Raw genomic sequence first — 59,545 nt, 5'->3', positions numbered from 1 at the left:
AGTTTATATTATTTTAGTAATGTTTTCTACTATTCCATTTTGAAAAATACTCTCTAAACATTTTTTAAATGTAACCGTATACATCTTCCAGATAGGAACAATAATTTCGATGATGGTATGCAAGCTGCAATCGACCAGGTAGGATGCTCCCTCGTCTGTTATTTTTCTTTACACCAAATGTATTTCGTATAGCCTAATACATTTGGATATATAAGGTTTCCTTTCTACAATCAAGAATCCAAGGACAAAAGTCACCTGTAAGCAGTAGCCTTGCGCATACAATTTTAGTTCCGACGATAACGTAGGTTTACGTAAGGTTCCACGAAGAACATGAATATCCATAGCGTGCTTTGATGTGACGAATGTCTTTTTGATAATTCGTAAATGCCAAAGCTTGTCGAAACTTATTTGTTGCTGTTATCAATAGCTGCTTCAAGCGAATCACATACAGCAAATCGGGGCTTTCGAATATAGATCTTTGTATTGCAAAACACGATTCAGAGCTCGCAAGTCTCAGTCTTATATGACACCATAACCAAAGACGCATCTTCCCGCTTTCGAATGAACTTCCACCGTTTGATTTCAGCCGTCTTTACGTGCGCTTCGAACGAAAGCATAGAAAAAGAAGAACCTACCCACCCCCCCTCCTCCCTCCCCCGCACTAACCAACAGCTCGAGTTCCTTGGAGCGCGCTAAAGCAATTTTCCGGGCAACTTTATTTTTACACCAATTGAAATGAAATTTGCATAATATTGTCTCCTCATCAATTTACAACTACTCAATGGATGATGGGTTCTGTGCCCGTCCCTCCCACCGCCAAAGGGCCACCCTCGGCTGCTCGGCGGCTCGAATTAAAGTTAACGTGAAATCAACACTTTTCCAACACGCGCGCCCAGAAAGACGGTGACACTTTTCAGGGCTGGCGAAAAACGCGCTGATCCCGGGGCGGCGGGTCCTGCGATCCGCGATTCGTTACTTTCGGCATGTCCTGGTGCACCCTCCCAGTCCCCGCTTATAACGCACCTTACCCTCGCCCACCCCCCCCCACGGAAACACGCCAAGAAAGTCAAACGCACGCTCGAACGGAAACCCACCCGGCTCCCGAGTGGCGCGAGTGTGGGCGACTCCGCGCGAAGTAATTTGCATAATAACTTTATCTAATAGAAGGATATCAGAATAAAACTGGAGTAAAGCATAATTCCATTTCGTGCTCGGTGCCGGTACGCGCCGGAAATGCTGAGCAGCGCGATTGGGGGTTGGTTCCGGGTGGGCCATTCACCCAACCGGATGGCACTTGGTTTGGCGCTTCGCAGGTCCTTACGTGGCCCGAACCATGGAGGATGGCCGCCAATCTGTGCGGTGTTATGGAGCATGTTATCCAAATCGCTAGAGCCTCGTGGCGTCGTATGAGTTGGGTGTTTCTTTCGCACGGGGTAGCTCGCGTCAGCCTGGATGGCGTTTCCGTTTGGGTGAATCTAATTTGCGGAAGATACCGTACACGGGGAGCATGAGCAATGAGGGGTTTTTTTCTAAACCTGTCCGTAGCTCTCGGAATGAGGCCGAAGCCAGAAAAAAAATCGGACAGAAGAAGCAGGCACGAATAGAACGAAATGAATCCGACCAAAGGGACATATTTTTCCCACCACCAATCGCCAATCAATGAATGTTTTTAATAAAGCTCGCGTTTGCTTGAATTTATTAACTTCCTGAATGGGCACACACACACCCTCCCCGCGCGACCCTCCCCTCAAGCCACCCACGGTGTGTGCAAAAAATTGAGGAGAAAAAAAACATCATGACCGAACGAAATAAATCTCGCGAAAAATGCACACCGTGCACTTTCAAATTTGAGCACCTCGCCCCGGTTTCGCGTGTTTCCAGCCTCGCTGGTGGTAGTGATTAGCTAAACCACAACCACGCCGTGCAGGATTCCCACCCACACATCTCCCCCCCCCCTCTCCCACCACGTGACACATGGCGGTGCCGCTTTGATACGCAACGCAAAACCATACGCAATTGTTCTCAAGCTTTCCATTTCGCTAAACGATTGCAAAAACCGTTGTTGATTTTTTCACCATCACCATCACAAAGTTTATCCCCGTCGCATCGCATATTGAGGGCGGCGTTTTTTTAGGGTACTTCCTCCCCCCCCCCCCAAAACTCCCTCCCTCCGCGTAACCGGCAGGTGGAAAATTGCCAACCGATCCAGTTCGGGCAATTGGTCCCTATTGGTTCGGTTGGCGGTGGTGGAAAAGCGCACGACGGCCATCGCAATATCTATAAAGCAATTTATTCCGTACAGCGGTACCGTGCGATTGTTTTTCGTTGTTGGTGCGGTCCTGGCCGTATGCAATGGTAGTGGGGCCCTTCTGCCAGCCCGCACCGGAACGGACGGACGACCGAATCGAACGCCAGTTCCGCGATCCAGAAGTGTCCCGGAATATGGTACCGCAGCGATATCGCAATCGGAATCATTTTGCAAACGGCCCGCAACCACCCCCGATCCCCCTCACACCCCGGATCCAATCGGATCATTTGTGTTTGTTTTTGTTATTCATCTTTGTTTTTTTGTTTTTGACCCCCCCCCCCCCCCTTGTGCTTTCGTTTTATTTTACGCACTCTCCCACGCACACGAGGTGGCCACCATTTTGTCGGGCCGTTCGGTTTGGAAAAGTCCACTCGATTCTGGAACACCCACACACAGGATCGGTCGGCCGGTCGGTTGGGCGCCAGCTGGGAATTCGGAGGTCGTTTTCCCAAGGCACGATTTTCAATTTGCACCGAAAGCTTGCGTTGTGTTCCGGTTCCGCAAGGTTCACATATCGGTGTGGTGTATATGTTCCACGCGTTATGAAATGCACACTTTTTTGCCATCAAGTAGTCGTTTGTTTGGTAATCATGGTGACGCGGCGATGGTGATGGAAAATGAGTGCAAAGTGAGCAGTATGTGAGAGAGAGAGAGTGAGAGAGAGTGTGAGAAGCAGAAGCTCGACAGGATCACGTAAAACAATCAAAAGTCACATTTGCTGTACAAAAGGAGGCAATTAAATCGGCCTGTTTTTAACCAGAGTTTTTATTTATCCTGTAACAAGCGCATTGTATCGCATTTCCTATATGCACTGTGCAAGGATATTATATGTTTTTCATGTGGGCCAAATTGAGAAACGAATGTTAAATTTGCAGATGACTTATAGTTGAAAAGGACAGCTTATATTGTCTCCTTACGCTGTTACTTAATTGGTGTAACATAATATAACTACCCTCAATATCTAGCTGAGAAGCTTACAGCTTTGTTGATTTGTGTATAAAATCTTCGAACATGCACATCATCTCTCCACATACCCATATAATCGTTTGATAATAATATTTTCTCATATCTGTATTAAATTCTATGCAACTTTGTACCAAGCATATAGGTAATGATCTCTGCTATTAAATGAATGTTATAATCTATGGTATGTTTTTATAATTGAAATATTACTGGTTGATATCGACTATATATCAGTATATATGAGTATCGACTTATACTATGAGTTTCGTGTTTGTATTTTCTGCATTTAGTTGAGTTAAAAGCAATAGTAAATGAGGTTTGAGAATCTTCTATATTTTGTATAATGTTTGCTGTATTTTTTGTGTACATTTGATAAGAAGGAATTCATTGCCTAAGAGTCCTTTTCCATTTGTCGCATCCTTTTCCATTTGTCGTCACTCTAATGGTATATACGATTAATAATTTTGGTTAGTTTTTTACAAAAGAGTACGTAAAATAATTTGTATGCTCTTAATAGTACAAGTCTTTGAAGTCAATGCTAAGCATCTATCGTGAGGCAAAAAAAAAATGAAACCTCCTCAAACAGGAAATGTGCCACATTTTGGCGCATTTATCGTACGAGCACTGCTGTTGATTTCGGCTCATCTCGTTCCTATCAATTTGCTTTGAAGGAAAATTTATCTCCTTGACGAAAAAAAAAAAAACGCCCGCTAGAAAATAAAACTGATACCAACCGTTTACGGGATGAAATTCCCGAGCGGGACCGGGGACACAACGTCTGAGGGCATCATTCGCGAAATGGGACCCTGCCGAGGTGAACCTGCAAACCCAATAAACTGCCAAGGTGTGTGCCAAGAGAGCCCCACATCACGACGAATCCTTACCACCCACTGCCCATGCCTTTGGAAGTCCTACCAACCGAAACGTGTCCTGCCATTCGAAGGACTACACGAACGAGCGGTCGCTCTTTATATCGCTCCCAAACGAAACTTGCCTTACCTTGTGTGCCATTTGTTTCGCCCGTGTGTCAAACGGTTGAACGGTGAAAAATCGAGCAGCAGCAGCAGCAGGCGAATGGGGGGGTTTTTCCATTTAATATTCATAATTCCACTGGGTTAACCGCATCGCCGATACGAGCGGAAACCGATTGACCGACCAAACCGGGGGAAAGCGCCGCTACTACACTGGTTGATTGCTTGATTTCGAGGATGGCAATATGTTTATGGATCCAACAGTTCCTTCTCCACGCTCTCGAGCTTTCCGTGCACGATCACGAGAAAATAAAACCGCGCTCTATAAGAAAAGCCCCCTTCTCTCCCCCCCCACCACCACCACCACCACAAGAAGGGATACGCGAGATCCACTGGAAATGCGAGAAAAAAAGGGTTCCGAGTGCTGGCGCACCGGCACTGGCGGCACTGCTGGGAATACTACACTCCAATGATTGGCAGGGGACAGTTTTTCCTTTACCCACACACACACACACACACACACACACACACACACACTGCCCGTGACGTGGCCGGCGCCCAGGCGGTTCGATTTGTTCGTATGCTTGTTTTGGCAACTTAGCGCGATGAGCACGCCGGGGGCCGCCCTGGAGGGCTCTCGGGAGTGAAGATGGCCTCGTAAAAGGATGGCTTCTTTGTGCTTCTCGGCCGAAACGCGGTATCCCTTGGAGACGCGGTCGCCGCCGCCTGCGATTCGGTGAAGGAGATGAATTATGCAACCATCATGGCGGCCGAAGAGGGGCGCATATATGCGATAAATTGAAATCGTGTCAAACGATTGATGATGACGACGACGACGACGGCGACGGCGACTGGACGGGACTGGGTAAAGGATTCCGAGGATCATAATTCGAATCCAAATCGAGCGTCCCGCAGCGCCGAAGAGGGCGCTGTTTACACCGATGCTGGTGAGAAGAAAAGAAAAAAAAACGCCGCAAAGAAGCGGTGGGTGGAAAACCCGACCTGACGGGCTAAGGTAAATTTGATTGGTTTTGATGCTTGATTGAACACACGTTCAGGAGATTGATATTCGCATATTTTTTTTTTTACGACCCGAGCGGTGGAGTCAAATTTATTTTTCACTCGCTTCTGCGTGCCCGCTGCAGATATTTGTCGTAATGTCATTGGGTTTCTTTTTAGAATATGAATATTGTTGCGAAGGACTGGGGCTGGGCGAGGTCGATAGGGATCCGCGTGGGTGACATGCCAACTGTCCGTCACCGGGAGACTTACGATAGGCGTGTGTGTGTGTGTGTGTGTGTTTACATATTTATAGACTTTCCCGTGAAGGACATGATGCTTCTCAGGAGATTTCACTCGCCCGAGTTTAGCGTGTGCGTCGTAATATTTCAATATCATAAAATTGAATAGGGAAAAACGGCCAATCCGCAAATTGTAACCCAAGCGCTACATGGAGCGTTCATCCCGGATAGATTCGAGATCTAGAGCGATGGAATTAAAAATTAAGCAAGAACCTTTACGGTTTCTCAACCGCACATGATGAAGCTTAGGTAAGCTGGATCCTATCATATATGTTACACTGGAAGGTGATGATGTTGTTTCACAAATAAATGCCGATGTGGCTGATTCTGATCATCACTTATCGTAAATAGTGCTGGTTTCGTTTACGATAACTGATGCTATTTGTAAGATGGGGAAGTAAATAAATAATCCTTCAACTATCATATCATATTCAATTACAAAAAAATCAAATGAATAAAACTTGACTGAAAGTTATTTTTTCTTTTCAGGAAGTTAGTTTTTATAAAAATTCGTTAGAGTTAACATCAATAGTTTCAAATGGAATTACATTCAGCTTGTGTATGTTTGAATGGGGGTTTTAAAGCTAATTAAAAAAACTCATCCACGTTTTTCGAGCAAAAACATCCTTATCAGTTCTTTAATCCTCTCACCCGCAGTATTGAAGATTGAATGCACAATTATTTACGAATAAGTAAGTGAATGTTTTACAACACGCATTATGAGTTTGAACATAAAGCGCGTGGTTTTGCGTAAACAGCACATTTACCAGCAACCAAAAAATGGTGCTTCCTTCTCCACAGTCCTCAAAATTCCCATGTGCAATATGGTCGCACCCGCAAACCGGGAAATAAAATGCACGGTGTTAACACCGTTTGACCCAACAACGCCAAACACCGCACCATGCTTATTATCACTGTCACTGTAATTGCATCTACGACGAAAAGCAAGATTTTTACTTCACTGTCGTAACATTTCCCTCAGCGTGTTCTACGCGCGCGACCCAAGTGTCGTTAGGTGCCACGCAAAACACGCCACCATAAAACCGACGGAACTGAAACCTCCCGTGGAAAAGCAGAAGTTTTTCCACCCAAAGAATAAAAAAACGCGACAGCTACAATAGCGCTAATATCGCGGTGCGTTTCGAAATTTGTCCACGCAAACGCAAGGCCCGTTTTTTTTTCCTGGTACAGCTGCTTTGGTTTCGTCGTCCTCACAGCGTGGGCAATTTTTGAGGCCGGCTCTTGCGACGGTTCCAAAGAAGACGGTTGCGCTTGTGGCCTCCCCCGAACACTGCGCTTGTGGCTTTTTATGGGACGAAACTTTTGCTTTTCCTTTCCTTAAAACGGAGCCCGGCTTCTCCCGGGCGCGCTCGAAGACGTTTCGATTGCACGGTTGTTGGGGCTGCAAGATGTGATTACTCCCGGAACGCTGGCCGAACCCCGAAACCACCCTTCGCCCATCGGGGTGATCCAAACTTTGCCTACGGTGTCCGGCCACAAACCTCGCAGGGCGTCGTTTGCGCTTGAGAAAAGTAGGAAATGCGAAAAGTATTGCCACTCGAGGTGCCCCGGTACCGGCGGGAGTGTACCGTAAGTTTATTATTGCGTTGAAAACGTCTTCATTTTCTACAAATTTACATTATTATTACTTGAGCAGAAAAGTCTTGCTTGATGTACACCGACCAACCCTTGGGGCTGGAGCACGAGGCACACCGAAAAAGGGGTATAATTGAAGGAAGATGAAGCACACCGCGAGAACTTCGAGCTCCGAGGGCGAAACTTTGCTGCCGGCTGTGAAATTGGCTCACAAAGGACTCGCCCTGTTTTCCAACCGCGAAAGAGGTGGGTGAGCTGTACCACACAAAAAACAGACACCCCGAACGGCGGCTCGAAATTTGTCGAGTACTGGCGGGGCGCGTGAGTACCGCGAGAGTTGAAAAACGCGATTGGCAAACGCGATCGCGAACGGCAACGCACGGGAGGCTTTTTCAATGCGGCAAAATGGTAAACACCGGGGCGAAACCGGATGCGAATTATAACGATGTGCCTTCCAGGTTTACCTCCTTCAAATCTGCCGGTTTCTTTGACGGTAAAAATTGCTAACGGGGCTGCAATAATAAGCTGGCGCAAGTTTTAATACGCCAATAGAGCGCACGCTACTGAGCCTGGGTCGGGGTGGCGTTTCGCTAGAGCAAACTGTGTAACATCATCTTGAGCGTATAATTTTTGGAACCGCGTACCTTTGCGGTGCGAAGTGACTCGAAGATGATTCAGTTCGGTGGCATCGCGTTCCGTTCGTGGCGATAGATCACAGAGAACGACATGGTGCACTTTTTTGAAAAAGGTACCATTTATCAGAATGTACCGTGAAGAAAATCCGCTTTTGCAGTCATCATTCCAGTGAAACAATGCAGCAGATTTGATTGCTTAACCCCACTAAATTTAAATTTAAAATTTGTAGTTGTTTAACCAAGCAACAGAGACGGTATCAATAATAGTTATTTCAATGTACGAAGAATTCTTTGTAGTATCGAATAGTTTACAGGTTACAGAGTAAGATATATTTAGACGGTGTTAAGGATTTCACAGGATTTGAAATCAGCCTTATTCGGGTATTCATTTGTTCTTAACAACAATCAAATGACATGCTTTTTAAGTTATTTTGTTGTTTATAGCTTTGGAAATTTAGTCATCTTATAGCTTTATTATATACTCTTGTTTTAATGCTAGTTTCAGTATTTCAAGCAAAAAGGTAAAATATACTTTCGCTTTTGAGTTATACTTAATTTAAAAAAGTTATCAGTTTTTTTATTAATATTATACTATAGCCTAAGAAAAGAGGATTAATCATCGTTGATACTTTTCGTGAATGTAGCTTACAGCCTAATAAATAACACCAAACGATTGCTAATACCACCCGAACGGCACTTTCCATCAGGCAATTGTTTAACGCCAAAAGAAAATTTCCTTCACACTGTATCCTTTCCCAAGCGAGCTTAACCGATAAGCGTCATTGTCTCTGTTCAACGCGAGGCTCTGTAAACGATTTCACCAGTACAGCAACAATTATCCGCACTGACCAACCTGATGCAGCACGGTTTCACCGAATCATGCTCGACAATAATCCCCAAACTCCCAAGGAGCAAACTTGCCCACGCCCACCCCCAAACACCATCCTAACGCGAGCGATATTTATCATGGTAGCAATCCTTTTGTTTGGCGAGGTGGAACGATTTCTTTAAATTACTGGGATGGGCCGGGATTCCGGTTCCGTTCGTTACGGTCCTTAGCACCTCCGAGAGATGGGTGGGTCCTTCCAAAACACCCTCACCAGAACCGCCACCTGAAGAAAGGATACTTCGCCAGCACGCTAAATATTAAATTAATTGTGCTCGGGTATAATTTATTATTTGCATAAAAATGGATTCACTGTCTCGGTGTGGCTGACGCGGTACGACCCGTCTCGCTTACAGGCCCCCATTCACGCCCATCGATGGTTCCAAAAGCTACCCGATCTTGCTTTTTCTCAATCTTTTTACAGCCGATGGGTTTTGCTGCGGCATTTCCTTCGTATTGGGCCGAAGCAGCAGGACTTTGGGGGCAGGGTTGGATTTTCGTGCTTCCGAAAATTAGTACATTTTCCAAACCCGAACGGGAGCTCGAATATGAACACGCTGCATTCCGGCGCCACCATCGAGCGAGAGGCCTTACCGAGTGGTGTTATTACCCGACCCGACAACCGAGGATTTAGTTTTTCACACTGTTTCAGGCGCGTTCGTGTGCGGGTGCCTCGGTAAGCGTTATAAGATAAATTTCAAAGTGATTTAAATGATAATTTATTACGCCCCGGCTTGATGGGCTGATCTTACCGCACCGAGATCTGTGGATTGCGAATGAAACCCCGGGGCCTGTTGGAGCTATACGCCATTGCTCCCCGGTGTGGATGGGTGGGACACTCGGTTTAACATTGCTCCCACCCCCACCAGTGGGGGGGTGGAACCAAGTGACGATGAAGGAATTTATGCGCGATGTTGCGCACCTTCGGTATGTACCATTGTGTGGGTGTGTGTGTGTTTTTGGGTAGTTTTTCGAAATTAGTTTCAATTATCTCTGCAGTTAACGGGATGGATTTGTATGCATAGCTGGCGATTCGTGGCTCTCGAAGGGCACAAAAAACTTCCCAAACCTGCTGCAGCTTCACCGTAACAACCAACCAACCGGTCCAGTAGATTGTTTAGCCGTTTTTCATCTTTTGCTCGGCATAATGTTTTGCTTTACATTTTGCTTTATTACTGCGAATAAATTACAACGCTGCTCATCGAAAAACGGTTCGTACCCGGTCGCTTTGGGGGTTCGTTCCACCCACACGGGGGTGGGGGGAGGTCTCAGTTACAGCATCGTGTGCTTTTATGTTGGTTTTGTTTGTTTTTTTTTGTCTACGGGTTTTCCCTGTGCAACTTCTCTCTGACGCATTCTTATGGAACCGAGTGAATTAATTACGATCGCACTCTAGCGGCAGCAAAAATACCTCCATACTGCTGCGAGCCAATGCTCGGTTTCCGAGTTTGCCGACAGAGTGAAGGAGTAGTTGTATTGGAACATATTTCAGCAGGCCACAGTTTACAACGCGCGCCCCCGCTCAACCATCGTAGTAGGCCGAACTTGAGTCGCAATTATTTTTCACGCAAATTCTCTCCAACCCCATTCCATGGCATGCTTGGAGTAGCGACGCGGGCGCCCGGTTGTTGGTGTTTGGGTGGCATTTTAAGGGCTGCCAAGTTGGCGAATAATTTCATATAAATGCACGCTCAATGTAAAGTATTTTTCAATTTTAGCTTCTTCTTTACATCGCAGCAAAAGCACGAGTTTTTCTCTGACAGTTGCCTCAACGGCTGATAGGAAGTGTGAGCGGTGAGGTGATCTATATGAAAAAAAAACACAAAACATTGATCATTATCACATTTTGCACAGTTGAGTAGTAAACCATTTTTGTCTAGTATAATCAATGACAATAATGTTCGTAAGGGTTATAAGCAGTAGGAGTTTTTTTTTAAATTCCATTCAGCGGGGTATAATACAGCTAATAAGACGTTAATGTCTCTAAAGTCGTTTTAAAATCCCCACGACACGTCTTGTGAAAGTACTTAAAAGAAAAAAAACTGTTAGAAAACCCGCACTTCCAAACATGTTCCAAACAGACCTTTTGCAATCGAATGAAACCCGATCGATTCTGATTACCGTAGTGTACCACTCTGGGTACACACATTTGCAACGATCGAGTTCCTCGTGCGCAATAAAAACCAAACAAACGCCAGTTTTCATAAAAAATAAGCTGCGAATCAGTGTCACATTACCGATCCCCCACTGGCACATCCATCGCGTGCATTCAAACTTTCCCTTCACACCAACGCCCACGCTTGGGCCAACGTCCAATAAATCAAACATTCCCCTTCACAGTTCACCGTTTCCATCGGAATCAATTAACTTCGAGCAAATTTAATAAAATTAAATCATCATCCAATCCATTAAAATAATAACATTTTTAACTTATCCATTACGGTGTGGGGGTGGGCAGCTCTCGCACCGCGTTATGAGCCCCACGTCAAGCGATACGAGCGACGGAAAGGAGACAAAGTTTTTCCCCGACACTTCGGGCGATGGAAAACGATCGCTGCGGCCACACGGGCACACGACCGTGATGGGTTGATGAATGATGGGGCCCGCTGATGATGGAGAAGCAATGATGAGAATGATGTTGCGGGGTTCTCGGTTCGGTAGTATCACTTTACGTACCGGGTGGAATGAATACAAATTATGCCATCAGTGCCAGAGACATAGAGAGAGAAAGAGCGACAAGGACACCGACGCTTGATGGCAAATTCGATACACCGGAAGACACCGGAAGCGGTTACATATCCGGTGATGGGTGGGGATTTTCGTTCACCACTCTACCACCCCCAAGGATGGCAGGTTGAGCTGTTGATTTTCGATAACCGGAATCGAAGCGAAATGAAAAGCCATTCCATGAGGGGGTTGGCCGTTGTCGCGGCAAAAAGGGTGACACAATAATTTATAATTCATGCGACAGCCGAGCTTAATGTGACATTAACGCTTAATTTCCACGAGTCTAATTGAATGTGCCTCAACGGGTGAAAGCGCAGCCTGCAATCGTAACAAAGGATTACAATGTGTTGTTTTTTTGGTTTGGGATGGGTAACAAGTTTTAAATCTATCTACCTGAAAAAAATTGCCACTAATTTTCTACGTGATAATGTTTATTCAAAGCTACTCTTCAGTTATCTTAAACCTATCACAATAACTTGGGTTTTGATATCCAAATCAGAAAAGAGGATAAAAAATATACTATGTATGATCAATAATCATAAAAAAACACTCAATTTAAACAAATAAAACCACACACTTTTTGCAGGTGATAAAATTAATCAAATTATAATGTTGAGTTGTACATGATGTGATATATAATAAAGAGAGATTAGATATCGTTTATCGGGGAAATGATTTTTCAAATGAGAATAGCCTCTCTGCGTCCATTAGATTGAATAAAAATAAGTTCGTATATTTTGCTGCCTTTCAAAAACTTTAATACCGGTTTTAAAATGCAATATCCTCGAATACGCTATAACTGCATCAGAAATGGAATGCAAGCATTAATCGAAAGCAAAATGTGATATTTCCACCGCTCTGCCATATCTCAAAGCCACTCGCACCAAACAAAGCTTGCTCCATAATTTATAGCAGGATAAAACTACGGATTATCGATTGATCTCCCGGTTCCCGCACACCCAAAAGGATAATTGCTATCACATTTCCCGGGCTCCGGGAAATCCGGCTCCGACGTGCATCAATTACCGCCACCGACAAATCATTAATTCCTCCCACCCCCAGCGGCATCGGAAAAACCCACCCTAACGCACCGTCAGCAACCGCTCCCGTGTGAAATGTATCACCGATGCGTGTGCGGTCAACCCGAGATGCAGCAGATTGACCAGCTGACGTCCTTCGCCACACGTCGGTGCACACGTCACCCTGGCTTTCATTCGAGTCCGGGTGTGCGAGTTGTCTGATTGCCAATTCCTTGAATCTGCACAACCACAGCACACGCCCGGGAAGATGCAAGCCAGCCCTGGAAGTGCAAAACCCTAGACGAATTGCAAACCGCATGCCCATCGGGGTGGAAGTTTTCGAATGGCTTTGGTCGCATTATTATGGTCATCATTTAATTACTTTACATATTACACGTTGCCTTTTGCGCCGTGACCCACCACGTGCACGTCCGGGTGCTGGAACACAACCGGCAAAGGCGTCCTTAAAGGACGTCCGGCAAACGAACGACCGCATGCGACACTCGACAATGCTCCAGTCTTGTGAGTGCGCGTGTGTGTCCAGGGTATTTACTACCCCAATAAGGACGAGACCGAAGAAGCCACAAAGGCTGCGCCGGTTAGCGCTCTTGCGTTTCAATAAATACCACAAATTTATGGAATCGGACTCTGGACATCCACACCGTTCCCCTTTCCCAACCCCCGAACACGCCGGACATGCGGGCTTTTGGGTGTAAAATTTTGCAAGGACGAACTCGCCACCGCTGGGTGCAGCCGACGGACGGCCACGGACCACGTGCACCAAGGGGTGTGTGTGCGTAAATTAAACAAATTATCATAAATACCTACCGTTGGCCGTAAATTTCGGATTCATAAATAATACACCCCGGAACGGCCTGTCCGTTGCAGGGTGGCGCAGGAAAACTCGGTCCACACGGGTCGCGTTTATGAAAATTGCACATTGATGTTTATTGTTTGTTTTTTTTTTGTTGTTGTTGTTATTACTGTTACTGTTACTGTTGTTATCCTATTGTTGTGTGTGTGAATTTGTGTGTGTGTGTGTTTGCCACTGATACTGCGCCCATATTAGGCGCTTTTCTTCGTCCCAATGTTCGATAAAACAAACACACCGACACAGTTTGATTTACAGTACAGCTTTCGAATACGTTTTGCGTGTTGTCCTGCGACGAGTCCGAAGGACTTTCGCGAAAAGGGACACCACCTTACCACCTACACACCTACACCTTCAGATCTTTAGAGACGCGACTCGACTCGGTTGCACAAATTTGTGTCTGATCTTCCGTGTTTTTTTGTTTGCCCCCTCTTCTTAGTTCCTAGGTCCATTAGTGCTACCGTGTACACGGAACGAAACGACAACGAAAGGGATCTCTTGCCCGCTGCGGCACCGATACGCCGCGATATTTATATATTTATGTACACCGTGAAGAAACAAAAAGGAACACCGGCAGGTGACCTCCACGCTAAGGGGGTGGGAAAAATTAACGCTACTTAACGGTAAACTCTCCCTCCCACGTTGGGTGGTGTTTGTGTGCAAATGACTTTCACAATTACTTCCTAGCTAGCTTAACCCCTGGCCACAAGGGTGGAAAACGTAATGCCGGTTTTGGTGGTTTTTCCGGGGGTCTTTTCTGGGGGCCAAGTTTAGGTACATCCTGCCGTGAAGGAACCAAAACACACGCTGGTTGCGGTGGAATTTACGCCGTTTTTGGGACCAGCGGAGTTAGCCACATTCTCCTGCACGCGATCGATATTCGACTCGATCACGTGATCTCAGTGCGTAATTTTTCCCACCACCTGTACTGACAGATATACACAGTTTGGTTTAACATCGATATTGTGGGTTTTTTGGGTTTTCTTTTTCTTTACATTTAGCACAATCACACAGACAGAGAGACTTTGCTTTGGGCAGCTGGCTGCGCCGGAGTCCTCGAGCTTTTCCCCCGATCAGTCGATCACGATGAACTCGCCAGCGTCCCCGGTGGCCACCGTCGACGAAACGGTCGATCCCGGTGATAAGGAATGCAGCGAGTGGCCACCGCAGGAAGACTCACCCGGCACGGGAAGCACACTCGCAGGTTCGTGGCCGTCGCGTGGCGTTGGCAGACCCGCTGTTGGGGGAACCGCCGTCACGGTGAACTCCGGCCGGGCCTTGGGTTAGTTGACCATCGTGCGGATCTCGGTGTGCTGCGTTTCCTTGTGGCGGCGCAGGTCCACCTTTCGCTGGAACGCTTTGTGGCACAGCTCGCACTGGAACGGCTTGTAGCCGGTGTGTTTGCGCGAGTGCGTGATGAGGTTCGAGCTTTGGCTGAAGGCTTTACCGCACACCTGGCACTTGTGGGGTTTTTCGCCTGCAACGAGAAGATAATTGGGTTGGGCGTTAGTTGAAAATATCATAATATGCTTATATTGGATATGCATGAATAATACAAAAGCTGTATAAAGTCGATGTTATCGCTTATTGTCTGCTTCATCCTTTAAATAACCCTTAAAGCAATTGTTTCATTGTCTTAACTTAGAGGGAATGTATGCAGATAATTTATAAAAAAATCTCTTTATTAAATTAAAGTTCTTGATCGAAATTTCTCGACTAGAGTGACCCTAAAAACCTCCCATTTCGTGTCTATTTAAAACAGCCTTTCGAATGTACAGATCAAATACTACCATTACATGTGTGACTCCCCGCAAAAAAAAAAAAAACGAAAGGATATGCCCCGTAAGTGGAATCGCTTCACGGCAGAATCAAACCTCAGCTGGAAGTTAAATCGCTTAAAATCCAACGCCAGTCGTTCGCTAAACAAAAAAAATCCCACCCCTTGAAGCACCCATTCTTACGCTCCACGATAAAGGCATCCCATCGGCTGGGCATGGCTCGGTGGGGATGCTGCAAATTGTATTTTCTCAATTCCGCCTCTTTCGTTCGCTCTCTTACGAAACCATTAACGGAAACGGTACGCTGTGTACGGCGTGCACTACTCCACCGTTTCGTTTGCTGCCGGCTGCCAAATTAAACCTTTGCCACGGCACCACAATTTACCTTCATACACATCCCGCCAGGGGCAAAAATACCCAGTTTTTGGGGTCGCGCGCCCCAAAGAAAAAAGGACCTCATCCCCAGAGGACCCCACGGGCAAGCAGTGGTCTGTGAACGCGGCCATGTTGCGCCGGCTCAAATAGCATATCCAATGCGAGATATTATCCTTGCTGGGGCGTTTGCTGGGCCGGGACCGGCGTGCCGACATTCAAACCAAAGCGATATTAGATTTTGGGGCAATTTGCTCCGAATCGCTTACTTTTCTCGTGTCGTTTCGCTTTTTATTCTCTCTCTCTTTTTTTTGTTTTCTTTTTTCGCCCATCTTGTGCAGCATTCTCTGATTGCGTACCGAGGGCACAAATGCTTTTAAAGGAAGGGATTTTCCTTCTCACACCCTCACGAGGTGTTGCGAAACACGGCGCAAAATTGTGCGGCATTGTTTGCAGGAGTTAATGCATGAAAAATCCTGCATGATTGTTGGCGGGTTGCGTTTAAGTGATTGCGTAAAATACCACCCCGCCCTAAAAATAATGTACGAATTTTACGACAAAGCTGGGCTTTAAAATCAATCTCAATGCCTGAACAGCATCCTTAGCACCCTAGAAACAGCTTGAATCGTTCAAGATCGCCCCACAAACCGGGACTCATCCGGCTAGTGCTAGAGACCCACCCACGGCCGGGCGGATTCCCTTGCCCTGCTCGGCCAGCCGACCGTTCGGCCATCATAAACTCGTAAAAAAGTGTATGTTTATGGGTGTCTGTTTTGCAAGATTGCAGATCACCGGGGCTGCCCTAAAGGCTGAGGAGAGAGAGAGCATTTGCTTTACGAGCGCCGGCCGACTATTCCGGGCGGCACATTTATGCGTTCATCCGTCATTAATGGCTGGCCAACGATTGCGGGTTTTTTTGTGAGGGACCGCACGAGGGAATGAAGCACGGGGCAAGAATTTGCCGCCGCGAGCCAAAATGTCTCTGCGGCGGCAAAAATCTTAAATCTCTTCGCCGCCCGGCCCGTTTAGCCATAAAGAAAAACTTTACTTCCTGCTGCTGCGGCTCGCCAAGGCGACGGTTTTTAAGTCCCATAAAACGGGCCAACGGTTAGGTGGGATCGTGATTTTTGGCGATCATCCCTTGTTCGCTTTGGACAAAGCGGGGGCAGGCGTAAGATGTTTTGTTCAAATTTTTGGTCTTCTTACAAGACAAGGGGATGGGCTCTACAGTTTAAAGCTCCATTTGGTCGCCCATTTCGTGTTGTTTCGGAATATTGATATGCCCTTCTATCGATTGCATTGACCGCTTAGTAAAGCTGCACGGGAATTTGGATGCTGCTTGCTGCAACATCCTCCAACATACAGTTTGTAGCAGTTTGTTGTGCGATGAAATAACAATTATTATTCCTTCACCTCCAGCAGCGGAGTTCGAACACCAAACCAAACCCCAACACACGAGTTCCTGCGCCCGAACGCTAATGGTGAACCAGCGATAAAACAAACGGCCGTACGATGACGAAGGAACCCGCCACTTTCCGGCATTCGTTTCTTCCCTTGCAAAATCTTTGCCCCTTGCCCAGCTGCAGGACGCAGGAACCCATGCAGGAACCACATGGAACCCCTGTGATCCCTGTGATCTGGCACGGGATCTGGTTTCGCGTTTCAAACACCCAAGCCATCCTCGGGGGCCTCGGGGGTTTTCGCGGTCCGCCTAATGGACGTCTGGGGTGGAAATCCTGTCTGGTTAATTTGTAACAAAACCGCGAACCATTTGTAACAGTAAACTCCCCCCCTTTTTGCAAAAACCCCGTACCGCGTGGCCCATGTGTGTGTGTGTGTGTGTGCGCACATGGTGAGTGTGAAAATGAGATTACACTTGTTTCGAGCGATTAAAAGCTTTACCCCGCTTATCACTCGACTGGTTGTGGAAAGCCAGACCAAGGGTGCCCCTGGTGCGTATGTGAGTGTTTTCTTTAGTTTTTTTTTCTCTTCTTCTATTTGCCACGCCTGCTGTCGCGGAACTTCCCGTGCGTGGAGTTTTGCTTATGTTTCAATGCAAGCGCTGCTCGGATGGTTCGGAGGCCAGTGTTTGCCGCCTGTACCGGTGCTGGTGTTTATCTTTCGCTTCCGAGACCCTGCCGGTTCGGTTGATGGCTTTGCAGGCGTTAAAATAACACGGGGTGTGTCAATCAAAACCGACCTCACCCGGTGCTAGGTTTTGATTCAATTATCACCACCGCGATCGGGACCGCACGGGACGGGTTGGGTGGAAGCGTTGGAATTGGACTCGCGTTCCGATTTTTGCCGCAATCCATCGGATTAGTCGTCATATTACACCGCCAAATGGTTGTAGTGTGAAGCAAAAAGTGCCATAAGACAGATTGCCTAAGGCAGGTCACACTACGCCTCGTCGACATACGGTGCCAGTGTTTTTTTGTGCATTTAAAAATTCTCCATCAGTTTTGTGAGCTAATTTTCCGCTGTCTCTTATCGGTCCTTTGAACACACGCACTTATCGGCCTTTTAAACCAATCAAACACCTATGGTGAGGTGTTGAGCACGGCAACCCGCAAATAAAATAATCAAATATAGCCAGCTACCGACGGCTAAAGGATAGTTCCGGGCATAATTAATTGCTGCCCCGGTCGAAGCAAATCGGAAACTGATCTTCCCACCCATCCTTCAACCAGGCGGCAATCAACGTCACAATGATTTATGTGATTTATAATGAAATACTTACGAGCCATTAATAATTGATCGGCTCGAGCGAGAACCGTTTTGTTTCACATACCACGGTCGTGTGCCGGTGCGATCCGAAAGCGAACCGTATGAATTTGAGACGAACCGCAGGAGGGTTAGATGTCCGGACACGGGCATGACTTGCCTTCCTGCGCCTCAAATGATGCCGTAGGATTAAGAGGAGGATTATGCTCGAACCATTGTTCGGAAACGGGTGCGATAGTGGAGAACGATTCGCAGCCAATAAATTTCTATTGTGTGAAGAAACTACTCATACTCCTGCGGGCGGATTATTGCGCCTACAATGCAATGAAGTTTTAATTACTCCCACATTTATCATGAGTAGCGTTTGGTTGAGCGCAAATAGGGCTCCCTTTTTTTAAGAGGAAACAACTGCAACTTTGCATAAACATCTTCCCTAGCGAGCGATGAAACAATCTCTTCTTCAAAACGTCTTACTAAGGATATCCACAATTCGCATCGTCACCCACGCTTCCTTACCATCATCAAAAAAGCATCATCCCTTTCGCCTAAGGAGCATCGCGGAAACGCACACTATCATCAACATCGCGCCAGCCCGGTCGCCATGGAAACGGACAGTTCACTGTGGGCGTCACAGTGAAAATCACAGCCAACCAATGAAAAATTGAGTGAATGTGGAGGGCTTCGCTGCGGATAATTTGATTTCGCTGGCTCCGTCTGCGTCGACGTCGACGTAACCGTCGTGAGCCGGAGAAGAAACGATTTCATTTTCATACTTGTCGTCCTTTTCGCCGTGGCCCGGCAGCTTCGGTCTTTCGCTGACAAGCGTAACGATATCCTGCCCGTCCCTGCAGCACATGGCAGGGTTTATTGAAAGTTTTATTTCCATCCTAGCTGCTTCATCCCAACGATATCCGGTCTCGGTTTTTCTCGCTCGTTCGTTCGCGTCTGCTCGAACTGCGTCATCATCATTGCTTGAGATCTGTAAATTTCCGTGTGGTTGAACATTTCTTATCCCAACTTTTGCTCAATCATCTTTCAGGATCTTCCACAACATGTGTATCGTGTAAAGGATACTATTTCATTTGCTTTTTAGAAGCTTCAAAATTCATTGCTTTGATTTGAATTGTACGTTTCTTACTAATACAAGTTTGGATGACGGTTATAATCAACACAAAAGAACTACCATAACATTAAGAAACCTACAGAAGCCGAGCAAATGGTTGCTCCGAAATGTCCTAAAACGTAAGGAAGTATGCGCATTAAACAAGCCCTCTCGACCGTGACACCATGCCAAAATTCATACTTTCCTCCCCCATTTATCCGCTCTCCTTTCTTTTCTCTCCCTTTCTCCGTCTAATGCTCTCGCGTAAGAATCACACCCCGAATTCAAGCGGGCAATAATGACGAGAGCAGTAATGAAAATCTTTATTTCCGCCTTTTGTCCCGTTTTCTGTCGATGCTTTTTGCGTCACGTTTCCGCTCTCTACGACACTTCTCGCCCCTTTTTTGGATCGTTCCAACGGTCCTCGGCCGGGTTCATCGCTGTGCAAAGAGGCACTGGAAAATCGGAAGCTCGCACGAGATAAAATCATTTTATGGACCACCCATCTGCTACAGTCGAGCGGGAATTCAAGCAGGTTCCGGCGTCTAAACGGCTGTTCGCCCCCACCAAACGAGTGGGGTTGGAGCATTTTTTTTATGATTCCTTTGTTTCGGCTTAAGAGGTTTATAGCGCTTGAATGATTAAGCAGCTGCCCCCGGTTGCACGACCCCAGGACGCCACGTACGACCGTTATGTGTTCGCGTCGCCGACCGGGAAAAAAGGACATGTTCGAAAGTTTCCGGATTTTGGGAAAGATTTTGGAGGCAAGAATTTTTATGACGATTGAGCGAGCTCGAGGTGGTTGACGGGTTTGGCATTTTTACACGCTTTGCTTCGCACTGAACACTGGTGGTGGTGGTGAAACAATTATGTTCCACTGTGATGAATGCCGTGTCCTGGTGCAAGGATTTTGGGCGGTAAAAAAAACATCGATAAACCATCACGCACGAGCTTTGATCGAACGATCGTTTCACCGGGGTGGAATTCATTAGAGACCCATGCGAAGAATTTAAACGCGCTACGCAATTTATTCCTTCCCCAACAAATCTCACCACGCAGCTGATAATTGAGCTCCCACACACACCAGACACGCACGGCTCCAGTTGAAGGTCTCAGACCGTGTGGGTCGTAAAACGAGACGGTCGGTGCCGACGGTCCCGAGCGTCCAAAAACCCGTGGCTGCGTACCCGACGGAAAACGCACGATCCATCTTGGAAATCCATTTTCATCGGAAATCATCTGAGACGACCTAAATCAGAGCGACCGGCGATGCTGATGTGCCCTGTGATTGTGCCCGGTGAAATGGTTCTGATTTTGTCTCACGTTTTAGTACCATTGGCACACTCGCCGCTCGCTTCCACCCATCCAGCACCGGTGTCCCGTAGTGTGAGTGTGGCCGAAGGGTTTATTGATTTTTCCACAACCGTCGACCCAACCAACGGGGCCAACCACGGTATGCTCGACCTACCCAGGGGAAGCTGTGCAACCGTAAACCCGTAAGCCCCGTAAGTGTGTCGGGGGCACATTCCCGACCAATTTGGACGGTCTGCTTTATTTCATTTCGCTCGCTCGTGAAAGCACACGCCCGTCCGGCTCGAAAGGAGCAGCAAAAAAAAAACACCATCCTCACTCATTGGCAGGATTAATGTCGAGGTTCGTTTCCCGCCTTCGCTAAACCCGCGCGCCCAGGCAAAGGGGAGCAAAAAACTAACCCCGATTCGGAACGTGGACAAAAAAAAATAGGCCGGCCCGCCCGAAACCAGGGACAAACAAGATAAACGGATACGGTCGACGGCTAGACCGGAGAGCCTTCCGCTCCGGGAAGCGATGGGGTCCTGCTTGCGTCCGGGCACGAGGATTTTCCTGTGTCCGAATTCATGAATCAACTCTCGGTCGTTATCTGTGGGTGGGTGTGGGCAGAGCTCCACCATCGGGATGCTGACCCGGTGAAGGAAAAACCCGGCACACTCTTCGCTCGTAAATGCTACACGTTTGGCTATAAATATAAAATCAGTGGAAAAAATCCTGTATATTTTATCACATATACAGCTTGCCGTCCGCTGGGAGAAGGTGGTGGTGGTGGAGTGTTGGGGCACCCGAAGGGAGGTGGCAGTGGCAAAAAGCTCAATCTCAAACCTCCCACTGATTGCGACTTGAGTGGGCGGACGGAAAGCCTCACACAAATACAAACACAACTCGGCGCGCGGGTGGAAAACGCGCGCACGCGAAAAAGAGGTTGGCAATGAGAGCGAAAGAGAGTGAGGGAGTGAGCGAGAGAGAGAGAGAAAAAGACGAGATGGGGGTTGCTAGGGAAAAGCTTGCCTCGAGATTCGAGTAGTTTTATGTGGCATCCGGCATCATTATCATCAGTCTCGTTTGCCGGATTCATGAGATTGAATTTTCCTGCACATGGCTGACTTTAATGACGTCGGTGTGGGGGGGGCCAGGATCGCAGGAGCCATTGGTATATAGTCGAGCGCCATGCTCTTTCTCGCGTGTACATACACACACACACACACACATATAGAGACACACAGCTCCATCTGTCGGCAGTGGATCTAGTACGTTATCAAAGGAGCCAAATTGAATCTCGCTTCGTACTCGCGGATTTCGTGAGCCCGGCAGGACGAAAAACAGAACCAGAATCAGATCTTCGCGGAAAGCGCCCGTTCGCAGGAGCCAAAAGGAGCAAACGCCCAATGAGATATTGTTCCCAACTCACTTCTGCTGCGGAACAGCGTCAAGCGGACCGGTTTTGCGGAGAGAAACCCCGATACGAAGACCAGAGTAAGGCATCATCGCGGAGGCCATGGAAAGTAAAACGATCAAAAAACGAAACCGGATCGCACAAAAACAGAAAATCCAGCAAAGCTTTATCGCGCGGCACCGACCCACCACCGGTCGGCCCATCGCGCAATCTGACGACGATGGCAGCAATCTGATCCGTGCCGGGTATATCATCGGGGAGCGCCATTCAACGCGCCAGGAAAGCGCCCTGGGAATGTATCATTGAAGTGCGACGCGCGTGCGAGAGCGAGAGAAAGTACGAGTGCGAGCGGGAGCGAATAAAAATGGCAGCGACGGCGATAACGCCGGAAGTTGGGCGCGCGATGGCGGTGGAGGAAAAATCGGCGTCACAAATGGCGAACCAAAGCTGAACCGAAGCTGAACTCTCGGTCGAGAATCAGAGCACATTTTATGTGCACATCCGAGCACGTGTGTTCGTGTGATATCGTCCGGTTGGTGGCAAGAGGGAAGGCGAAAGGGCGAAACGCGAGACGGTGGAGCTCAAGCTCGAAGGGAAGTGGGAAGAAAGAAGAAAAAAAAAAGGCACACACAGGATAACGGAGCTCGACGGAGGCAGGATGATAACGCAACATTGGGAGAGTGCTCTTTGTGCGCGAGTATGCGTTCACCATCATCATCATCATCATCATCATTATCATCAGTAGCAGGAGCAGCAGCAGCTTTATCATCTCACTGACGATTACTACCACCAACACGAAAACCAAACGGAAAAGAGGGTGGCGATCATCAAATGGAGGCGCAATCATTATAACGATTCTATTCCGTACGGGTCGTCAGGCCATCAGCAGTAGGGTTTTCCCTTCGCCTTTTTTTTTTGTTTCTTCATCTTCCTTCCAATGCTTCTTATCACATTCCACCGTTCCGGCCCATCGCCGAGGCATCATCGGGTTATGGCCTTCGGGGCGAATCTCTTCATATGAGTTTGTGTATATCTATGTTTGGGTGCCGTCGTCCCTTTTTTCTTCGTCCCCTGCTGTGGTCCCGCTCCGGCAGGAAGTTGTTTGCTTTTCATTCTCGCCATGTGCCACGGCGCGTTCCGTACACACACAGCAACGGTGGAAAAGCGCAATCGGAATGGTGAATGTGTGCGCGCCTCCATCGGAAATCTGCGCCCACCGTGGTTCGGTACATAACCCGAACCAGGGTACGGGATACGGTGAAGAAAATTTCCTCCGCCACGCGTTCCACACGCTCCAGCCTCACACCGATGCCCTGGCAACCCTGCCGGGGCCATTTTGTTGGCCTCACGTCACGTTCGGCGTGTGGCTATGTGTGTGCCGTGAACGGCGATGAAACGTTGATTTTCCGGGGTGTTTTTTTTTCTTCCTGCTTTACTTGTGGACACGGGCAAAAGGGATCTCGGGATCGCGATGCCCGGAAAACCCGGAACACATAATGGGGCTCGACCCGTGTGGGGAAACCGATGCGAAAACATGCTTCGCGTCCTACTTTCTTTTGGGGAGAGAGAGAGAGAGAACGCGCGCGTGGATGGGACGAGACCGACGCCATCATTTCAGGCGGAATCTGAATCAGAGGGAAAAGAAATCCGTTAAATTTAGATAAATAGAGACAGGGCGCAATCTGAGCCGGGAAGCTTGAGCCGGGGGTGGCGAAAATAGAGGAATCTCACGGTCGCGGTTCTCGAGCGTCCGCTGGACCGGAATGGTGGAAATTATTTCGGTGTGGGACACACACACACATGCGGTTTCTGAGCGGTTTCGAGCCACGGTGCAATGATCAGCTGGGAAGCTTTGATAGGACGATCGTTACTTTGGAAAATGTGTACCATAAAAACAAACATTTTGCATATAAAGTTGCAAAGGACATACAGGGTGATAAGGGTTGAATTTTTTAGTACATTCAAAGGTGATTGTGAAATATGGCACACAATTTATAGCAATACAAATGCAAGCTGTGGCGCATCAGAAATGGACGTTTTAGCAACAAATATGTTGCATTGTCGGTTATTAATTTCTCGCACACGCGCACTCGCCGCCCCAATTAAACACCCAATCACAGCACATCGAATGAGGATTTGCTCTCTCTCTTTCGCTCGCGTACGAATGCTTTTGCTGGTTCCGATAGGAAACTCCTTGCGTACGGAACTTGGCTCCTATGTACTGGCCCACCAGCAACGCTACATAGAATAATCGACAATCCGGCGACGAGCGCTCGATAGAGAACTCGCTTTTTACGTCAGCCCGCAACTTTTAGACCATTGGCAACCTTTTTCGGTTCAATTACGCAAAACTAGCATCCATGGCATCATTTTATGTGTTGAAACCCCGTTCGTCCTTTTGGCCGTGGCAACTACGTCCTCAACAAAGCGCACCAGGTGGCCGGGCCTGATGAAGGGACAATGCAAAAGATTCCGACACCAATATTACATTAGAAAGATTTGTTTCAAGCTTTACCTCCGCCGACGTACGCCCACCGGTTTCGGGTGTATTAGGCAGATTAGGCCCCCAGCTGGGGATCCAACCATCCGGTGCGATACGAAACGATCTCCGGCTCTACGTCCTGGACCGAGTGTGTAGCACATCCTAAGACAACCATCGAACAACGGGAAGCTCCCGACGTTGATGGTGCAGCTGGTGCGAGATGTGATGCCGCGTGAAAAGGGGCTAAAGTTTTTCGTGCCATTTCCGAGAAGCCAACGAACGTATCCGGTTCCGGACGTTGGGAATCCGCTCTCGGAGTTCTAGGCGCTGGGCGCCCGGTAATGGCGCACATTTTGTAATCGTTCGCACGCCGAGCCGAAGCTGTCGAATCTCGAATCGGTCCTCAATCGAATCATGAGTTTTATGGATTTTTCCATCCCCAGCTTCGGGCGTGTAACGAACATAGATGGTGCCATGGAGGGAAATCTTCTCGATTGCTCCCACAGGATCGATTTTCGAGGCACGATTGGGGCCGGTTCCGTTCAGCCGATACCGGGTTTCAATCGAACCGTCTTTTCGATTCGGCTGCATCGTTCGTGGGCTGCATCGTCCTGCAGATTTTCCGGTAGATTTTCCGGCGCAGCCCTCGACGCCCGCCCGCACCGTGTCATTCATGCGATTCATGTTCGAGTTCGCAAGAGGTAAAAATTTTACGCCATGAATTATTAACGAGGCTTTATGTTGTACAAATTTTGGCCGCACCCGAACCACCCGGTCAGTCGCTTCTGATTTGCTCTTGGGTTTTGCTCCGGCACCGGTTCCTTTTGGTGCCTTCCGGAAAAAAGCACTTTGCCGCCGTGCTGGAGGCATTAAATAAAATTTCCGTCCATCCGGTCGTCGGTGCGCCTTCATCCTTCTAACGAGTTCCGAGTCTGTCCCGGAAGGCGGCCGGTTGTTTGGTTGAAAAATACGGTGGGACATTTTACTACCACCTCGCAAGGCGCCCCCCCCCGATGAGGTAGTGAGCGTTGAATTTGTTGCCCAAAAAATGCCACCGACGAGAAGTAAATGGGACTAAGGACGCCGGCACGGACGAAGGGAGGACCGCATGTCGCACACGCCGTAAGACAAAACCACGTACCACCGTACGGCGTTCCGTGCTTTCTTATTTTGTTGATGAAGGAGAAAATCTGTTTTTGAGAGTGATAAAATCCGCCGAGTGATGCTACGACGCCGGCACCGAGCGCGTTGTGTTTGGGGTAAGCGCCGGATTACATTAAGATAATGAGAAATTTATGGGTTCATCCTCGGAGCGTCAACCCTCTAAACGTTGCTAACGGTGCACCGGTAAAATAGATCGAGTGTGAGAGTGAGAGAGAGAGAGAGAGTAAAGAATAAGGATACATAACACATCAAAAGGCTTTAAAAGCTAGCCGAAAAAAGGGTGACTAATTAATTAAATCCTAGTGGATTGCGTTCTAAGGCAGCGACTGTCACATTTGCACCGGTCTGCTTGGATATCGTTTCGCAATGATGTGTTAAAGTAGGCGTTTATTTTTGCGCTCAGCTGAAGGCGCGAAACCACCGGTGAGATATGATTTTTAAGCGAGTTGTTTTTTAAAGATTGGTTTTCGTTGCTCTTTTATAAAATTATGAGCGATCCTTTCGAAAGTACGCTTTCGCCGCCATTTAAATAATCACAGCTTCACAGTGGGCCAGACCATCAGTGCTCCTGGCACGAGATTATAAGCGTCATTCATTGTCAGGCATTCCCACCGGTATCTTTATAGCTTCATAAAGTTTATCACCCAGCTGTCCGAGCGTAGCAAAAACGTGTGTTCGAATCAGTCACCAGGAGAGGACTTCCGGAGCCTGATTGCATTGCTTCCGGATCTCCGGGACTCTTGTGGAAAGTGGAATAATAATTCTCTCTTCTCGGTGGGTAAAACCATTTGAAAAAGCTCCATTAACATTCAGCGCGTGTCGTCGTCGTCGTGAAAGGGGAAAGGATGCTGCAGTTTAAGCACACACAAAAAAGGACATCGTAATGGAAGGAATGTGGGACAATTTTTCGCGAATCTCAATCTTTCCTTCTAATGTTGCACGGTGGTGGATGATTTTATTCCTGCTTGTAAATAACTTGTCCACATCATTGCTAATATGTGAGATAGATTATGAGTCTTATTTTCATTGAATGCCGTGGATATTTTAAAATATTATGTACAAAAATCAGCACCGTTTATGTGGAACAACTCCCAAGAAAGAGAAAAAGTATTCGCATGCACAGTTTTCAAATAGCACGACATGGCTCGTTGGCCTCTTTCGCTAGCCATCACAGGTCGTTTTATCGATCAGCAGCATTCCTGATTGCAAACCTCGCCAGTCTCCATCGCACTCGTTTCCACCCCAGGGCACAGAACCGTCCACGAGCGATGATAGGAGAAATATTTTCGAAAATCAAATTTCATCATCCTATCAACGACGTTGCGCTTCGGGCAGCAGCGAAACGGACGGGAAAACAAAAATCCCCGAAACATCTCCCCAGCACGTAATTTATCATTATCTCATGAGCGCAGGGTCCTGCGCCCCCCCCCGTTGGCCGCATCGGTCGTGAGGAAAAGAACTCATCTCGTCCGGAATCAGCAACGGGCCGGAAACGGGCATCAGTGGCCGACGGGCTACGGTGGCTCCGGTGCACGGAATGATGAGTTCATTTTTCTTCCCTGCGCAAAACACAGCTCCGGTGGAAGCTGACAGCCGAACCGAGCCGAAACCATCCAACGGGATACGGGAAGGCATCCAACGTGATGAGTCAATATCGTAGCCCGGGCTCTGATCTTTCAATTACTCGCCTTCTGCCTTCTGCTTTTCGCATTCGATTTCTGCCGCAATCTTTCAGCAAAACCGGAATCAAGACATTCCGTCGAAACGCCTCCACGACCGCCATGTTGCCAGCCAGCCATCTTCGAACGTGTGCAGCAGCGTGTGGCTGTGTGCTGGAACGAAATGGTGTGTGGCCAAAGTGGAAACGAACCGGCGCTAGGGGAGCACAGCGTCGGTTGTTGCGGAAGGACGGATGTTGCGAAAAATCTTTTCGGCAGTGAAACAAAATCCAATCCCGATACATTGTCCGTGTCGGGGGAAAAAAGACCCTCCGAGCTTCGGGAGCACCAACCAAACACCCACCCTCACACACATACATGGACACACGGGCACACGAGGATGCGGCCATGGTGGATAGACGAAATCATTTCAATTCACTGCGGCATACAGTTGCGCTTGATGTTGATGATATTTATCAAATCCTGGCCCAGCCGGTCGGGGGCAAAATTCCAACCCCCCGAGGGTGACTTGTGGGCGATGGCCTTGCCATCGTGGTGGCTGATTATGTCGCTGGCTCGGGGAAGGGGGATGCTGGGCACCGCGACAAGATGATGGAATCGCTCCGTTACGTGGCTACCAGGGCTCAATCTTGACGAGGTACCAAGCTCCGAACTGCTGCCAGCTGCCACCACCGGGAAGCAGGAGTTTTCCGGGGCGCGTCCATGAATCAAGTGATAAAATATTCAGGTCGTGAATGCTCTAGATTTATTCGAGAAATGGAAACTCCCTTTTGCCGGGCGCTTGGGACCGATGGTAACCCTCCGGGCGCGACACCGGTCGGTCGGATGAATATTCGGCACATGCATCCCACGGTGCGCGCCAAAGGAAGCGATCCCACCGTCCCAATCTGCCGGCAAAGTTTAGAAGTGATTTTTCCAAAACCCCATCCCGTACGAGCGGATCGTACGTGGTGGGACTGTAAGGCAACACCGGCGGGATTCTCGCCCGCGTTGTGCGCAACTTGGTTATAAAATCATAGAATTTTTATTTCACCATTCTGCGCCAACCATCTGGGGCTAGAAGAGATAGAGAGAGAGAGAGAGAGAGAGCCATGTGTGTGCCCCACGAGAGCCAGCTAGAAGGAGAGTGATAAAGTTGTTAATATTTTATAGATTTATTCCTAGCGATTTGAATCCAGAAAGGTTCGCTATATTTTCCTCTCATTGTTGTGCGCTAGTTCTACGATGGGATGCCTTGAAACTAGCGCGGCTTTGGGTTGGAAATCCAGCAGGAACTAATCAGCACTCGCTCACGGGGCCACAGTGTACCTATGGACCAGGACGTCCATTGCAGGATGCACTTCCAACATGCTGGACGCCAGACCAGTTCCTTCAGGCAACTTCAGGGGTTGGCAGCACCTTAGCTCGAGCTCGAAGGAATAGCTTCCCTTCAAAAACCATAACATTATTCTCGGGTGTTTATATTCCGGTAGCAGGTACGATGGAACCGCTTCGCTTTTTCGGTGGTAGCTTGTTCAAAAACCGACCACCGGCAGAAGTGTTCCCAAAAATCCCGGGAAGCACTCGTGAAGCTTCGCAAGGGGATATGCTGTGTTGGGTGTTTCAAGTCAAACAATTTTATACGAAAACAACTGAATGTGCCCTCTCACGGCTTGCCAAACTCCTGCGGGATAGGCTATTGACCGCCACCCGGCGTCCTTTCGGCAAGTGGAAACAATATTCGGGTGTACCTTTTTGTACTCCGTGCGGCTTTTCACCCTCCTTGATTGATTTTTAGCCCCAAGTGTGTATTTTTGAGGCGAACAAGCAATGCCCTACCAGCCCTATCGAGGTGTGAAATACATTTACAGCAAGTTGCAGAATATTCGACATTCGGGAGTATTATGACCGCCATGAGGGGTTTTAGAACGTAAAGGCTCTTTTTGTTAATTGAATCGCTGTTCAAAGTGCCTTTCGTGGGGAGGGTTTCTATTTTGGGAATTTTCGTACAAAAATATGTCTGATTTTTATCCCACTTTTATCGCGTTCAACCCATTTGATAACAAAAACAAATGACCAAACAATAACACGCCAAATCTGCTCTCGTTTTTCGTCAAAAATTGAAGTTTCTTCTCAACATGGCTACTTGGATGGAAATTAATTAGAACTGTTCGCGCCCTTCATCGCTTACAACAAGGACACCTCGGCTTTCTTTAACGGTTACAAACGTCGATCCAAAAGTTAAGCACCGTACCTTCGAAAAAGCACGTTTGCTTGGTTCCATTTTAAAGGACGCCAACCGTCGCACAATCGGAACATCATTTAACTCAACGATGAGGCGTAAAACATGCTAAACACGCCGTAATCGGGAATAGATTTACATCCATCACCCACACCGTTTCGTCGGCCAGGCCCACCACCGTACCGCGTCGGTGGAATTAGTTCCGTTTTAATTGATTGCCGTTGATATTTTACGACCAGCGGAGCGAGCAACACAACCGCCTCGGGCGAATGTCGAAACGAGCGCCTGGCGCGAAAGTCGTGAAATCAAACGACTCTCCCACCGGTTCTCCAGCGCAGGACAGGGATTTTATTACCCTTTGTGAATCTTAAGCAGGGCGCGCGAACTAATTATGGAAGATTGTAAATTTTACACTCCTGATTCATGCTGGCGCGAGTGATTTTGGGAAGCACAACCTCCACAGGGTGGTCGTTGCGATCCTCGCTGCAAGAAGGACCTCGCTCGGTGTAAAGTGTCCTTTGTTGCGGGTATGTTTGTTTTCTTTTTTTTTTCGTGAACATGAAATTCGTGATTAGAAATTCGACGACCAGCGTGTCAAAACCGTGTCAAAAGCAGTCAGTCACTTTCTGCCTTTGGGACGTTTCCGTACGAAATACTTTTAACGTTCAAACAAAGTCGTGCGTGCGAGTTCGAGCGAAAAACAAAGAAACCCCAAAGACGCGTGCTGACGTTTCGAGCGGGCTTTGACGGGCCACGGGAGAGAAAGAACACACAAAAAAAAACCCACGTAAATCCCACATAATGCGAATGTTAAATATTTACCCACCCGCCAGAGCCGGGTGGGCTCGGTTCGGCTTTCAGAGTGACCTCCGCGTGCCGCGAGTGGCCGCGTCGGTGGACGTGTGCAGGATTTACGCCGCCATGGCCGCTTACTCAGGAGTATCAAGTGTCACGGGCGCGATTTCTTCACGCGACACGCGTCAAACTTCTCGATCCCATCGGGGGTTTTGGCGTAGCCGTTGTGGAAAACGGATACCCGCAGGAGCGCCACACAAAAACCCGGGAAACCGGCTTCCGGGTTGGGACGTTGTAATCCATCGCTTCAATCTTGGGAATCTTCTGGGTGGCGTCTCGTGGGCTTCGACGTCTCGTGCGTTCCACCGTTGACATTCGTCACGCCGGCCTGTCAGCCAGTTTTGAGCCGGTATCGTGATGCCGAATCACACGGGCTTCTACACTGTCGGCATGCGAGTGTGGTGGATCATCAGGCACACACAACATCAACGCCCGGGAACGCATGAATAATTCGGATGAACCTGCGTTTTGCCATATGTCAGAGAAGGGAAAACATCACATGCCTGTGTACCCGGGCCGGGGTTTTTGACAAACCGATCCGGAATCAACTGGCCATCAGGGTGCGCGCCGAATCGCAACAGACGGGTGGCTTGTTTGTGTTGGAAAAAGTGTCCTACCGACCACCCCGGTAAAGCAACAAAAGCGACCCGCGTGTCCTTAAAACGTGTGCCAGCTAATGTGCTCCAAGTAGGCGAGCGGGCGAGCGTCCTTTAAATTCGCTCCCGCGTCTCAGAGGGTTGCGCTGGTTCTTGATTCAATTATAGTAATAACAGCCCACCACGCACCGGGAGCCGCACGCAGGACTCACGCAGAGGGTTGCCCTCGTGCGCAATAATAATATTTCTATTTGTTTACCAAGGCCCTATGCCGCCGCGATCGTTTGGATGGGCAGGGGACAGAACAAGACAGAACGAAACTTTGCTTCGAGTTTCATAGCCAGGGGCGAGGTCTCTCAGCGAAAAAAAATACACACAGCGCCGCCATCGGTCCTCATGAGGGTTGCAACCGAAAGTGAGGCAAGCTAGAACGGGCGTTTGGGTGGGTTTATCTTTTCACGTACATCGTACGAGGCGTTTTGCTGGCCCCCGGGGGTGCGCCTGCCAGTTGCGCAACGGTGGCTCGGTAGCAGGCCAATGTTTCAATTTACCCGTTGTGCTACTCGAGCGCAAGTGAATGGAAGTGCTAAATGATTATCGACACTCGAAACTCGGTGGCGAACGGCTTCACGGGACGCCTCGCAGCGGGATATCAATTAGGCTTCATTGCGGTAGGGCGTTCGTTTTGCAGCCAGCGTCCTCTGGCCTAACGCATCCGACTGCAGGTGTCAAGTGGGAGCTGCTCAGGAGGCACCATGTGCTGTGATTGCTCAATTGCAAGTGGTGAAAAGATTAAACCGGTTCCACGAGGGGATAATTCATACGTTCTGATCTCTTTCGGTGGGTGATTTTATGATAATTTGGTGCAGATTCGCATCCGGATGAATCCAGAATGAGACACATTTGGGACGTAATAGAACGGAAATCGAAGCTGATACGAACAGGAAGTGTATTTTTGCCCCATTTTCGTTGCTCATTTCTGCTCAAGCAAAGTACGTTTGAACCACCCACTCGTGAACAGTAGCAAGCAAGAGCGTTTTACCCACACAAATCCAGCTCACTTGGGCTCCACTCGTCTCATAAATAAATAATCTTTATTAGGATTTACTCTCTCCCACCCACCCACAGCAAGACTACCGCGTGCTCCAATCGGAAGCGTATTCCATCATTCACGAATCATTTAGCACGAAACGCGTCTGCGTTCGATTGCCAGCATCCAGCGCGTCCATCGATTTGGTGGTCTTTTCGACGTCGTGCGTCTGCTCAAGCACTCCCCATCATGCTGCGTGCCCGAAGAACTGTTGTCGCCGAGAGTTTCTCGTAATCTATTTTCGATTTACTATCAATAATTCAACAGCAATTTCCCGGTGCCCGATGGTCCATCTTAGTGATACCCATCCCTGTGCCATGTGCCAACATCTTCGGCATTAGCTGCGAGGTACTTCAGCGCGGAAGGAAATGTGTCGCAGAAGTGAAGATTGCCGGCAGACCTTGCGGCATAAATCAGAAGCTTGCCGCTGCTGGAGCAAATCATAAATCCCTATCGATTGATATTTGCTGTGGGTGTGTTTTTTTTTTTGCTCTTCCACTTGCCTCTGGCCGTCTTTCTTTGAGGGGCTATAAGACATAAAAACGAGAGCGAAACCGGAGAAAAAATGTGGAGACAAAAGGAAAACCCGAAACAGACCTCGAGAAACGTGGTCATTAGGGAGAACGCTAAATCCTGTAAGCCCCCCCAGGCTTGGGCAGCATTCGCCGGAAATCTCTAACGCTCGAGATCGACCAAGCCACGCTGCGGAGCAAAAATCAATTCAAACAAAGCGAATTTCCTGCTGTCCTTTATTGATTTGCCACTTTCCGAAAGGGAGGCTGGGAAATATGATACCACGGACGGTTGCCCTACGGCGACCGGAAATGTCGCACAAGGGTGTGAGAAAAACAAAGCTACCCCTAACGAGACGATGCGATTAGGCCCGGCTCCGGTGGGAATATGATAGAGAAAATTAAATTATCTACGCTGATAATTGTCCGGATCGCCTATCAGGCTAGCATTACCGTGCTTGGTACGCGAAAACCCGCCTCGGGAACGAATCCCACGATGCCGGGGCGTGGTTTTTCTGTTTAAACAAAGTCTCTTACGCAATTTTTCGTTGAAGCAAACATCACTTTCAACAACGCCAAAGTTAATATGACATAACTTTGAAACTTTCGCACTGGCGCATGCTGGTGAAGGGTAGAAAAAAAAATGGTTTCCTCGTCAGCCTACGGGCGCTTGTCTAGCAAATGAGGAAGAATTTTAATATAAATCCACCACCATTCGCCTGCTCCCATCCCAATGCCGGTGTGGTTGATGGGTGTAGATATTAAATTATATTACCATTTGTCTTCACGCTCTTCACATCCCCTTTGCAGCGAGTGAAATGAGTTTCTTTGGCAACCTTTTCTTATCCGCCTTCTCGACGCGTGAAACCCTTTCCATCGAGCACCAACGCGACGCACCCCCGTCCGATGAATTCCGGCTTCAGAAGAAAAGTCGCTTCAATTAATAAAGATAAATCAAACGCTGTCTGTGGCGGCCGGGAAAGGAATCTGTTTTAATTGTCGACTTTTCGTTCAACCCGTGCCACGCTCGTGCAACTGATTTTCACTACACCACACGCCTAACCCAACAACCATACCGCCCCCCGTTAAGCTGGCCTTCATCAACCCTTTCGAGGCGCCAACCGAACTCGTTGGGAGGAAGCAAAAGAGGAAACCCGCGCCCGAGTAGGGAAGGTGAAAGAATTCCTTCAACACCGACGTCCGCCGCGTCCGCTGCCATTGCCAGTGCGTCGCTTGATGTGGATATGTGTGTGGAATCCTTTCGGAAAATCGGCAAAACCGCAACCAACCGAACGAAAGCGCCGAAGAAAACCCGCCTGAATAACTGATGAGCGTCTGTCTTCGAGCGTAATAAGATGGTGGCTTAAACGAATGAGGTTGGGATGAAAATTACGCCTTGAAATCACGCCATCAGTCGAGCGGCTCCGGTTTGCGTCGGTTGATTCGCAGCGACGAATGGCGGGATGTGTGTGGTTGAAATGTTATGACACTTTCATTCCTCGGATTTCCAGCGAACGTGATAGAGATTAACGTGAGGATATGTTCTCGACGTTTGTGCTCGAGAGTAGACGCTAGCGTGAGTTTATCAATCACCTTGTTTAGGGTGTTTAAAAAACTCTCAAAGCCAAGCATAAAAGGTGTTGGTCTTACCAATAGAAACGCTTCTTTCGTCAGTAGCGAAAATAAAGCAATTGCTAACATGTTCGCTTACATTTCCTCTAATGAAGTGGACTCTTCACCAGTGACCCATAAAATCCCACAGGAAACGAAAACAAGCAACGATTGCTGGTAGGCTTTCAACCATGACCTCCCATTAATCGAAGTCAACGGCCAGTTTTATGCCCAACTGTCCACAGCGGCTGAGTCGCGCTCACGCACGCAATACCCAACGGAATTGCACAGATCCTATACGGGTTTGGCAATCCTGCCACGTGGTAAGCGTTCGCTAAAAATCCTTCAACCAGCTCCCAGTCCCAGAGGCCCATTAACACATTTTTTCCCTTCCATCGCTGTTCCGGAACGAGGGATCCACCACGTCCGGTGTTCCCGGTCGAAAACAAGGGCCCACGAGCGCAACCGTTCCCGTCCAACGGAGCCCAGATTGTGCCAGATGATAACCATTTGTCAGCCGGTAATTTTGTTTAATCTACTTATTTTATTACCCAAAAACCGACCCACTCTAACGCATCCCACACGCCTCCGCCATGCGCATCCCGCGCAGTTCGTATCGATTTTGTCTGGGGGCGATTGCGAATGAGTGTGCGCCCTGCAGCCACGTTGCAGTGCCTTTTTGATCCGCGTTGGTCCCTTCTTTGTATACCGATGCCATACGGGCTCGGAATGCGTAAGAACGGGGCACACAAAACGTATAATTATTACTTTCCAATGATAGACTCCGCCAACGCCCGGGCGGTAAACGGGCAGTGACAAAAACAGTGATTAAGTGAAAACGAGAACGTGCACTTCACTTCGTGACGCAAGATTAAACATTAGCGAAGGGCTTCTGAGCGGCAGCATACCGAGCTGTTGACCTTCTGCCCGGTGTCTGAGCATATGGAGTTTATTGGCAGTGTCGCAAACGCCTGGGGTTCACGCCCTTTTATCCTTCGCCACATCGCTAATGCCCGGCAGGCGCGTTTGGACACGTGGACCGACAACGAAAACCGGCGCATCCTCCCGTTGAACACCGTGACGATCCCATGAAGCACCGATTATCGAGAATACATCGGTTTTTGGGTATAAATATTTGAAGGTAATCCACCGACGACTGCTTTACCGTATAAATATTGATTGAAGTCAGGGATTCTTGAAGCCACCGGGGGCGCAAAAAACCACAAAAAGGACACAGGCTGGCGACCGGCGTAAATATGCAAAATACATATTTACAAAACCAAAATAGAAGCAAAAAGGTGCCTCTGACCTCTGGCTAGGCTAGGCGGCCGAAGGATAGCACGTACTCAACACATGTCAACCTTTCCACGGCGGGCCCGGTTGAGGGTTGAGCGACAGAATCGTGTCCTTCGGCGGATATGCATGAGGGCAGACAAAACAGACGGAAAGAAAAACTGTGCACAAGCACACGAAAACCCTTTCCTTCTTTGTCGTCTGGGCATGCGGTTGCGGAATCGAATGAGACAAATGACTCTTTCTCTAGCCATATGTGGAAAGAGCCTTGTCTAAAGCAAGAGACTTCTTTTTTGGATCGTGAACTGATGCAGTGTTCTATTTTTTGCTCATTCGGTTGTACTCAAACTACGTTCAAGAGAAATAGCATTTTTACCATGAAAAGCGTGCTGATGTTATGATATTAGTGCAAAAGTATTCCTAGTATAAAAATAACCCTAGTAACATCCTAGTATAAAAATATCAAAGTATAGCTTTTAGTAATCTTTTACTACTTTTAATGACGAAAAGTACACCTAATTTCTAATCCAAGCGAGCCATGGTTAGCTACACATTTAACGCGATAAAATACATAACAATCCAATGAAAAAGAAATAAAAAAAGTTTAAATTACTATTTTCTTGCTTGAAACATGTTCTGCAGCCAGTACATTTTATGTAAATTCTCTTTTTTTCATTTTACAGAAATTCGTTCAACGTGCAGCGAAAACTCATTACTGGGAAATCATCCCTTTGCAGGTTACCATGGGAGCGAACGAACGGTGGAAGAAGAAGGAAAAAAATCACTCCCCACTTCAGTTAACCGCGGTTTATGATCTATCATAATGCTCTAATGGCGGTGCAGCGGCCTTTTTGCCTGATTTAATCGTGCAAATGGCTGCTATGAATAAAACTCCCCTGTCTTTGGCTATATGGAATTAAAGCTGGATAAGAAAGAATGCGATCTTTATTTCAATTATGACTTCTACCGCAGAGAAGTGGTGCAAATGATGCCGGGAAGTTTTAATCTGTCCGTTGGGTTGAATTTGCGAAAACAGAAAAAGAAAAAATTATAAATTCATTTGATTTGAAGCCCCAAATGCAAGTAGCAATTTTTATTCTATATACAACTGTAGCCGGGTTGTCAAATAGTTCTTGACTCGATTTAAAAGCAATTCATAAAGGTATTGTTTTTATAACCATGAAAGCCCTACCACTCACTTCGTTGGTCATGTAAAAACAAAACCTGCACCCGCTAACGAGCTCATGGTTCCTCACGTACCAACCTAAAGCTGCTAAAAGATGTACGAGACCGAAAACCGAGGGCCGGTCGGACCACCCAAAGCAAACAATTGCAAAACCACCATCAATCGTGTGTATCACGCTACCGTGTGTTTGCCACCGACTACGGACCCCGAAATTAAACCAAAATTATGGACATCTGTGATTAAACAAACAGCCAAACGCACGGCTACATGCCGTGCCAAGGTGGTCTTACGGTTTCAGTGACATTCGGTGTGTGGTTTTCTTGTGAAAACACGGTGCAATTCCGAGCGGAGACCATGAAGGACGCCGTGCACTTTTCCGGCACATCTTGATTAGCACGCCGGGTTCGCAAAGGGGGTGCCGAAAACCAACGGGCCACTTGCCAGGCTGCGAAAACATGCAAAAAGACATAAAAACCCCTTGACAGGTTGGTTCTCACAGCACGGCGGCACCCATTACCCAGGGCGGTGTATCATCTCAGGCCGGGGCCAGGCACACCAAGAGCGAAAAAGTAGTAATCCAATTATCATTACGGTTATGATACGGTCCCGGCAGCAGGCACGCGCGTGCATGAACAACTGCGCGCGCGTTGCACTTGTTCGGTGGCCCCCGAAATAATACCGGATGTCAACATCCCTTTTAACGGGTAGAACGCAACCACCAGTGTCCAAAAGGGGAAAAAAAAAACTAGCACCAGCACCACCATGACCCATAAAAGCCGTGCCACGTGACCCACAATGGGCGGGTAATTTACTTGTTATGATTTTCCTCCGCACAGCTAGGCCTCAAGATTCGCCAAACCCTTGAGCCTGATGATGCGCGTGTTCCGCACTGGGCTTTCCGGGCCGCTTTCATCGCATGCACGTGCCACTCGCGTTCATGGTACGATCCCACGCCAGTGCGCTCGCGGGAAATCATCTGCCGAAACGCACACGCCATTCCCATCGGTCCGGTTGGTCGGAATCTCGAGCCACGAGGATGTGTGTGCGCCCGGCGTAAGTGGGAAGATTGAAAAGTATAATAATTTTTGATTTATTCCAAACGACAGATCGAGCCCACGGGCGAACGAACTGCCTCTGATTTCGGCACGATGCGCCGGGAATTCGGAGGAATTAATGGAAATAAAGCCATCACGCGCTTGATTAGATTACACCCCGATGGCCCCGCCACAGTCCTTTTGCTAATGTCGGGGCACGGGACACGGATTGGGTCGATCTTGGGTCGATGGCGATCAATCACGTGGCTGCTGTATGCTAACGAGGATGAAAGAATGAAAAAAAAAAAAACCCCAGCTAGCCCACTTACCGGTGTGGATGTACGTGTGCTTCTTCATGTCACTCTTCTGGTGGAACCGTTTCCCACAGAATCCGCACGGATAGGGCCGAGTGTCACTGTGTATCAGCAGGTGTGTCGATAGCGTACTCGACCGCTTGAAGGCCTTTCCACACTGCTTACACTCGAACACTTTCTCCACGTTATGCACCGCTCTGTTTGGGGAAGAAAATCAAAAACACAAGTTTTAGAAGTTTCAGAACTTCAATCAAGGCGATAATTAAACACGCTTTCCTCGCTGATTACCTGTGCTGATTTAAGCTTATTTCGTGCCCAAACGATTTGTTACACAGCTCGCAGGCGTACGGTCGCTTCCCGTTGTGTGTCCTCCGCGGATGAACGTCTAGAGGAGTGAAAGCTTAAAGCATTATCTACTGCTCACCGAAAATAGGGCTCCAGTAACCTACCAGGACGCATCAGCAAATGGTGCGGGTGATGAGGATGACTAAAGTCCAGGTGCGATCCACCAGCTCCTGCCGAGGCAGCCGCAGCATTTTGTGTCATGAAATGGCGCAATCGCAGAATATCCTCCGGTGTCGAGGGATGGTAGCTGTAAGTGGATGTAAAGGCGCGTTAGCATCGTGTGGAAAGTCGTTCGGCCCCAGTACCGAAAAAAAACCTACTTTGCCAACGCCGGATTAAGCTGGTGTCCTTGCTGCTGCAACATCGCGAAGAACGGAAACGGATGAAACAGTGGCCTGTTGAGAAGGCTCTGCTCGTAGAACTGCGTGTAGTTTGGCCTGTGAGGGAACAAATCTAGCTGTAAGGGTGGGTCGAAAAGAACCACACCAGAGCCAACACTCACCTGACCGCATCGAACGATCCATTAGAGAGAGGAGACTTGGATTTGGGTTCCACCTCGCGCTTCAACAACGCCGACACCGAGAAGGCTTCCGAGTTCTTCGGAACGTGCGGGATCTCCGTCGTCGGCGAAGGGATGATCCGTGGTGGTGGCGGTGAATCCACTTCCAGCTCGATGGACGACGATCGCGATCGTGTCGATCGATCTCGTGATCGAGATCTACTACGTGATCGTGATCGACTGCTAAGTGCGCTCGAATCATACCCACTGGATAGAGTGGACAGTTTCGGACCACTGATGGCATGCTGCGGGTGGGTCATGTGCGCCGGAAGATGCGCCTGGTGATGGTGCAGGGGATTGTGGTGAGGATTATGGTGGGGCGGATGGTGATACACGTTGTTGTTGTCCTCATCCTCCGACTCGTTCTTCACCAACCGGCTTACACCGAACTTGATCTCGTCTGGAATGTGAAGGAAAAGCGACATCAAATCTCAATTCATGGCACCGAGCGATGGAACATTAATCACAATTTTCGCGTCCGCCCCTACAATTTCGCGAGAGGTCTTCGAGAAAATGATGCCAGCTTTTGTGTTTCATGCGGCTAAGCGCATATCAACGGGACGGGATTCGAAAAAGAAATGCTCAGATCAAAACTCGTCCTGATGCAGCAGGGGCCGTGTTGTTGTGGCCTGGAACGAATCGAACGAGAATTGACACAAACTCTCGCACACCGACGACACTATGGTCACGCGGTGCGTTCCCAGTCGTTCAGGATACGGCTTTGGTCACGGTTGTTGCCGCCCTGAAGAATGGGTAAAAGTGTGCCACATCGCCGACGCCCAGGGGTTGACGCGCTATTTACGAAAACAGATGTTCCGTTTACACCAGATTATCCTCGGTCGGAGCGATCGGGAGTATTGCAACTGTGGATTTTGCTCGACTGGCGACTGGTTTATGGAGTGTGGCGTCTTTCGGCGGAGATTAGGCTAAAGGGATGTTGCTTAGAGTCTCATTTTGCACAACATCGATGCTGCGTATTTGACGGCGTTTTAGAGCACCGCATTATGAACGATATTTCATTTGCATTTCAGGCCTTTCTGGGAGTTATACTCGATCATGCCGATGATTGGACGTCCTTGTTCAGCTCCTAATTCCATTGCGCTCGGGAAAATACCCAAAAACAATGACGAAACAAGGGCCGAAAATCATGGAACGATTAACAGGTGCAATGCCGCACAAAGCAAATAACTATTAAATGTATGATTCTTCACGCTTCCTGCACCGTAACAATCAGCGGCACCCTTCTCGGCGTCGGGGCCTTTGACGGCCGCACTTGCCACGGTGGAAACAAAAACCTGCCCTAAGCCCACCACTCCTACAGTGATTGTTATTGTTCATTTTCCGTTCCCATTCCCTGTGCCCGGAAAACTCGACCACGGCAGTCAAATGGCAAGTGCAGGGGGAAAAGAAAAATCGAGCGCAACTCGGAAAAAAACGGGAGACAACAAGAAAAAAAAACCCGGCCTACTACGTGCCTGCGACGCGTCTCGTGCGAGAAGGAAAAAATAGGAGAGCGAGAAAGAAAGAAAAAACGAGAAACAAATGAGCATGATAATCCGCTGGCATTAACCCCACAAAGCAAACAGCTTCGGTGCAGGATTCTGCGGCCTAAAATCACCCCTCCAAACGCCTCTGAGGCTGACGGCCAGAACCGAAGGGTGTACCGTGAATCTGGCTGCGAGTCCTTTTCTCTCGCTGTCTCGCTCTTTCTCACACACTCTCACTGCGCATTGTGCTGTCTCACTCGATCTACCTCCCTAGAGCGCACTGGCTCACGAGGGTTTTTTTCCCTCCGCCGAAGGGTTTTGCAGAGGCCAACCTTCATCACCACATTGATTGCCTTCGGTTTATTGCCCTGGCTTCGTCATTGCATTGATATCAATGCGTCCCTTTTTTCGGTTTGCCTCCGGTTCGCCGGTCATGCTGGCATGGTTCGGGTCGGTTCGGGGCCAACATCACAGGGCCTCCTCCAAATTTGTCCCTCAGGGGTGTGATACGGAATACGGTTCAGATCCTTCCCCATGGTCTCTTTGATTCGCACGCCAGGACGCAGAACGAGGGTGGCTTTCCGCTTACGCTTGGTCGTCCCTCGATTGAGTTGATGATGTGCTATAATTTCCTATTTTGTTCCCTCTTTTCCGGGCCGGGAAACCACACACCGTCACCCGGGGGCCACGCGGAGATGCGGGACCGCTGGCTGCGGATCTGCGAATTTTACCAGGCCTTCTTTAACCCTTAGCGGTAGGGCGAGAGATGCCCGTTCGCGCCCAACCACGCGCCACGGGTAGGAATAAAGCGGAACGCACACAATCTGCACACGATGGACTGGGCCGTTTGAGCGCAACAATAACAATAAATAAATAATGACAATCATCTAGGGGGAGGTTTATTTTGATTATTTACAGTATTTCAATTTCTTGCGCTGCGAGCGGCTTGATGCAGCGCAGAATCGATTAGAGGCTGGCTGTTTTTGTAATGTTTCTATTTAAGCCGGCTCTATTTGCCCATTGACTTCCGAACTCAATAAGATCAATCGGTGGCATGGAATGGGCCCGAAATATTTCAACAGAAACGTCTTTGTTTTGGCCACAAATCCATCATTGCCAACAATGCGGTTTTAAGGAGTTGATTAATCAAAATATGTATTACCCTGAGCAGAATGATGCTCCAGCAACGACTCAGCTTTGGAGGGAGACCACACTTCCACTTCCCATAAAACAACCATGGCTCTTCAGTCTTCTATCCAGACTCAGCTCCGAAAGCTGTGAAACACTTTCAACAACTCCGACGGCCAACCGAGCACGTACTGACGCATCGATTCGAAGCTAGCTGCTCGCTAGCTGCCAAACCGCTGGTGGGTCATTTCGAGCTCCAGGAAACCGGCAAAGGGTGGCAACGACAAATCACCGATACGGTGCACATGGTATCGAGCCAGTCAATATCATGGCGATAATGATTTACAGCGGCAGCGAGCTGCTAAGTGCTAAGCTGTTGAAGTATTTCTTGATTTTATGGCACAAGATTCGGTGAGCCGCACTCCACGAGCGCACCACACCCGGATAGGGTGGCAATGGGGCCCGGCCGTAAAAGTTCCAATCCAGGTTCCTATCACAGCTGGCCTATCGCAACCCCTTCGGCAGCCGCAGCTTTTCGCAGGGATTTCCCTTAAACCCGTATCGCTTTGTGATCGATCGTTCATTATCGTTGCGGGAGTGAAATTGGGTTTATTTTTTTCTCGCTGAGAAACGATGCGCACCGAACGACCGAACCAGCAGCAGCCCGAAAGCTTGTAAGCTTCAAAAGATAACCCCTTTTTTTCTGGCGAGCAACCGCAAGCACCATTCGCTAAAGGTTCGCTATCGATGGCGCCTTTTGGTGATCGCCCAAAATCGCCGCACCTTAGCTTAAACCCAAAAGCACGAATCTTAAATCAGTTTCAGATTTATGTTTAGCAAATCTCCATCCCACCGGCCGGTCGATAACGTCACGCGCGTAACGTTACGGGGCAGATTTAAACGTTTTTGCATCCTTTTGCCCTAAACCACCGAACACCGGGCAGAAATGAGCCAACCGATTAAACACCCTCGAAGCGCAGTTTTGCGATAGCCTAATCCCTCTGGAGGGGTTTTGCTGAAGTTTTGCGATTTTTGCAATCAACAGCGCAACACGATTTGCGTTTCTGACGCGCTGGGCACAATAAATCGTACACCGAATCGATAAAAGAGCAATGCTGTAAAGCCACCATTGGCGTGATTGTTGCTCGATGTTCTTTTACTGTTTTTTTGTTACTCTCAAGCTGATAATACCACAGCCATTTGAAGTAAAAAAAACGAGCTGTTCGCAAGCTGAAGTACAAAGATAAACAGCCGGAACAAAACGTAGATTAGTCATTTTCATCATTTTTCATTGCATACATATTATCAAAGCTTAGTAAGTGTATTCTGTTTATTCTCTGGACTAAGTTAAATTGTTTTTCCTTTCTTATTCTATTTAATCTTTAAATGCTTCACAACCGACAGACCACGGCCAGAGTTTAAATCTGTAATTTAGTGACCCCTCGCGGGTCAAACCAAGCCACTTGCGTTTCTGGGCAACGAACTCTTCTAAACCATCGGCCAATCAGTCCATGAGCCACCGTGGGGCTTCAAGGCTCGCCCGGAAGACCCACCACGAATCAATTCAATTTGCAATATTGATGAATCCAAATAACATCGAATTAAGCTCAATTAGCATAGATTTGTCGTCTCGCCGGTGACAAAACTCGTCCCTCTTTTGCAGCGCAAAAGAAAGCGAGGACGAAGCGCAACACGCAACAAAAATATTTCAAATGTCTTGATTTGTTCCAGCCCGGCCCCCGGACTCAGGCGGACGGAACTGAGTTCATAAATCATTGCACTGTACAAATTAAAACCGGCAACGAGGACGACGACGCCGACAACCGAGGACCCTGAGTCCTGAATGTGTTTGAGGCGCAGCAAAAAAAAAATCACTTCCTACACGGTGCGTTTAATCAAAAATCATGTCGCAATCCCGAGCGCATGCCATGTGATCTTCCTGGTACAAGCATATGCCCTGGTTCCGGTCATGCAAGCTTCCAAATGTTGACGAGAACGACGAACGCGATACAATTTGTATCGCTTCACACCACACACACACACACAATGTAGTGGGCCGCGTGAATGTTCGAAAGAATACGCACGTTGGCCTTATGTCCTTACGCTACAGGATCCCGTCGAACGGTGGTTCATTTTAACCCCTCATTAGAGCAAAACGGCCAACCCCTTTTTTACCGTGCACCCTGCCGTGACCGACCGCTGAGCACTGGGCCCTGGCAAGGACGCATCCTGGTGCCGGAGCCGCATAACTTTGGATAATATTTATTTACGTATCGTGATCTATCGCACGCACAACAGACCCTAGCCCCAGGGCGGAGGTGTGCGCTGGTTTACCGGTTGAGCGAATTCTAACTAGCACGCTACAGACGCTACCCCTGCTGTGTTGCATTCCCCAAGGACCAGGCGTACATTAGCGTCGAAAGGAAAAACCGTGAACCGGTGCCCGGTCATCGAGCCACATGACACGGGCCACGGAATATATGTACACGTTCAGCCCCGGTGGCTGGCGAATCAGCGAAAGATTGCGTGTCGAGAATGTTGCCTGATTTTCGATCCGATCAACGTCGGAAATCCTTTCCCCACGGGGATCGCGGCGGTTTCGTTCCCGTCTGGTTTGGACCGTGAATACCAAATGCAGTGACAAAGTGACGCCGCAAAGCCAGTGTCGAAAGGAATTTAATTAAGATCGGACCTGGTTTGGTCCCTCAGATCGCCCCCTGATGGCGGTGAACCGGTTCGATGACAAATCAGTTTTGCAATGCACGGAGCGTGAAAAAGTCACACACAAGATGGCTCACTCGATGACCCACCCGGGTAAGGTAGGGCCACCGGATCATGATCCAGCGCGCCACTCGACGCCAACATCATTTGTATCCGTTTCAGACACATTTGTCAATAGCCATCATTATCTTGACAGCGGATATCTGTGATCGATCCCCGCGCGAGGCAACAGTTTTCCTTCCTGGGGTTTTTCTTCGCCCTTTTTTTTTATCCAGCTCCCACTAATGGACGATGATTAATTTATGACCAGCATGTTGCACGAATATGTCAGGGGCGATAAAAAAAAGCTGAAACCCAAACACTCGCGATTGCTGCAACAAACTTCTCTTTGTGCTAGCTGGCCGGGGCAGGGGGTTTATACTGGTATAATAAGTTTCCATTATCGTGGGTTTCGTTACGTACGTTAGTTTTTAGTGGTTTTTTTTCCGACTTCTCACGCGTTGTTTTACATTTTCCATCAAAGTCAAAATAATGAGATGAAAAATACACTTCATTATGCAGGTTACGGGTGGCGGAAAAAAAAACAGTGAAAACCCGTCGCCGATTGCTAAACGCTCGAAGGCTTTAATGCTGGAGGCTTATTTCACGCCGTAAGCCGCGCTCCATTCGAATCAACGCAAGCAAACAAGCCGGAACTAATCACCCGCGTACGGTGTGGTTTGTTGCTAACGTTCTTTTTTTTTTGCCTCTTTTAATCGAAAAAATACCTAAACACAATCCTGTTCAATCGAAAACGCGCAACACGATTTTAACAAACACGCCCCAAACGGGGTCTCAAACACACGTGCTTCAATTCGAGATAAGATTAATTGAACTGTGTATGATCTGCGGTGCAGCATTTCTTGCAATTGCATGCGCTCACTTTGCAGCAGCCGTCGATCGGTTAGTTCACTGTTACAATGAATTTACTTTAAAAAACCGATACGACCACCCGAAAGCGAAGAAACCCATCGAAACTGCGCCACCGTTTGCGCAAGCGATACACGAAATATAAAACGCGTGACAGCACTGCCGCACCTGGTGTGAAATCGTAAATCTGAATCAAAATTTTTGGTTTCTCTCTCCTTCTTTTTTTATGACCAAACCCGCAGGACCATCCGTGTGCGGTGGCCACGCAAACGCGCCATGGCCACATTGCGCAAATAATATCGCTGTGACCGCGCGACCCAAAGATGGATGTCCCGAAGGGAAACCCGTGGCCCAACTCGCCGCGTGCATCGCCGGTACAGCATTCCCAGGCCGCACCGCATAACGGGCAGTTGTTGATGCTACTAAATGGTGCAATAAATTCTCTAAATATTGATAAAACGATAACTGCGCCAGTTGAACAGATTCTAGAAGCACTTCTCGGCATCAGCAGTCAGTCACCAAGGCCCATGCGCTCGAGACATTGATGGCGCTCGATGGATGGGTGAGAGATACAGCGAGAGAGAAAGAGAGAGAGAGAGAGAGAAACAGAAAAGCGCATGCGAGTGATGGTGGCCGGAAAAAAAAAGGTGAGCAGCAATAATAATAATAAAAAATGCTGTTCCCAACTTATATAGATAAGCCATGATTTATTGTACTAGGACTTAGTTGGAAGGCATACTTTATAGCACAATTTGATAATTCATTAGCCAACGATCGAGAAGTTGTTCAAACAATCGGCCCGGTTGTACGATGCGATGTGCCCGCGAAGCGACCCCGAGGTGAGCTGTTATGTGTGTGTGTGTGTGTATGTGGCATTAAAATTGGTGCCCTCGGTGCGTTTTTTTTTTTTCACTATGTCACTCGGACCACCCTCGACCACTGGGGGAGCCCTTCACTGCCATGTGCTCCCCCCAAGCCGAGTGGTCGGAACATTTGAAGTGCTTGTTTTCCACTTCTGCTACCAGCGCAGCCTGGATTGAAGCAGCAGTGATAAGCAACAAATCTGTTTTGCCGTTCGTCACATATTTGCTAAAATTCGTACCTAAGCCCTTCGTACTAGCATCTGTTAAGCCTTCGATATCCCTGGGTCCAGACAGCCGTGAGAAATGGCATTGGAAGCAGAAAAAGGGGGGGCCTGCGTTGAAAAACAAAGAACCGCAGACGGTCGAGGGTCAGCTCCGAAAATATCGTCGAAGGTCGCTACCGGTACAAGGAGCAGGAGAAATGTAAAACCGGTTTCAACTGCGCGGCTTCCTGGTGCATCACCTGCAACTCATATTAGCTATCGATGGACCCGAGCACATGTTCAGTCACCGTGGGTGGCGGTGTACTTGTGCTACTGTTTTTGTTTTTTGTGTGCTGCTAAAAACCTTCAACCAAGCCGTTGACAGATAAAGCACGCTGTAAAGTAACGATGAACCTTTAGATTGTTCACATATGTATTGGGACCACCTATGGCCTGTCTCGAAATGTGTCCTTTGCTTTGGTAGACGCGTATTTACGGAATCGTATTTTAAATAGCGACAAAAAGGGATCATGAGTTTAAAAGCAGGAAAAAAAACTTATGTCTTTTACTGCTAATAATAAGCCCGTGTGCCCGTGAACTGCCAGCATAATGGTATCTGAACTCGCTCCTCGTTCTACAACATTGTATTGTAAAGAACTCAACCCCTGGGCGAATCCTCAACACCCCAAATGGAAGTCCTCACCGTTGCCAAGCTGTGACGGAAGGGATAACCAAGCGCATTCACTAATAATATTTTGGATTGGCTCAATCGAAGGCTTTTATTGACACTCGCGACCACTCGCAGGTCCATATTGATTCGATCGACGCACGAGACAACCCCAAGGGAGTGATTCCGGTCCAACGGCGGGCAAACGCGCCCCAAAAGAGATATCGAACCATCGAACGGACGAGGCAAGAACCGGGAACCATCCTGTTTTATTGCTTTTCGGCCGTGCCTCGCACCGCTCGGCTCTCTTCACTGCGAGCTCGCAGCAAGATAAGCGGTTAGTAAATACCGAAAAAGAAAATTGCTCCACCAGAGGGCAGCCGTAACCAAGCACCAGCTCCAGTACCGTTCGACGAATGGCAGTTTCGCAGTTGAAAGCGCTATCGGTATTCCCGCGTCTTATCAGCCATGATTTGGCGGTGGCAGGAAAATGGGTGACTTATTAGTGTGAACTGAACGGTTCGGGGAAGTATGTTCGGATTTGGTGTTGTCATTCGTAATATAATCTTCACATTGGTTAGTGAAAAAAAAAACAGCCAACAAAAGTGCGTCAGTTCTGACGGCTTCAGCCCACGTGCTACTCACCTCGGGGGGCTACCTTGAGCGGAGCATCTGCCACGTCATTGTACCCGTTGGCACCATTCGGAAGTCGTGGGGCAGCTGCAGTGACCGGATGCAGCAGCCGGCGGTAGTGATTCACCAGCAGATCGTTGTTGAAAATGAGCGGCGAAAATCCGTTGGCGGGTGGCACGGGAGCTAGAAGAACGAACGGTGGACGGGACAGAAAACGGAAAGCAATTGGTTAGAACGAACGAACGAATGCGCAATAGATTAAAACCATTCGCAAACCACTTTCCGTCCATTAAAATCTCACCCAGGCGGGTGGAAAAATAACAAAATAATAATACCAGCAAAACAAAACAAAAAGGGAACGCTCCAGCAAATGGATTTGCTCTGATTAGAAACGAGCCGGCTGAGGGAAGCAACCCTCAGCGCGTTAGCGCTGGCACACAAAGCGAAACCAGAATGGCGGATAGCGTCGGAAGGTAGAAAATGAAATGGGAAATAACAATATTTCCATTCCACCACTTAAACATCGTCAAAATCTGCAGATTCAAAAAGGGGGGCAAAGTTAGCGAAACGGGCCACAATGATTGCAGACGCGAACGTGGAGCTTGAGTGGAGAGATGGGAATAAAAAAAAGAGCACCAAAAACCCACACTCAAACGGGGGTGGGGGGTTGAATCGCACCCTCCCACAGATGAAGGAGAAATGAGATGGACGGAAGCAACAACAAAAAAATCTTCATAGCTTTTACTTAATTGAAAATTATTTTCATTCGTACTGTTAACTGTATTAGAGTCAGGGCCGCGTAGCACAGCGTAACCGAACTCGCAAAGTCGCTCCATCGCAGGATCCACCTCCACGGGAGTCAAAGGACCGTGCCGCCCGAAGCATCAGGCCAGGGCTTGAGTGCATCGGTATACCGACGCAACTCGACATCCATTTTCCCACTTCAAACGACCGGGCGCCTTCCTTTGCGCCGTCCTCGAGCGCACACCGTCAATAATGGCGTCGGTGGCAACACGAGCGGCCCTGGCACAAGGGCCTTCTGATGTCCTCGAAGGCGCATGCTTAATGTCCCCGAGCTGTGTGCATCGTTTCATCCCTTTTCACCGTCATGCAGCGTTTGACGTTTCGCCTTCCGTGCTCACTCAAGAGAGGCCGTTTCCAAGGGTTCCTTGGATATTCGTCTCGCTAAAAGCACGACGCCTCGAGTTGTAGTTGAGTTTGAGTTGCATGCAATTCCATCCGCCCGTTTGTGCGTTTGCTTTGTGACGCACCACCGTTCGCGCCACCGATTGAAGCAATTTACCCACCAAAACGCCGAGTGTATGCAGCAGTTTTATCGAGCATTTGATTTCAAACACCGAAAGAAACGCACTCGCAAGCCGGCTTAAGTGGACGGTTTCCGCCGCGGCAAATCTCTTACAATTAACTTGCAGATAAAAAACCTCATACAAATTGAACAGCCGTACACTGGAACCGGTGCGATTGGGGCGGGGAAGCGTTGATGAAATTTGCCGGACGAACGGAACCGCTGTTGGTAGACACCACCAGACGCATTCGTACGCTAGAGTAATACGCCCGGTGGCTGGCTAGTGTCAAGGCTATCCACCCTTATCCGGTCTTCTCCCCGAGGGAAAGGCCCACTAGCCAACAGGGAAAATGATCATCACGTACGTAATCAGGATTGTGGATAATTCTATTAGCACTAAATGGCGCAGCCGTGATAACCGTGCGCGGTGCTAGTGGCAGTGAAATAAATCCGTTTGTGCTCCGTTTCGGAGTAGCTATGAGGAATTATTATAGCCGACGAAAAATGGCCTCGATGATCGATGGATCACAAAACGCTACAGGCCTACGACGAGGCGTCGGTTGTGAAAATTTAGCAATTTCACAATCCACCATGTTTTCCTTGCGTACTAAATAACGCACCGTCAATCGCTACATCACCGTCACGCAGGATGGAGTGTTAATGAAATGATTCTCAACTCAACGCCAAATCCCATCACTAATCTGGAGGGAGATTTCGTTCGTTCCTTTCCGGCTGAAACCCGTATACCCGTGTCTGGGTTTTGGCGAAAAAAAAAAAGGATCCAAACGTAGAACAAAAGAAGGGACGAACGGAACCAAACGCTCATTTGTATTCCTCGTGCGCATTCCGTATCAAGCGAGCCGTGTTTCCCTGGGCCGTGCTCGATGGCTCTCGGATTTGGTGGCCCCAAAATCTACCGGTTTAATGCCGCACGGTCATCGTTGTACGGCTCGGGGAAGATTCACTTGCAAATTATCTCACTTTCTCGTTCTCTTTCCTCGTTCTTTTTCTCTATCTCTCTGTGTCTCTCTCTCTCTCTCTCGGCAGATTTGTAGCCGTGGCCGATGTTATATACTAAAAATTCCATCAGTGCTCCCGGTGCGACTCCCGGTACTTAATTCATTTAGCCTTAATTAACTGCTATCTACTTTTAATACCGTGTGCAGTGCATACGCCCGGACCTCGATGGTTCACTCGCGTGAAACTCATGGCCTCATGGCACGTGGAAGTCAAGATTCCAGTTCGGCGGCCGCTTCCTGGGGGTCGAGCGATACCAAATCGTTTGAGGTTAGCTCACGTAACTGCGGCCAGCTGAATTCCCGACGGGAGTATTTAATATCCGCGCTTACCGGAACGCGATTCTTTTTCGCTCTTTTTTACCGCCCCACGACCAGCTCTCTCAAACCCATCCTGTGCGCGGAATGAACTTTGAATCAAGGATAATTTAATTACTGGAAATGTATGAGAATACCCACGGGTTGCTCAGGCCGGCGATGGTTGTGGGCCGAGTGTGGCTTTCATACCTTTTATGTGCTGCGCGTATTTTTTGCCGTACTTTCTAAATACACTCACCTACACAATTCATTCCATTCCGCACCATCTATCAAGCGAAGCTGCAGCAAACCACTCCCGTGGGACACTCCGGTGGGTCTGAGTCTGGAGCTTTAGGCTTTACAATTTCTGCATAATTAAGGCAGCAAAACTCGGCGGAACGCGAATGCTGTCACGCTGGTGGAGCAGCTATGATTTACGGGATTTTTCCCAATGCCCTTAATGGCTTGGAGTGTACGCAAACGCCTTCAAATGTGCGCCAGCTGTACGCACACGCCCTACTTCGACTGGACCAAACCCAGTCAACCACGCTACGGCATGGAGTCGGGCACAGTTGGGGACCGATCCAGCTCCCGGACCGGATGGACAGTTTTGGCGTCTCGATGATAGATGGAACCGCACCACTGCCGGAAGATTGCCGGAGTTCTACACATTAACGGCAGCTGGGGATGGCCACGAGGCTGTCTTTACTTTTTTTTCTGTTCAAGTGACCAAAAGATATTAAAGCTTCCTGGGGTGCCACGAGTTCTATTTTCTCCTCACGGAAACCATGAATGGGGAACGTATTTCATAATGCAAACTGTGAAGAATGCCAAAAACATCGTTACACGGAAAAAAACCGACCACTCTGCCAACTACGGAACGAGATGACGGAAAATCTGCATCCGGTATGCGAAAAGATGGTTAGCGTATGCGCGGTTTTTTATGATTTGTAACGAATTAATGTGCTTGGTGACAAAACTGCGCCTAGCGGAAAATATGCTGGAATCACACACTGCCACGGGCTGGTGCGAATGGATGGCCCGAAGTGGCAAAAAACAATCACTGGCGTCCGACCGGGGAACAGGCTTAATCGGCTGCCAGGGCATACGCCAACCAGACAAACGCACATGTTTCCTGTCGCTTACTAATGCTTCGAATATCGTGGACATTATATCTCGGTACCAAATATATGCAACGGGTTGCTATGGAAACAGCAGTAGCCCACAGATGTATTGTGTATTTTAAGCGTCTTTTACTCATTCCATTTGGGTACAATTTGAATTTGAAAAATGAAATAGTTGTATGATAAATGTATATAATGTTGATAAACAAAATGGATAATGTTTTAAATAGCTCATTAGTTTTTTCACTTCCAAAAGTTACATTGAAATCAAATACTTTTACGATAAAAAAATATAGTTTTCTTTTCATAACAAAGCCCACTCCCAATATGGTCACTTCCATATGCATATGTTTTCTTTAAACTTTGCCTAATTCTCGTACAGCACTCGAATGGCACTATTCCCAAATTGAGACCTTACAGTTTGACAGTATGGTTCAACATGTCACATCCACTTGTTTTATGGTCTCGATTGTTGAAAAAAAAATATCCACATAATTGATGTGATACATTTGTTCTTTTGGCTGGTTTGAAATATGCGTGTCATAAGATTTACATTTTCGTCTTCCGGCCGTCGAGTGGCCCAGAGTCCTGCCACTGCTTCTCATGTGCGATCAGGAAAGAAAAAAAAACGATGAAGGAAAAAACCATCGGAATGCCTATAAATAAACTTATCTAATCGCATTTTTCATTTCATTTTCGCATTACCATTAACGAGCTGGCGTTCCCGGCAGCATAGGCAGCGAGTTAAAAAAAACAGCTTGTTGCATGTGGCCAGTCAACCGAGCTCAGCAACGGAGAAAAATAAGGCCCCCCCAATGGAGAGTAAGCAACCAGAAATCGCCGCCACATTTGGCGCTCAATAGGAGGATGATCTTGAGCTCACATGTGGCAACGATCGTCAGCCAGCGCGACTTACTTTTCTCATTCTACTTCTGATTGCTATCAACGCCACATTAGCCAACTGATTCTAGTGCAACGGCGTGGCGCTCTTGTTCTGTTTCTTTTCGTTTTTTTATTCTTTCTCTTTCCATCTCTATGTTTGTTTTTCTTCAATCTGTTTGCTGAGGACCAACACATTTTCTTCGCTTTCCGTTGGCGTTGTCTAATTGAGTCAAGTTCACGGTGTCTCTTCATTAAAGGGGGGGGCATTCATTCATAAAATTGAGTAGAAAAAATAGCGCCCATTCACAAACCATCAAGCAGACGTGCGACGTCATCCAAGCAAATCCGCTACGCCGTGGAAAATCTCTACCGAAAACCCCTTTCGGTGGGAGCTCATCCCTGGCTGTGGGAGCGATTTTTCACGATGCCAACGCGTTGCATTCCCGGCTTTTCCCAGATCGCGCCAACACGCCTCACGGTGCTTGTTAGCCAGCCGGTGATGGTTGGCTGGCAGCTTGGCCTGGCCGTAATGACTGTCGTAATCGCTGACAGTTTGTTTACAAATTTTCCCCGAGGCGTTCTAGGCCGTGATTTATGGAATTTCATTTAATGAGCTATTAATTATGATGCTGATATTCTTTTTCCACCGCTTCAGCTCCATTCGCCGGAGTATAACTCACACCTCGGTGGGAAAGAATTCACTTCCGATGGAGAGCAACGTGCAGCAATACGAAACAGAAAATAATGAGCATAAACATGCGAATGGTAATTCGCGCACCTCCATGAATAGTAAAGGATTATGGCTAATTAGTTTTTCTGACAAATTATCCACCCAAGTTCGGAAGCAGAGTTTCCTCCATCGCCAAACGCTCGTGCAACAGGTTCATAAATAATAATAAGCCTACGGAAGCTATCGGAATGCATGAGCATTTAAATTTTAATTATCATTTGTTGGACAGAAACCATCTGTTGCGTGCGGCCTTTTTCGATAGCGTATCAGAGGCACTCTTTCCAGCTCCATCAGCAGCTCCAATTCGCTCCATCTGCAGTCGCGACCGGTCGTTGGGATGAGACATCGGTCAACTCCCAAGACGACGGCGACGACGACAGATGACTTCCTGACCGGTCATCAGCCAGCACGAAGAAGCACGCAGTCTTCCTCATCTCATCGATGTGTCGAGAACTTTCCAAACATCCCCGGCATGATGGTGACGGTAAACCGACGGCACCTCAACACACCTAAACCACAATCGCTCCACCCGGGGATGCTGGTCAAGGGCAAAACCGAGGCATTCTGGTTAGAGGCTTCACCTAATCTTATCCCAACGGAACTCCAACTGTCCACTTTTGGCTTTGGGGTGCGTGTGTTGGCGAGCCGACACCGTGTCAAGTGCTCCGTGCTCCTGTGTCGCTCTAATTGCCGGAAAGATTGCGATGACAAGTCTGGTCTGGTGGTTCTCCCCGGTCTCGGCGGCCACACGTGACACATGTGTGAGAGATGCACGCCACAATGATCCAGATCACTGGATCACAAGGCCCGGACTAGCGACGGACACCCATCAATTATTGGCTGTTTAGGGTTTTGAGTAACAGCTTTTAATTTATTCCTCCCCGGAGGCCGGCCTCCCTTACGGCCCAATGCCGTCACCGATGGAGACGTGTTTAACGTCAAAGTAAACAACACTTGATTCGATCACATCAACCGGACCGTGGCTGGGTCGGTGGTGTTTTGCCAATCCACCCTGCCATTGGGAAGGTAAAAGGCCACAAAGCCAAAGATCAATTGGCCCGGGGAGGTTGCAGTTGCACGCGGTGTTTCTAGCCCGGACAAATTAACGCCAAGCTCGTTTGCGATAAACCAGAACCAATTCGCGACCGCATTTGCTCGGAATTAACGCGTGAACCTGCACGAGCATGCTTTGCGACTTTTCAAAAGAAAGAAAAAAATTATGCACGCAGCTTCAGACGCGATAGTGTGCGAAAACATGATTGCAATTACTTTTTTTGTTGTTGTTGTTGTTGTTGCATCCGCTCGTTCTCCTTTGACCTCCTTCCAGTGATGGCGTTGAGCTGGAAAACAACCCAATGCAATCCCCGACCGACGGGGAAGTTATGTTGTTGGCATATCGCAATATAAACACACTGTTGCAATAAACTTTGGCGTTATCGAAACGGAAAACTTGCCCCTCACCTAGTTCCCCCTCGGGTTCGTGGTATCCTTTCAACACCCGGCACGAGAAAAGGGGGACCGGCTACCCGTGCTACCGTGTTGCCTTCGGACGATGGTGCCCTTTTTTGCCTCTCAATATCGCCACCAGCAAAACCAGCCAGCAAGCCAGCGTCTGCGACAAACCGTCGTGCTGGAACGGCATGTCGAATGTTATGCCGTGTCCTTTGTTTTTTTTTTGTTTGTGTGCCTCTTTCTCTGGCTTTCCATGGCTTTTGCTTCATTTTTCACGGCTACAACCATTCTCGGTTTCTGCGATATGCGCGCGCGATATGCTCTCTCCTTCGTCGGGTAAATCGTCTGCTCCGGTTTGTTTATGAGCATCGTTCGATATGTTGCGATGGTAGAATTAAAAATAAACATTTTCCCGCCCGGTATTGGAGTTGGCCATCGGCAACGGAACGGGTTGAAAGAAGTCGCGCGAGATGACGCGTATGTCATGGAAAGAAAGCATATCGTATGAGGTTTATGCACCGTGTTGGAGTTTCTTATTTAAATGCGAGGTGCAAGTGTCGTTACAACAAAGCAAAAGCGCTTTTAATCCACGAAAATATGATTTAAGCAGCTTTTTTTACGTGTTGAGGTTTTTTTTCCCGAGAACCCGAGAGGACACGTTATTTTACACAAGCGTATTACAAGCGTTTTCTCACGCGTTACGGCGCAACGCCATAATGCAGCCCGGAGCAACGTGTATTTGCATACAAATAAACTTGTGCTTGGAAAATTCAATCAACACGCGCCTTTTTTTTGTTTCCTTTTTTTTTTTTTTTGTTGTTTCCTCCGGTAGCCAAGCAAGATCTTCATTACGCCACCGCCCCGGCGGTTGGTATTTACTTTTAATTTCAAAATCGTTGCATTTTTGTCGCCGATCCAAATGCGTCGCAAAACCGAGGTGTGGCTCGAAAGGAAATATTCAGATTCAACCTTCATCGGTGCACGGTTCGGAGCAAAATAATTACGAAAATGAAGCCCGTGTCAAGTGCTAAAGAATTCATAAGGCAATCATTGACGTAGATTTAAACTTGAACGCATCTGTACAGAAGTAAGGCCTATGTGTTTTTCATCTCGTGGAAATTGTACTGTTTTGAATGGTATCAAAATTTGGAGGAAAAAAAACACACACACCCAACATAAAAGAGGATAGAAATTTAATTTATCATAAACAATATTTCATCATCACATGCCAGCTAGCGTGATATTACGTTCCGCAAGCACCAACACCGGGAGACGTTCGGGAGGCTGGAACAAAATTTATCAAACAGCAACTTGATCATCTTTTTTTTTTTTGCTCAACCTCCCAAACTTCCCCAACAATCACTCTCGGAGCTGAACAAAAAACAATCCCATAACGAACGTGGATTTGTCTGTCTCTGGTGCCCCAGGCAGAGTTGGAAACCGTTGCTGGCCGATGCCAGCAGCACACCAGCAAATCATCATGGCTGGTGGAGCAAACAAACAAAAAAATTCGCGTACCAGGTGCGGAAGCTTTCCCCGCGACCGGTAAAAAGAGAGCAACATGCGGTAGAAAATGGCACTGACTGCTTTTCAACGCAGTACTTTTAAATCTCCTCGTGCTCACCCCCGGTGCTTTCGTCCAATCGAAGCAGGCCGACCGGATGAGTGGATGAGTACACGGGGATGGTTTTTTTTTGCGTGTGTGCGCTGCTCGCACAAATTCATCATGCCTATTCCCATGGATACCAGCGCCTACCATGATGGGGGAAAGGTGAATGTGTGAGTGCGGGAAAAAAAAGATTAACAACCAATTCCCCGAAAATAACGCCAAACGAACCGGCAACCGGACCCACGGTGGCTGTCCACGGTAGCCTTCGTGTTCCACGAAGCTCGTCAACGTGCTCAAACCCACCCGTCGAAAGTAAGCGTGGCAATTTCGAACGCTGCACTCGGTCGCTGCACAAAACTACACGCTTTCCACCCCGAAATGTTGCCGATGCAAATACATGACACCGCGCGCGGAGATGAGTAAAGAAAATCCCGGAACGTTTTTTTTTGCTGTTGTTGGGGTTTTTCGTTTTTTGGCGCTCGTGCTTTGTTTCATTATTTGCCGTTGTTCCGTGCGCGGAAGGACCCACGACGGACTTCCATGGGACCGTGTTGCCGAAGCTGACACGGCTCTGCCAGCATTAGGGCTCCACTGACACTGACGTACCACTTTGACCGCTCTGTCTCGTTGGAGCGTCACCGGGGCGCGAATCGCCAAAAATTGCGCCCCGAAAAAAGCCCGCTGCGTAATTATTTTTTCGTCATTTTTAATTAACTCTAGCATCAGCCCGGCGGCCGCAGTTCGCTGGAATGGCTGGGCTTTGGGGAGGAAAAAACCCGCCACACACAGAGATACATACACACACTTTCACAAAAACAACCCAGGGACGATGAAATCCGTAGGATTGCCGAAATGATAAAAAACGAATCCACCCCTGGATTACAGTTGAAAAATTTATGGATTAAGGCTTTTTTCGGCTTTGTCGTGCTGTCACTTTCGATCTTTTTTTTTTCTCTCGACTTTTTTTTCATTTGGATTTCCGCTAACCTAGCGCACTGGAGCTGGTTTCCCATGGCAAGTTTGCCGCACCTCGTGCCCGATGTTTGTGTGAATGCTGCTGCAATGGCAGAAGATTGCAGCATTCGGGGTTCGGCCGCGTTGTCCCCCGTGGGGTGGGGCGAGATGGCCACGGGACGTACGGAACTGCGGAATATGAATTATTGCCCTGTTGAAAGGGACAATGTGCGAGCAAAAGGGAAATTTGACATCGACGCCATGCACCAGTTCGCGTGGGGCACCGGAATCGGTTATAGTAATGAATTTCCATTCCAAAATATTGGCACTTGCAGCACATAAAGAGGCTTCTCGATGGCTCGTATTTTCATAACACGAGCACAGTGCATGTTTGCAATATGTGAAACGAGCTGCAATATGTGAACGATTCATTTTGATCCAATTACTCCTCGTTACTATAAGCAATAATGTTTCACCATACTTCCGCATAACAACATGAAAAGTTGTGCGACTCAACTGGAGGAACTATCATGTATAAGATGCTCTTCAAAAATTTGGATTTTCTCTGACAATATATTTCCGATAAAACATACCAAATGTACTAATAATCTAGTGATAGTTTAGAATACGTGGGTTCCTACAAAATGTTTACAAGAATTCAAATCTTCTACAACAGGATCAGTACAAATAAAATTATATTTATAAGCCTTTGCAGCTTAAACGATTATCAATTTGCTTCGAAAATCATGACTAGCACTCATTTTATTTCCGCAAATCCCATCTACTGTCGTACCGTTCGATAGTAATTGATTGCAATGGCGGAATGATGCGCCGGCGCGTTACCCACCACTAAGAATGCACCCGTTCGTCTTCTGAATTTGATTCGACAGAAGAATAAAGTCATTAGCGACACCTATCATCTTCACTTGCTCTATGGCTATGGTTGAAACCAGCAAATGCTTGCCTATAAAAAGCTTCCCAGAATACAACACATTTTGCATCGATACGTGCACAAATAGTTGGCTTCAGCTTGGTTCAGCTCTCCGGAAGTCACACTTACCGTCGGCTTTTCCTCGCGGTGTTACCACCTTGAATGCACTCGTCATCGAGGCCCCATTGGCGCCTCCATTACCGTGCACCGAGGGATTGCTGTTCGCCGTCATCAACACGTTAGGGCTCATGGGTCTCGAGATGGTGACCCCATTGACGGAGCTTCCCGTATTTTCGTCCGTTATTGCCGCCGCACCCTTACCGATCATCACATTTATGCTGTTATTGTTATTGTTGTTATTGTTAGGGTTGCCACTGTTCACGTTCGGGCTCATGCTAACGTTAACATTGTTCAGCTTGATGTTCACCATGGTGACACTAAAATCCAGTGGTAACTGCGATTGTGTCGATGCTTGCGCTGCCAAAGGCACCGTGGACTGGTGCGTTGGGGGCACTTCACTTACTTCCATCATTTGGAAGGTTTAGCGTTGTCTCAGGCTGTTCAACTGGCCCTGAACGGTCCTGCGGGAGCACCAGTGTGTAGTCGAGCGTTGCCAATCTAATACGCTTTCACCGGGTGGCACCGAAGCGCGAAGGAACATAACAAAAAAACACTAACGATGGCACCAGTAAACTAACCTACCAACAGCTCGCATAACATAAACATTGTCTAGGGAAGCCTCGCTAAAACAAAGCACAAAAAACGCGATTTACCCGCAAACGGAAAATCTCACACTCACGACATCTGGTCGTCGGCTGCGCTCTAATCCCAACCAGACGTAACCACGCGGTCGTCTTGGCGGCAGAAATGTAGCACGCATATGTTGCACTTCTTCGCGCCACGCTCGCCTTCAACCACCAGAGTTCAGTTCGCTACTGGCGAAGCGTTCATTCATGTGGGCTCGGCAAAGATTCGATAATTGCCGCTGAATCAACGGCCAACCGAGGAATGAGTAATGTTGTTGATGTTGTTCTATCTCCGAACCAGCGGGGCGCGCTCTCAAGATACGCACATCCTCCCGACCGGACGCGCGCGCCAACACTTTGCAGCACTTTGTCTCTTTTCACCGATCGCGGTCGTCACCGCACACACGCCAGGGAAGCCTTCATGGCTGCCTTCGATTCCGTGTGCACTAACACTGCTGCTCCACGGTATTGGGGGGGCCAACTTTTTTTTCACAGCTCCAAGCTTTCGCTCTCAGCTCGGCTCTCTTCGAAATCGCGTCGGTCGTCGCAAATCAATCCTTCGCGGATCGCACGGATGTCTGCGTGGCCACGGACGAACCCAAAGCCACCATTTCGTCCACACTCCCAGAACGTACGTACGGCAACACTCCGCGCACAATGTCGTCCGCGGCTGCAAAAGAAGCAAACCCACGGTTCCGCTGTACACGCGCGCACCGCTCGAAATCCTGTCAAGCACTGAGAAAATCGAGCACTGATAAGCGCACTCGAAGGGTCAAAAAGAATCAACAGATTTCAGGCGGTCCTTAGCCACGCCTTCCGGTTGGGCGATTTATTTCCCCCATTTTATTTCTCCGTTCTCGCTCTCTCTCTCTCTCTCTCGCGTTATCTGTCATCTTTTTCATTCTCTGTTTCTCTCTCTCTCGCTCTCTCTCTCTTTCTTTCTCGCTCAAGCACGCACCAGAAGGTGGAGTCACCCTGTCAGCTGT

The 59,545-nt window shown here is 48.2% G+C and overlaps 1 protein-coding gene across 1 annotated transcript; it reads right to left on the bottom strand.

The window, feature by feature from the left end:
* Window positions 1–14,560: 14,560 nt before the first annotated feature.
* Window positions 14,561–58,345, bottom strand: LOC128725450 (zinc finger protein sens). The gene is made up of 8 exons (XM_053819193.1): window positions 57,943–58,345; window positions 47,525–47,695; window positions 38,845–39,301; window positions 38,663–38,779; window positions 38,447–38,589; window positions 38,286–38,382; window positions 38,013–38,194; window positions 14,561–14,754 (listed from the first exon to the last, which is right to left on the bottom strand). Exons 1-8 carry the CDS (start codon window positions 58,343–58,345, stop codon window positions 14,561–14,563), a joined length of 1,764 nt encoding a protein of 587 aa, XP_053675168.1.
* Window positions 58,346–59,545: the final 1,200 nt, after the last annotated feature.

This window comes from Anopheles nili, chromosome 3 (assembly GCF_943737925.1).
Source record: "Anopheles nili chromosome 3, idAnoNiliSN_F5_01, whole genome shotgun sequence".
Lineage (NCBI taxonomy): Eukaryota > Metazoa > Arthropoda > Insecta > Diptera > Culicidae > Anopheles > Anopheles nili.
Note: the sequence above shows the minus strand (reverse complement) of the source record. Positions and strands in the feature narration are given on the sequence as shown.

Excerpts from the sequence above, each read along its gene's own strand:
- LOC128725450 (XM_053819193.1), bottom strand. The coding sequence starts at position 58,345 with ATGATGGAAGTAAGTGAAGTGCCCCCAACGCACCAGTCCACGGTGCCT. Across the intron at positions 38,780-38,844 it reads GGATCGTTCGATGCGGTCAG|GCCAAACTACACGCAGTTCT; the intron begins GTGAGTGTTGGC and ends GTTCCCTCACAG. Across the intron at positions 38,383-38,446 it reads CCATTTGCTGATGCGTCCTG|ACGTTCATCCGCGGAGGACA; the intron begins GTAGGTTACTGG and ends TCACTCCTCTAG.